This window comes from Arachis ipaensis, chromosome B3 (genome assembly GCF_059453495.1).
Source record: "Arachis ipaensis isolate K30076 ecotype BB chromosome B3, ASM5945349v1, whole genome shotgun sequence".
NCBI lineage: Eukaryota > Viridiplantae > Streptophyta > Magnoliopsida > Fabales > Fabaceae > Arachis > Arachis ipaensis.
The window spans coordinates 29,303,043-29,375,131 of NC_142438.1; the positions used below are offsets into that span (position 1 = coordinate 29,303,043).

The 72,089-nt window shown below is 34.3% G+C and overlaps 5 protein-coding genes and 1 pseudogene across 6 annotated transcripts; 3 read left to right on the forward strand and 3 right to left on the reverse strand.

The window, feature by feature from the left end:
- The first annotated feature begins 839 nt into the window (after positions 1-839).
- On the forward strand, positions 840-3,142 carry LOC107630094 (uncharacterized). Its single transcript, XM_016333133.3, has 4 exons — positions 840-1,015; positions 2,367-2,589; positions 2,720-2,796; positions 2,992-3,142. The coding sequence occupies exons 2-3, from the start codon at positions 2,371-2,373 to the stop codon at positions 2,774-2,776; spliced, it is 276 nt and encodes a 91-aa protein (XP_016188619.1). The 5' UTR covers positions 840-1,015; positions 2,367-2,370; the 3' UTR covers positions 2,777-2,796; positions 2,992-3,142.
- Positions 3,143-3,331: 189 nt separating this feature from the next.
- LOC107630093 (uncharacterized) lies at positions 3,332-9,194 on the reverse strand. The gene is made up of 12 exons (XM_016333130.3): positions 8,915-9,194; positions 7,835-7,948; positions 7,552-7,662; positions 7,403-7,465; positions 7,192-7,305; positions 6,958-7,107; positions 5,411-5,488; positions 5,104-5,325; positions 4,941-5,027; positions 4,259-4,378; positions 3,863-3,955; positions 3,332-3,782 (listed from the first exon to the last, which is right to left on the reverse strand). The coding sequence occupies exons 1-12, from the start codon at positions 9,053-9,055 to the stop codon at positions 3,723-3,725; spliced, it is 1,353 nt and encodes a 450-aa protein (XP_016188616.1). The 5' UTR covers positions 9,056-9,194; the 3' UTR covers positions 3,332-3,722.
- Positions 9,195-20,421: 11,227 nt separating this feature from the next.
- Positions 20,422-27,416, forward strand: LOC107630092 (dolichol kinase EVAN). 2 transcript variants are annotated; one of them, XR_015907618.1, is made up of 19 exons: positions 20,434-20,556; positions 20,668-20,833; positions 21,246-21,474; positions 22,029-22,795; positions 22,982-23,307; positions 23,412-23,524; positions 23,607-23,801; positions 23,944-24,048; positions 24,369-24,439; positions 24,522-24,602; positions 24,670-24,884; positions 25,013-25,202; positions 25,395-25,460; positions 25,664-25,736; positions 25,962-26,050; positions 26,156-26,270; positions 26,420-26,471; positions 26,557-26,657; positions 26,832-27,416. XR_015907618.1 is itself a non-coding variant. In XM_021118568.2 (18 exons), the coding sequence occupies exons 1-18, from the start codon at positions 20,528-20,530 to the stop codon at positions 26,943-26,945; spliced, it is 3,024 nt and encodes a 1,007-aa protein (XP_020974227.1). In that variant the 5' UTR covers positions 20,422-20,527; the 3' UTR covers positions 26,946-27,416. The 2 variants fall into 2 exon arrangements, 1 of the variants encoding a protein (XP_020974227.1); XM_021118568.2 differs by lacking the exon at positions 25,664-25,736 and having other exon boundaries at positions 20,422-20,556.
- A 2,196-nt stretch (positions 27,417-29,612) lies between these two features.
- On the reverse strand, positions 29,613-33,487 carry LOC148570155 (uncharacterized; annotated as a pseudogene).
- Positions 33,488-43,804: 10,317 nt separating this feature from the next.
- LOC107634324 (uncharacterized) lies at positions 43,805-45,318 on the forward strand. Its single transcript, XM_088509459.1, has 2 exons — positions 43,805-44,068; positions 44,328-45,318. Exons 1-2 carry the CDS (start codon positions 43,843-43,845, stop codon positions 45,110-45,112), a joined length of 1,011 nt encoding a protein of 336 aa, XP_088365585.1. The 5' UTR covers positions 43,805-43,842; the 3' UTR covers positions 45,113-45,318.
- An 11,434-nt stretch (positions 45,319-56,752) lies between these two features.
- Positions 56,753-57,918, reverse strand: LOC107634323 (phytohormone-binding protein CSBP). Its single transcript, XM_016337858.3, has 2 exons — positions 57,670-57,918; positions 56,753-57,106 (listed from the first exon to the last, which is right to left on the reverse strand). The coding sequence occupies exons 1-2, from the start codon at positions 57,848-57,850 to the stop codon at positions 56,811-56,813; spliced, it is 477 nt and encodes a 158-aa protein (XP_016193344.1). The 5' UTR covers positions 57,851-57,918; the 3' UTR covers positions 56,753-56,810.
- Between the last annotated feature and the right edge of the window lie 14,171 nt (positions 57,919-72,089).

Genomic DNA, 72,089 nt, shown 5'->3' on the forward strand with positions numbered 1-72,089 from the left:
TTATTCAAACGCTGACAGAAATGCACCCGAATTTTACTATCGACAAAAATACCTTTAAATAATTTAAAGACATAACAACAATACCCAACAGTAAATATATATTTTCAAAAAATACCTTATAGATTGAATTTTGATGTGATTTTTTACAAGAATAATTAAAAAAATGAGATATTATTATTCTTAAAATTTGATAATTTTTTTCTAAGTATATATTTTTTTGTGATTTTTTAAAAGTATTATTAGTTGTTAACAAAAAAATTACAAAAAAAAATATATTCAACGAAAAATCACCAAATTTTAAGGATATTAATATCTCATTTCTTTAATCATGCTTGCAAAAAATTGTATCAAAATTCAATCTCTAATATATTTTTTGAGAAATACATATTTAATGTTAGATAATCTTATAAAAAAACTAATATTAAATATGTATTTCTCAAAAAATACATTAAAGATTGAATTTGGATGTAATTTTTTACAAGTATAATTAAAAAAATGAGATATTATTATTCTTAAAATTTGGTAATTTTTTGTTAAGTATATATTATTTTGTAATTTTTTAAAAATATTAGTAATTGTTAACAAAAACAATTATTAAAAAATTATATACTTAACAAAAAATTATCAATTTTTATGTATAATAATATATTATTTTTATAATCATGCTTGCAAAAAATTACATCAAAATTTAATCTTTAAGATATTTTTTAAAAATATATATTTACTGTTGAATATTATTATTGTGTTTTTAAATTATTTAAAAGCATTTTTATCTATAGTAAAATTCGGTGTATTTTTATTGGCGTTTAAATAATTCGGGGTGTTTTTTGTGGTTAACCTTTCAAAAAATTCTAATACTTGATACCCAGTAAATGTATTGCGGCACGCAACGTGGTTTAATCTGCGAATCATCTTCTTTCTAACGGTGAGAATCCAAGAAAAAGAGCATCCACCAAGGAAAGGCTTCGAGATTCAGCGACACAGATAGCATCATTCGTCTTCTCTGTTTCTCCTTGTAAGTTTCCTATTTCTTCTGTTGTTAGGGTTTCAACATTTCTTTACTTCTTTTTTTTCCTATATTTAATTTAATTTAAACAAAGAAAAATGCGTAGTCTAATAGGTTGGTTACTTATTCACTGGTTCACTCTGTTTCTGTCGGTATTTTTACTTCATGGGTTTACCTGTTGGACTCAATTGTGCGAAAATTGTATTGTAATTTTCACGTTTTAAGTTAATTGAAATATAATATATAGGGAGAATGATAGATGGAGTATAAAGACTGAATCATTTAAGGATTTAAAGTTTTAATTCACTTGAAGTTTGTTCAAGGCCTTTGCTATGGTTGAAAAACCTTAGTTTAGTCGTAACCTGTCATTTGCTGAAAGCTAAGCTCTTCAAATTAATACAAGTGTTTAGTTTGAATTTGATCTTGTTTACTTCTACATTGGCTCTATAGACTGCTCTTGAAGTTTGTATTGCTTTGAAATTTCAATATAGCTGTTGAGCCAGTTGGTATAATTTCATCTTACTCTCTTATTCAACTTGAAGCATTCACCTTGCCAAAGGATATTAATGTTAGAGAAAACGATGAATAGGTCCTGACTTTCTAACTTGAAAGACAAATAAGTCATTGACTAAAAATACATAAATGACCTTCACCTTCTAAAACACAAGACATCTAAGTCTCTCCAAAGACTTATTTGTCTTCATATATTCTGGATAGAGGGATTTAAATATCTCACGTTTTAGAAAGTGAGGGCATTTTTGTATTTTCAATTTATCATGGATTTATTTGTCTTTGAATTAAAAAGTCAAGGACCAATTTTTCTTTTTCTCTTAATCTTAATATTCTGCTGCTGCTTGGGTCCTCATCTTTTGATTCTTTTAATTTATGGGGGTGCAGTTGCAAATCGGAATAAAATTGTCATTTTGCTATTAGAAAATAGCTTTTTTTAAATAAAAATTTCTATCATATGGCAAATGGTTTGCAAATGACCCTTGGTTAGATTTGGTTGATACAAAATACATGTTGACTAGGCTTTTCAGTTTGTAACTTTTGAAAGTAGTTGCTTTCGTTTCATGGACCACTGGAAATCTGGAATGTTATCTCTGGCTTTTAGTTCTCAATTAATTTATGTTCTGAGGTTGTATTGAGACCCTGAAACATTTTTGGAACACATTTTGCTGTGTGTTTGCTTGTTAAGTTTTGGAATACTAGATATTTTCTTGCTAGTATTTGGAGATTATTGTGTTTAGATGTTGTAATTTAGAAGGTTATATATACTTGTATCGCGCCCTTTCAGATTCTGCTTTCCATTTGTTTGCTTGAAGAATTTGTTTTTATTGATATTTGGTAATTTTGGAAGAAACATGGATATGGTTGATCATAAAGAGGGTGGCAATACCCTTGATCAAATGGATATTGAAGATATTGGCCGGCCTGAACAACATAAATCAACATGGTGCGAGAAAAAACAGGCTGCAGTTGATGAAGAAATGAAGAAGATGAGCCAACTGCCTGCAAACAGTACCTATGTTGTTCATCGTCGGAGGGTTCTTAATAAAATTCTGCAACTTATGACGATGCAGGTAGACTGGTTCAGTTCCTGTTTATCTACTCTGTAGTTTTATTGTATGACTCACTATTAACAACCTGTTAAGTTTCATAATGTATTTGATTTTTAACAAGTGATTAATTGTATTTACCCTGTTACCTCAGAGAACAGTAACACAAGAGGAGGAGCTGGAGCTACTTTTTGCTGGGCTGTCTTTGTGAAAAATTTTCAACTAATCATGGTTAGATTTTGTAGAATCAGTTTCATTATCTTCAATGTGAGCTTGATGAAGCCTTCAAGCATTTTAATTTAGCTTGATATATTGTGCCCAAATAATTTATATTTATATCTTAGGCCTTTTTTGAAGCAACTAACCCTGTTTGCTTTGCTTTTCTTGCTTTTTCTTTTGTCTCTCGATAAATAATCACATTGGAAGACCAAGACATGAAGGAAAGGCTTGTTTATAAGTTTGTATAGTAATATATAAGCAGTTTGGCAATGGCATGTAATGCATGACCAGTGAGCATTTAGCTCTTTTTAGTTAAGCTTTGGCTCGATATTAATATATATCACGTTGCTTCTTGCAATCATTGGCCTCTTACCTTTAATTGACATGGCTCATATATGTTGTTATTGCCATGTTTTGTAACGGCTCTAGAGTTGGCATTAAGAAACAATTGTTATAGTACTATGGTTTTATAGCATTCCAGAGCAAAGATGTCCGATAGTATAAGTTTTTGTTTTAGGAATGCTAAACTACTAATCATCACATGGGATTGAGAACATAATATTTGAACTTCCACAATTCTTGTCAAAATTGACATAGATTGAGCAAAGGTACAAAGAATCAAACTCCGATCCAAGAGTTCTATGTATAAAAATTTTAAATTCTAAATCCTTTAATTATGGAGCAACAATCAACCTTCTAGAACATATTTTCTTTCAGTGGCATAAGACAATACTGGAACAGTGGAACGTATATGCCATATTGCTGCTGAACCAGAACTCTTAAAAGTTTCGTTTGAAATTCTCGAGCAGTAAAATCCAAAGATCGTTATACAGAATTAATTCCTGTTCAGTGTCATGGTAGCAATATGAATCATGTAATCCTCTGAATGCCATAACAATATGTTGTATAAGCTATACTTAAGTGAGAATTATACTCCATCATAAAGATTTCAAAACTTCTCCAAGGACTAATCCCCACTGAGTCCAATGGGTGCCACCCTGCATTTTTGGCAAACAAAATTAAGATCATAAGTTAGTGTCAAGAAGATAACTCCCATAGCAACTCAATGTATGATTACTTGGCAAAATACGGCAAATGGTTCTCTAAGAGGTCCATCACATGAAAGTTCACTGGTGCTCCCATCAATAAAGGTTCCATCGGCAAATATTACCTGAGTTTGATACAAAAAGAGTTACTTGGTATCTTTTGGGATAGACAAATAAGCATGTGAAAACGAACAAAGCAAATGAATCCTCTTGCTTCTTGGTTCGATCTTTCACTTAACAAGATCAAGTGTGATATCTGGCTATGCAATTTTCGGTATCATATGTCTTGTTTGAGTCTCACCTAAAGATCGTATTGTATGAGATCAAACTTGATCTTGCCAATTTAAAAATTAAATCGAGATTATTCATTCCTAGGTCAAAAACATAAAATATTTGTGCAAGAAAACATGGAGAAAATCTTATCTCACCTCTGATGCATATCCAGGAGTGGTACCAGCAACTGGTTTGGTATACGAACCAACAGGAGAGCTTCTCTGAACAGCCTCGCAGAAAGCAAGGAGATGCTCACGACTTCGAAGCTGTACAGCCTATTAACAATGGAGATTAAATTCAATATTCATCCAAGATCAACTTATATTTTGAAAGGGATGAAATGTGACAAGTGTATATCATAATTTTATATGATTTACTTCCTGTTGGATTAAGAGTGGGATTTACTTACTGTAGCGTTGTAAATCTTGGCATTACTTAATCTGAGCATAAATTTTATGGACATTGAATTTCATTATTCTAATTGTTGAATTGAAAGTTTCTTTCTACTAAACCGATTGAAACTATAAAATTTCATATCATATACAAAATCAATCTGATAGTCCAACTTTATTTTCACAAATATGCTTTTTTGAGAATGTAGGCAATCATAGACTATGTCCATCTTTTATTTATTTTTGTTTATTTATTTATTTTTCTAAATTTAATATGCTTGATAGCTAAGCCAAATCACATGATTTAACAGTTGAATGATTGATAATATTCAATATTTCAATGTTAATAAAAAAATAAACAGAGTAGGTGGATCTATTTCCACATGTACACACACACAACAATATTTCATTTAAAGGGAAAATACAACAGAGTCAATAGCAAAACCTGAACTGTATCATGGCGAGGTACACGAGGGAGTGGTTGCACTTTATAGCCTTTAGATGCTAACACTTCAGCAATCAGTAAGGAACCCTTTACATGGAAAAATCCTCAGTACCAACTAAAAGCAAGACAAACACAATCTCTCCTAAATCGAAGAATTGAGTACCTTGATTGCTTCCCCGACCATCTGGGGAGAAAGAAACAATCCTTGGAAAAAGGCTCGCATGATATCACCAGGGGTTGAACCACAATCCACCCCAAGCCCAGGAGCAGAAAGCCGCGCAGCAGCTGCTTCAACCCATTTCCTTTTCCCAGCAACATATCCACCACATGGTGCAATTGTTCCACCAGGATTCTTTATCAAACTGCCAGCAATCAAATCCGCACCCTGCTCATGAATGTACAATGTAATACAGCAACACATCATAGTGCTAGGAGTAAAGCACCAGGAAATATGTCAAATTATCACATACCACCATGGGAGGTTCAATGCTCTCAACAAATTCTCCGTAGCAGTTGTCCACCATGACTAAGCATCCAGGGTTTTGCATCTGTACATATATGTTGAAGGCACATCATATCATGAATAAAAAATACAACGGGGAAAGAGTTTACATGAGCAACCATCCAAGTAATATCTTCTAGAGTAATACGACTAGGTACCTGAAACATCTTTAGAAGGACTTATAGATCCCTAAGAATCCTAAAGAGAGAGTGAAAGGGGGGGGGGGGGGGATTCCAACTTCTTCAAAAATTGCAACGCTGGACTTGTCATCGGTAAGGGAGACTAAGAAAAGAATGAAACATGCTTAGCGCTACAATTCTTCAAAAACTTACTTGGTACCTTTTTTCCTTAAGGACCTATAAATCCATTGCAAAATTCCTTAAGCACTTGGACTTTATTTTTCTCTTAAGAACTATAAGACCATCATAAATTTCTTTAGAGGCCTAACTATTCTATTACTCTATCTTCTACTATACACTCATAAAACTATTAATGTCACTTTGCTCTCTTGCTTTACACCTCAACTGAGAAGGCAGGTTCTGCACATATAAATTTGACGAGAGATTATGACAAAGTCATAGTAGAAGCACATAGATTAATCATTAATCATCTACTGAGATAATATCTTCTATGTTAAGATCCTAACATGCTTCTTTGGTATCTAACTCAGCCCTGCATCTCAACATTAAAAAATAGATCACCCATGTGAACAAGAAAATTTACAGAAGTTGTGGATGGAAGAAATAAGCTTAGGTAAAAGGGCAAAGATTCAATAGCAGTCTGCTTAAAGTGCTCTGCTGCATATGTTTGGAAAAAGAAGATATTTAATGATTTCTGTTTGAGTTGGTTAACAGGAACAATTCATGTTTGTGTTAGTAGCTTGAATTGGAACAACCCAGAGCTTTTGATAATAAGATCCTTTGTCCTTTGAATGCAAAATAACTCAATCCAAACATACATAACAAAAACAAAGAAACTCGAAAACAGCATGGTATAACTCAACTATAGTTCTATCATTCTCGAATTTTAGCCACAGTAAACCAAAAATGATTTGATACAAACACGTGAGCATTTCAAGTTTTAACATGCACCAGTTAGGACATAGGATGGTTGACAAGCAAGCATAAGGTATAATTCAAACTAAGCAAAGAAAAAATCAATGATGATAAAAATAGTGCCTATAATTCAATATTCAAAGTTCATATAAGATTCTGGACAAGATTCTTTTTTGGCAGGCACTAAGATGGGTGTATTTTATGCAACAAAGATGATCATGACTTTTTATATTTAGATTATAGACAAGATAAACACGATAATGTCCATCACGGAGTTCTATGGTAAGTTTTATTTTATTTTTTGTTTTCCACTTCTCCTTTGGCAACCCAATATATTGTGTAGGACTACCTTATCCTCTTGTCACTTCAATTCTTACCTAATAACATATCCTATTTTAAGAAACAAATAAAATTAAATAATAAGAATCAAAGACCATAAATCCAAAATTTAGAACCTTACTTTGATTATTTTTATTGCCCTTCCTATGTCGTTAACACTCAAACTCTGACGCCATGAATAACCACATGACCTCTGTATGAGTGCACATTTTGTTCCGGGCTTGACAGAAACTGTCAATGCATTCCAGTCAAGTCCACCATCCTCAGCAAGCTATTGGAAAAATGTCGGCGAAGTGTCAAAAAGAAGGCTGATGAGTTGAAAACAAGAATTGGAAATAACAATCTATCTGCGTACTGGAACTTCTCTGTACTTCACCCCAAAATCTTGGAGGGAACCTAGTCCACCAGAGTCCCTTTTCCCAATTACTTCCTCTAGAGTATCATATGGTGCGCCGGCAACTGCCAATAACTGACAGCTATATTAGTTTAAAGCACACTCCAAGAACAAATTCAATAGAGCACTCTATAAGACTATGAATAAGTCAAAGAAAGATGAAAAATGTTACCTCATCCCCAGGCCTTAGGAGAGCAAATAAAGCACATGTGATAGCATGAGTACCTGAGAAGAACTGTTCATATGAAAACAGTGTAACTTCAAAATTTTTAAAAAGTACAAAGTAAGAACTAATTGTATTTAACACAGAGAAAACAGAACCTGTGATCGCACAATAGCAGATTCAGCCCCAAAAATTTCAGCAAAGGCCTGGTCAAGAGCCTCTCGCCCCCCAGCTTCATCATGGCCATAACCAGTGCAACCACCAAAGTGCTGATAGAAGTAGGTGTGATAACAATCAATTAGATCCCAAAATACAGAAAATAGTTATCCCTACATTATTACAACATCAGATGAACTTTTGTTTTTGAACTAATATCAGATGATTACAAATGATAAAACAACATATGCAAAAACTGCTTATTGAAGTATAAGTGATTGTTACATGAGATCCAAGTCGAGCATTCTGGAATGCCTTTAGTACACGGGTGCTATTGAATGCAACCAAATAATCCACAGCCCTGAACTCCGAATGCAAGGCATCCACTGCTTCCACAACCTGCACTGCACAAAAAAATCCATTACAGTACCTGCACAATCTATAAGTTTACTAAGCATGAAAATGGACAGCAATCTCCACATACATTAGAATTCACCAAAAAGACCTATTCAGGATTAAAACTGCTTGATCATGATTTAAGCAATTGGTTTTGCAACAAAAATGAACAATGGCAGATTCTTGTCCTACTAGGTCGGGGAGTTCTGCACAAATCACTGAAAAATTTTACATTTAGCATCAACTTTGTCGTGTAAGCCCTAAACCCTAACCCTTCCCCTACTGCTGAAAGAGGGAAAAAGACCACTTAAAGCAATTTTATAATGTAAAAAAAAAACACATATTTAATTCATTGTTCTCTATAATAAAAGAAACACGATGTCATGTTAACTCATGTTCCACTCAATTAAAAAAAGTAAACATATATTTAGTGATGATTATTGTTAGTGGGAGAGCTCACAGAGGTTTCCTACCAAAATCATCTGTCCTAAGACTTCAATTTTCTCAGTCCTATATTGAACTCCGTTACAGTCCACAGAAGCACCAAAGTAACAACGTCAATACCAAAATAGTGAGGGGACCAAAACACTTGTGTTTTAAATTTGGGGAACCAAACCAATTCATTTTAAACCTCAGGACTAAATTGATTCCGGTTAAAATTTTCAGGACTAAAAATTCAAAGAACTACCAAATCAAATTAAATAACTACCAACCATGATTTCTCATCGTCCAAAATTTCTATTGGCTGTAAGATTGCTTTACAGTCCGTACAAATTAATCTAAAATTCTAAATAACTTGCTGCCATATTCCACACGGTTCAATGCTTTCCAGTTTACAACCAACAAGACGGTATAGTGAGATTCTAGGTTTGAAAAGGGTAAAAATTCTTATGTAATAATAATAAAAAACGGTGAAAGAAGTGATGTTCTGTACTTGAGAGAGAGTAGTAGCAGTAGTGATAGCAGTACCTCGGGGACAAAAGGTTTGGCAACGGCACTATGAGTGACAGGAAGTGAAACCCGAGAGGCAGAAAGAACGCCATTGGTTGCCGCTGAAGCTCGAATAGGAAGCGCAGGATAAGAAGAGGTGGCGCAGGATATGACGTACATTTCTTCTTCTTATTGGTCTTGCGTCCCTCTGTTATCTTGCTGTATCATCTGATAGATTATTCCCTTTCACCCCATGTTTGTATTATTGCATATTATATGAATGTATGGAGATATGACGTAACTTGCCAAATAAAACAAAGAGAAAAGGACAAATAGGTCTCTAATTTTTTGTTCTGTGGACATTTTTGTCTCTGATCATTGAAAAATACTTTTAAATTTTGCCTCCGTCAGGGACTGATCCGTCCAAGTTTTATGAAGGTTAGAGACTTAAAAGTATTTTTCAATAGTCAAGGACGAAAATGTCCACGAAGCAAAAAATTAAAAATCTATTTATCCTTTTTTCTAAAATAAAAAATGAAATTACATCACCTTTTGGTAATTCCCAGATTTTAGTCCGCTACCACATCCCAACCCAAACTAACCGGCCACTTTTTTTTTTTCAATAATGTTTTGTATCCATACAATTTTCCTAACCAAGTTAATGAAGTTGTTTTTTATTCACGCGTCTCCAACCTTCTATTAACGTAAAGTTTCTTTTTTAACCTAGAGCTTCTCTTTCTTAAAGTAAATTTTCTCTTCGTTCTTCTATCTTAACATAGAATTTGTCTTTTTTAACGTAAAGTTCTCATCGTTCTTCTTTACTTTTGTCGTACTTCTTCGTTTTCTTTTTTGATCTGCATTTATCTTCTTTCTATTCTTCATTTTCTTTCTTTGATCTGCATTGCATTTATCTTCTTCGTTTTCAGATTTCAATAGCGTATCAAAACAATGAATGATTCAACTTCAAATCAGTTGAATGAGAGCGATTTGAATTATTCTTCTGAATCGAATCAAGCAAATGAGGTTTGGATTATTCAATTTTAAATTGAATTGAATGGAATGCAATCGCTAAATTCCAGACGCAGGTGTTTTAAATTTGAATTTATATAATGACAATGTTCGGTTCATTTAGTATTGTACATTGGTTTCGCTTTGATAGTATTTCTCGATTCATTCTAGACGTAGATGTTCTAAATTTGAATTTATATAATGATAATGTTGGTTCATTTAGTATTATACAGTGGTTTCACTTTGATTATATTTTCGGTTCATTCTAGACGCAAGTGTTCGAATTTGAATTTATATAATGGACAATGTTCGATTCATTTAGTATTATATAATGGTTTCGTATTGATACTATTTTCGGTTTATTTTACAGTCCATGTGCGTTGTGGATGAACAATTTGTGCCAAAGGTTGGGATCACTTTCAAGACACTAGAAGAAGTTGAAAAGTTCTACAGAGATTATTCCAAACTTGCTGGTTTTCTACCAAACTAAGGAACACGACTCGAAAGAAATATGAGATTAAGAATCAACTAATTACATGTAGTAGAGAGGGAAAGTGGAAACCCAAGATATCTTCAAGTCTGAAGACAAACCCCTCAACTAGAATAAACTGTTCAGCCAGGATTTATATACATATATTGAAGGACGTCGGTCTTTGGATAATTTTTAAAGTTGCTCTGAATCATTCACACACTTGTTGTCCAGATCGAGCAGAGATGCTAAAACAACACATGGAGATAAGCATGTTTGTGCGTCGCACCATTGAAAACAACGAGGAAGCTAGAATCAGACCGAGTAAAACATATCAGTCATTCGTAGCAGCATCGGGCAGTCATCAGAAACTAAGTTTTATAAAAAAAAGACTTGAGAAATTACATCACAAGGGAAGTATGGAATATTTCCGAATAACACGATGCCAAAGAATTTGGAAAGTACTTATTAAGAATGAAGAGAAGAATCAAAATTTCTTTTTCGAGCTTAACCTTGAAGGTGATCACTCCATCAAAAATGCATTTTGGGCCGATGCAAGGAGTAGGGCTACATATGAGTATTTTGGAGATGTTGTTTCGTTTGACACCACTTACAACACAAACAGGTATTCGATTCATTTGGATATAGTTTTAGGTTCACAGAGCCTACACATTTTGGTTCATAACTGTGTGAGAGTGTCCATTTATGCAAGTACAATCTGATTTTTGGTTTTTTTGTGGGCATGAATCACCACGGTCAGTCGACACTTCTCGGATGCACTTTGATGAAAAATGAGGACATCCAATCATTCAAATAGCTATTCAAATGCCAGCTTCGTTGCATGGGAGGGAAGACACCAAAAGGAATTCTTACCGATCAATGCGCATCGATGCAAAGAGCTATTGAGACCTGTATGCCAACAACAATTCATCGGTGGTGCATTTGGCACATCATGAAGAAGGTTATAAGCAAATTAAACGGCTACAAGTGACACGAAGAAATCGACACAAGAGATGAGCCATGTCGTTTGGAACTCGTTTACAAAAGACACATTTGATAGAAATTGGAATGACTTTGTCACAAAGTACGTTGCTGGAGGCAATAAGTGGCTTTCAGGTAACCGAGGTTTTAATTCGAATTATTTGATGATGTTACTTTTTTGGTGAAAATGTATATAAGTTTCGGTTTATCTGTGCGTATGTTTTTGGTTCATTCTGCAAAGCTATTTGAAGATCACCATTTATGAATTTCAGTTTATCTGGATCACCACTTTTGGATTGGGATGAGAAGCACACAAAAGGAACGAGAGCATATATGCATTTTCAACAAGTTTATCACATGCAATAGCTCCTTTGATTCAATTTGTGAAGCAATACGATAATTGTCTAGCAAGCAGAGAGCAGATAAAGTGGCACCGAAATATATTAGAACGTTGGAGTAAGAACATAAAAAGGAGACACACACATATCAAGAGCAGCCAAGACGAGCCTCTATTGGAGCCTAGAAGCAAGAGATTCGACGATTTGGTGTGTCAGTCGCACAATATTTACAAATTTGCGTCAGAATCCGATGAGCTGACTGGGATTCTGCACCGGGCTTTTGATAATGTCATGGCCGAGATACAAGAATATCAAGCAAAAAGTAAAGGTAAAAGTTTGTTATCTCACGAAGATGCCAGGTTGAGTGATGTTAACAACCTTCAAAGGCCCACACGTGTTAGAATAAGAGGCTGTCCCAAGAACAGATTGGGATCAAATATGGAAAAAAAAGATCTCAAATGCAACAAAGAAAAAAAAAAGCCAACTCTAAGCGAGGTAACATTGATTTGCTTTTGATTAGAAAAAAATTTGTTTGTGCATTTTACTGATATATTATTTATTTTCTTTTTTGCAGTTGAAACTTTTAGATAGTGGATCAATGATTTAGTCAAACTCCAGCCTTTATGATGCACGGGATATGAATTATCCCAAAGAGGATTATAGAAGTTTTAGTTTTTATTAATATAAATTTCGATTCATGTATGATCAAATTTCGGTTCATTTGAGTTCCAGGAGGGTTAATTTCGATTCATGTTATGTTTTATTGAATAGTCACTTTTTTATTTTTCAAATTAGCTTTCTACAATTGTGTTATGTTAAATAGTTTAGGTATTTTAAAATTGAATAGTGATATATACTTTTTTCGGTTTATTCAATGAATTAATTTCGGTTCATTTGTATTTTTGGGGGTCCTGATATTTGATAAATACATTGAATCCATCCACTGTGAACCTAGATTCATTTAAAACAGTAGTCTAGACAGTTCTAATAAATATATACATTAACATTTACATTAACATTAACATATATACATTAAAGAAGAAGTGTTTACTTTTTCACAACGAGTTAAACAAATTAGTGTTAATTACAATTACTTACACCAAGTCAAAAAAATTATAACCTATTTACTTTCTATATCCCCATATGTGAATTTACAAAAAGGGCTTGAGAGGACAATGGATGGCTTTGGAAGTCTTATGGCTTCAGATGCCTCAATGGTTTTGTCTCTCAATTTATTTATCTTGTGCAATAGAATAGTTGGACCACACTCCTGCCTGAAGGCATCAATTTCTTTCTACAATTCAATTGAAAGAAATTACTTAATTTGAACCCAACTGAAATAAGAAATGAACCGAATTTTATTAATTTAGAAATTACTTACTTGTTTTTAGTTTTTACATTGATACTTCTCTTTTTTTGATCTTTTCAGGATCAATTGTTTTTAGCCATTTCATCATGTATATCCCGCAATTATAACTAAGAAAGAAATAAGAAAGTAAAATATGATTAATAGATGACACAATAAAACATATTAATAATAGCATTATAGCAAAGAAAGATTTTACTTTGTTCGTTGACCGCTGATCGTAATATACGGTACTTCCACGCCCTCTCCATCTTACATTAAAGGTTCTGCCACAGCATAGACCCCCATCTAGGATACTATTAAGCCCTAAAAAGGATGCAAAAAATAAAATCAGGCACAAGGAGTGATTGATAATGACTAGAAATAAGAGATAATTTACAACAAAAATATGTATTATGTAAATAACTTACAACAAATTTGTTCAAAATTATTCTTGATTGAGGTATATCTTTTTTATTTTTCTTGACGGCGTCAAGCACATAGAAGGCCTTCTTCTTAACATCGGCAATCCACAACTATCAATGTCCTCCATGGCAAACCGGTACAAACAGCTGGTGTTTTGAAAAATGATAGAATATTTCAGTCTAAATGATAGCAAGCGACAGAATTGTCAAAGAAGTTTTAGAAATCATAACTTACAAATGGATGCGATGCTAGTTTTCTTTTGTAAAAAAAAAAGGGAGGTAGTCCTATATTGAGTGATCTGGTAGGCCTTCTTAGTGTTTGGATCAATGTAGTCTTCATTATGGAGTCCCAACATTAAACTCTGCAAAATGAACCTTAGTTAAATCACAAATAAACCGAATTACTTCAGAGTTGAACTAGCAGCCACATACATTCAATCAGCAAAAAAATATATTTCAATTCATTTTTGCATGCAAAAGAACTCAATTAAACAAACAGATGAACCAAATTTCTTAAGGAATAATAGATTTTGTGAATACTTAGCAGTAGTATGATGTGAACCTAACTCAATTCACAAACGAAAAACTAAATTAACAGATGAACCGAATTATTTATCAGAACCAATAAATTACTTAAGGAATAAAAAATTTAGTTTACCACATTATCCATCGGCACGCAGTATATTTCTTCCTCAAATCGTTGACATTTTTTGTTGTTGAGAAGCATACACATTGCATTGACTACCTATAGGAAGGAAATTTATTAGATATATGGGTATAAAAGTTTTTAGAAAAATCATTAATGTTAATGTAATAGGCGAAGAATTTACCGTATTTTCTACATCTTGTCCGGGTGTGAGAGACATGAAGTGGAATCTAGCCCCCTCTAAATGCGGTTCATGGTCCAACGTGAATATCGTTTCATACTCATTGGTTGTATCTTTGTAAATCTTTAATTGTGTCATCCAATGATAACACTTCTCCATCAGCTCCTCTGTTATTTCTTTTTCTTTCTCTGGAGTCTTGTACCCTTCAAGGGTGCTCAAACTTAGCTCCACACTGGTTCCCTCAACAAATTGTAATGCTACTGCCACCCCAGCGTCCATCACCGCGTCTGCCAACATTTCTAATTGTGTTACAGTTGGTTGAGAGTTTGGGAGACTTGGTTGAGAGGTTGGGGGACTTATGCCAAGGCTGAAGGAATGTGCATCATCTTTCCAATACCAAAGATGGGAAGAACTGCAAGACAATAGAGAAAAGTTTTAAGTAATAATCCAAAAACATTATGATATAACATCAAAACTAATAAAAAGGATATTAATTAAAACTTACACATTTAGTGGAGGTTCTTGCTCTGTTTGCCTTGTGGAAGATTTTTTGCAGGCCTGGTGTAGGGTTTTAGAGGGCAGCTGTAATAAACAGAAAAGAGTCCAATAATGAACTGAATTTACTTCATATTTGAATTAGCAGTAAAAAAGCTCATTCATCAAGAAGAACATATCTAATCCATTTTCGGATTCAAATAAACCTCAAATAAATGAAATAATAAACCGAATTTACTTCATATTTAAATAAGTAGTAATTTAGACTCAATTATAAAAAAACACCACAAATAAAATATAAATAATTTGAACAAGTTCTATTATTAAAAAATTGGATACTATTTTCTTATTGAAAGATCTTGGGCAACTTAGTTATTTCTTGGGAATTGAAGTTCAATGACAAAAACAAGGACAATTACACTTATCCCAAACAAAATATAAATGATTTACTCTCAAATTTTGGTATGGTAGAGCCAAGTTCAATGCCAACACTAAGTCACTAATGATATCATCATTACAATTATTGTCTTTTGTCTTTGAAACATTTGAGGACCCTAAACTCTATAAGTAGTGGGTTGTACTCTACAATATCGACTGGATTTGTCTTTTGCAGTTAGCAAGGTTAGCTAATTTATACATTGTCTCTTGTTAGCACACTACTGTGAAAAGAATATTATGATACTTACAAGGAAAAAAAGAGATGGATTAACTCTCTACAAGTATATTGACGATAGGCTTCATGGGTTTGTTGATTCTGATTGGATCTCAGATTTAGAGGATCAAAAATCAATTTCAGGATTCTGCATCTTCTTAGGCACTGATTTAATTTTTTGGTCTTGTAGAAAACAATTAACAATAAGCATATATTTTATGACCATATGAGCATTGTATTACTCACTGCTAATCGAGCGTTGCATGACAAGACAAAACACTTTCAACTTGATATTAAATTTGAGATAAGATAGCAAGTCGAGCATTACATGTTGTTCATATACCTCATTATGAATAAATTACTAATATCTTAACAAAATTCCCTACAGCAACCACATTTGACAAATTAAGGAGCAAATTTAGAGTAGTTTCAAGAAACAACTTAAGTTTGAGGAGACACCTATAGCCTATAGGATGTCACAGTTTTAAAGAAAATCAAGAAGAAAAGTTAGTTATATTGGTTGTTAGCTACCAGTTTTTGTAAAAGAGTCTAATATGTTAAGTTCAAGATTAATAATAGTTAAGCTATTATATAAGTTTTTCTTTTGGTAAGATGGATTGGATAACGGCCAATTTTAGATATTACAAATTTACGCACACTACACATTTACACACATATTTAAGGGTTCTATAAATATTAAAAAATATTCAAAAGCATGATTATAAATTTAAACTCATATTCTCCACCTACACATCAACATACCACGTCATTAGGCTGGTTGCTTTCTTATCAATTTATGTGCTAATTATTATTTTATATATATATATATATATATATATATATATATATATATATATATATATATTCTATACGTATATAATTAAATTATTTTATATTTATTTAATTTAATTTTAATTTTATACTCACTTTTTTTTATTTAATATTCTTTAGAATTTATATAATTATTAAAATAAGTATTAAATATTTTAATATTTATATTTACATATTAAAATATTAGTGAGTATATTTATTTTAAATTTTAATTTTAAAATTTTAACTATTTTATATTTTTAGCCAAAGAAAATAATGTTGTATAAAAATTGGGTTGTGCTACCATGTAGAAGGAAGATTCTTTCAACACATATAGAAACCACAGCGAAAATAGCATATCAATGCATGATAATAATAGAGTAGCAGCGTCAGTATAAGACCCATGCAATTGGAGTTTTGCAATTATATAATTAGTAGGCCCCACATATTTTTTTAATTTATGTCTAATGAGATTTATTAAATATTTAAATTTGCTAGTGATTACAATTAAAAACGGAGAGTTATTTATGTATAAAAATACAAAGATTCTTTTAGAAAAGTTATAAAATTTTAAATAAATTTCATTATACCATTTATCGCTAATAAATACCTACAAATAAAAATTATTAGTTCTTTTTACCTTTGCTAATGATAACGAAATGTAAGCTCTTTAAAACAAATATATTCTACATAAATGATATACTTATTATCAAATTCTAGACAAAAAATATACACTAAACTATTTATTTTGGAGAAATAAAAATATATGAAAAATAAAAATATACTTATTGTCATATTTTATAAATAAAAATATATAACTTTTTAATTAGAGCTAACAATATTTACATTATCGACAGGTGCATAACCCTACTAAATTTGATTAGTAAAGTTGTCTATCCGATCTGCTGCGAATAGGATATAATGGAAGTAAAATTTATTTGTGGGTAGGATCAAATGCGAGTTCAGAGTATATCCTATCCTCTTTTACCAGCACTTCTAATATATTATATAATATATATTTAAATTTAAAAATTATATATATAGTGAATGAATATTAAACCCACAACCTTCTTGTACAAACTCAAGATAATCACTAAGTTAATAATTTAAAGGTTTAATTATTCTGCCGGTCCTATAGTTTCATCAAATTTTCAATTAGGTCCCTATATTTTTTTTCTTTCTAATTAGATCTCTGAACCAATATTTTTTTTTCAATTAGGTCCCTACCGTAACAAAACTGTTCGATTTAACGGAATATTCTATTCCTAAATTGAATATTCCCTCCATTTTCTCTAAATTCATAAATTGTGTCTCCTTTTTTATTTTGAAAAAGACAAAATTAATCATTCACTCTTCTTCCACCTTTCCGTCTCCCTCCTCTGCTCTTGCCTCTTTCTCTCTGACCTTCATTCCTCTCACCTCCACCGCACCCCTCCTTCCTCTCCAATTCCACCCCGACCACCTCTCCTTCCACCTCCCAAACTCGATTCAATGACCAAAAACACAAGGGATTAAAGGGAAGAAGGAGTTGGAGAAACTGTGGGAGAAAGAGAACATTCGATGGAAGTTCATCGCTTTGGAAAAGTTCATAGGTGTCGATGCGGCTGAGTGGCGGTGATGCTGGCGATGAAGAAGGTCCAAACCCATGCATTATCCACTGAAGAAAAACTCTCGGAACTATGCTAGGATTTCCACTGAATAAAAGCTCCCAAATCTGTTGTGTCGACCTTTGAGACGGCCTCCGACACCGTCACATTCGGCTTCTCTACCTTCCCAGATCTGTTGCGTCGATCGAACAGGAGCATCATCGAATCCTTGTTTCACTATCCTTCACGCCTCAAGAGAGAGAAAGACAATACGACAGAGAGACCACAAAAGAGATATCACATTGCAAGGAGTAAGAAAGGGGTTGAGGAAGAGCGAAGTGATGAAGGGTGACACGGCTGCTGCCATCGTTGTTGGAAGATGTTATCGACGAGCTGCTTCCTTCGTGTCCGTTATCGGTGTTTACCGTCTCAAATTCGGCCTCCGTTCTGCTTTATTTTGCTTTTACCTTTTCTTCTGCTTCATTTTACTTTTGCTTCATTCTGCTTCAGTTTTATTTTGTTTTTGCTTGATTATACTTCTACTTTTACTTCTGTTTTTGAATTGGTTTTACTTCTGCTCAATGATTATGTTAAACAAAATTGATTGTGTTAAAAAATTCTGATTATGGGTTCTGATTATGTGTTTTGTTTGTAATTTAAATGATTATGTCATGACAAAAATTCTATTTTTGATCATGCTAAAAATTTAGCAAAAATTTAGTTTTGAATTTGTGTTGTATGACAATTTCTACCATGAAAGAAGGGAGCTTATTGGTAGAGAAAGGGTGGAGACAAAAAAGGAGGGCGAGAAGATGATGGAGGTGAGGGTGAAAGAGAAGAGAAGGGGTGAGGGTAAATTAGTAAATTTATATTTCATAAACGTTTTTTTTTTTAACTTTTACCGTTAATAAGGACTTAATTAAAAAATTTAATATGGTATAGGGACCTAATTGAAAAGAAAAAAAGTATAGGGACCTAATTGAAAATTTGGTGAAACTATAGGAACCGACAGAATTTGGTGAATATTGGCTACATAATCAACATGTGTATTCTACATGTGTAGAATCAAATGACTATTTATACCGTAGCAAAATCTATGAAAATTTGATAATAAATGTGTTTTTTCTACTAACTCTTTTATGTAGGTGTTGCAGTCGGAAACTCTTTTTGAAGATATTACGAGTTATAGCTTCACAAGTTCACTTTGGAGAAGGTTGGTACCTCCAAGAATTGAGCTCTTTGCTTGGTTTGTGCTAGTAGGTAGAGCGAATACTAAAGAGAGGTTAAGTAGATTAGGAGTTCTTCCACAGTGTGACATTATGTGTGTTTTATGTAAACAGGAGTTGGAAGTTATACATCATTTATTTCTTTTGTGTGAGTTTACGTGGCAGGTGTGGTGCACTTGGCTAAGGTTTTTTGATAGAGATTGGGTTGTCCCAGCAACCATTAAAGAATTGTTTGAGAGTTGGTCTGGCTTGCCTAACAGAAAATAGTAGGGGTGAGCACGGGTAGCGGGTACCCGATTATCTGTCCGAATCCGAACCGAACCAATTAAATTGGTTCTGAAACCAATGGATAATCGGGTTCAACCCGAACCAAACCGATGGTCTTTGTTAGTGATTAGTTCGGGTATCGGTTATGGGGTGCGGAACCCGAACCAACCCGCGAACCCGATCATATATTAATTAAATATATATTATATGACTTTTCCATTAGACAAAGATTATTCACTATTAATATGTTTGGATTTTAATGAGTTTTAGTTTTTAGTGTATTTGGTGTTTAACATGTTTGGATTATTTCTATTGATGTTACATGTTTATTGTACTTGTTGAATTTTTAAGATAAAAATTTGATTTTTTTTTTAATGAATTTCAAAGTCAACGGGTACCCAATTACCCGAATCGAACCAATCCGTTATTAATAGGTTTGGTTTGGTTCGGATACATATACAAAAAAATATAAATTCGAACCAAACCGAACCAATTATATTTTGATCGGTTCGATTCTAATTTTATCATGAATCCGAACCAAACCGATCCGTACTCACCCCTAGAAAACAGGAGCAGAAAATGTGGCTGACTGAGTTCTTTGCAGTAATCTGGAATATTTGGCTAGAACGTAACAACAGGATCTTCAACAATATAGAAACAGGTGTTGAGATCATACAAAGAAAGACGTTTTTGAACTACAAAGAATGGACTGGTACTGATCCCCTTAGTTGTTGATGGCAATGCCGGAGATGACAGAGATTTTTTATGTTCTAGTTTGGTTTTGTTTTGTTATGACTATTTCTTAGATGCTCCACGTTATTGTGTTGAGCTTTCTTTATTTAAAAAAAAAATATTTTTAGCCAATGAGTTATAACTCAAATGTATATCCGTATCAACTAAGTCAATACAAAAAAATTATATTTAATTTTTTTGTTGGATTTAATAGATCCAAATAAACATAAGAGATCGATATATCCAAATTTTAAAAGATTAAAAATTTAAATATATTTTTAAAATTTTAAAAATTTAAATATCCACTAATTAAAAAACCAGAACTTATTTATCTTTTTTTTTCATATTTTTTTTTATGTAATACTGATTTTACCAGTTAACCAATAATTTACCAATTAAACAAATAAACCAATGGATTCGATCACCGGTTCGGTTATGTCTCTTCCGTTTCCTCTGCACTTTTCTGATCTTCCGATTCCACCAAATCGCCAATGTCTCACCAGGGCGAATCATCCGACTCGTGAGTCAACTCGTACTCACTTCTTTTTCTTTTATTAATGTTTTCGTTTCATGGTTATGTTTGCCCCAAAAATTCAAATAAAAATCGTTTTCTTTTTCTTTCTTTTCGCAGGAAATCGGGGAAGAAGGACTTCTCCACCGCGATTCTCGAACGCAAGAAGTTGCCGAACAGATTGGTCGTCGATGAAGCCGTCGACGATGATAATTCCGTCGTGGCCATGCACCCACAGACAATGGAAAAACTCCAACTTTTCAGCGGCGATACTATTCTCATCAAGGTAACTTCTTTGAACCTTTTCGGTGGTTTGCAATCTAGTTCCCAAACATGGGTTTCGTTTATTTTGTGAGGAAATTGTGGTCTGTTTTAAGGGTTTAGCTAAAACATACTAATGTTTTTGGGATCAAAAGGAGAAAAGAAAACTTGGTAGTGTCTTTGGACTTGGGTGATGACCTATTTTAATCTTCTTTGTGTGTTTGTCTTTAATCAATTTTCAAGTTCTCTGCTTGTGTATATTATGTTGAAACTTATTATTTTGAATTGAATTGAAGTTTAAAACTAACTTTTATTGTTTTTGGACTTGTTTGGTGAGCATTTTGGTGTTCTGTGCTGGGTTATTTGGTCATTGTGCTGTGTTATTATGTGATGTCTTCATGGGGCTTGTCGTTTGTGATGCTTGTTTTGTGGTGCAGGGAAAGAAACGGAAGGACACTATTTGCATTGCACTTGCTGATGACAATTGCGAGGAGCCCAAAATCAGGATGAACAAGGTTGTGAGATCCAATTTGAGGGTTCGTCTTGGTGATGTTGTGTCTGTGCATCAGTGCCATGATGTTAAGTATGGGAAACGAGTCCACATTCTGCCTATTGACGATACTGTCGAAGGTGTCACTGGAAATCTGTTTGATGCTTACTTGAAACGTGAGTTTCTAGCCTACTTTGCTCTCATGTTGCAGAGATTAGCATAGTTTCGGTTGTTATGACTTATGACTGCTTCAGTAGCAAATTCTGATTTGTTCTGGGACTTCCCTCCATAGGATAGATTACCTTTTGATTATGGTTTTATTTTTTTGAAGTGCTTTATTGCTGAACTTTAAAATTGGGTCCTTGCTTCATGAGTTGATGATATTCATAATAAGCCTTGGACTATATGATATTATGAAGCTTTTCTTTTCTCTTTTGTCCTGATTATAGTGAGTTGACTTGTTATCTTTCTTTGTTGGAACTCCTTTTGTTGTAGCTGGCTGGACCTTATGCTGTCTATTTTATGAATGCATATTTCTATTGACTACCTTTTGTAGATTGTGATATTTTACCACATTGATCTATTTGTAGAATCGCCTTTCCACCTGATTCTATGCATTTCAAGCTGGAATTTTACATATCTGGGGAATATTTTTTATTTTAGTTTTGTGGAAGTCTTATGTGATGGAAATGTATACTAACATACTAATTATTTGTTGTATAACTTGCAGCTTATTTCTTGGAGGCTTATCGCCCTGTCAGAAAAGGAGATTTATTCCTTGTCCAAGGAGGGATGAGAAGTGTAGAGTTCAAGGTCATTGAAACTGATCCTGGGGAGTATTGTGTGGTTGCTCCAGACACTGAAATTTTCTGTGAAGGTGAACCCGTGAAACGGGAGGATGAAGAAAGGCTGGATGAAGTTGGACACGATGATGTGGGTGGTGTTAGGAAGCAAATGGCACAGATCCGTGAGCTTGTAGAGCTTCCACTGAGACATCCTCAGCTTTTTAAGTCGATTGGTGTTAAGCCACCCAAGGGAATTTTGCTCTATGGACCCCCTGGCTCTGGTAAGACACTAATAGCAAGAGCTGTTGCTAATGAAACCGGAGCTTTCTTCTTTTGTATTAATGGTCCAGAGATTATGTCCAAATTGGCCGGAGAGAGTGAAAGCAATCTCAGGAAAGCATTTGAAGAAGCAGAAAAGAATGCTCCATCCATCATATTTATTGATGAGATTGATTCGATTGCACCCAAGCGGGAGAAGACAAATGGTGAAGTTGAAAGGAGGATTGTTTCACAACTTTTGACTCTTATGGACGGATTGAAGTCTCATGCACATGTTATTGTTATTGGTGCAACAAATCATCCAAATAGCATTGACCCAGCATTAAGAAGGTTTGGTAGATTTGATAGAGAAATTGACATTGGTGTTCCTGATGAAGTCGGTCGACTTGAAGTCCTTCGCATACATACCAAGAACATGAAGCTTTCTGATGAGGTAAATAGAGAGCATTTGTAACTTATATTGGTGTTTAAAGTTGTTTTCCATGTGGTTACATTTTTGTATGGATCTGAATTTTGCAATCTGTTAAGTGTTTGTATATTCACTTCTATCTTTTTTCCAGTTTAGTCGTCGACATCCTTAAATATTTTGTGGTCAACTATTCTGATTCTTTTACTGTAGGTTGATTTGGAGAGAATATCAAAAGATACTCATGGGTATGTTGGTGCCGACCTTGCTGCTCTTTGCACTGAAGCTGCTCATACTGAGAGAGTGGTTAAAGACAAAGTCTTGGTGTTCAATTTTACTGATGTGGGAAAACTTCCCTCTCCTGTTCTTAACGGCGAGAGAGCCGTTGTGCTATTCTTCATCGCTCATATACTCTTCTCTCTCCCTTTCTCTCTCTTACTCTCCCATGGTGTCCCACTTTCTTTCCTTGCCCTTGCAGCCTCCTTCATTGAGATCAGCTACGACGCTGCCGCTTCTTCCTCTTCCCTCTTCTGCACCAGGTATCTACCTGTTTCTATTCAATTTCTCTATTTCATCCAAATTCTAGCGATTCTCCGTTGTTTTTTTTTTCTCCTTCCACCAAATTCTCGTGAATTCATTTCAGACGCGGTGCTTCTTCCGGAATCCTCCTCGGCGCCGTGACTCTCCCTGCTCTTCTACTCTCCAAGTTGACGCAATTATCAAGAGGATTCTCATCGGCACAAGTTAATCTTCAAGGTTCTATACTTTCGCAATTTCAATTCTGTTGATTTTACAATTAACGTATGGTGAATTTTTATGTATTTTTGCATGTATGTAGAGATTCACTATATGACATTGCAATACTGGGCAACATCTGCCACCAGCTTCGTGGTGCTCGTGTTCCTCAGTTTTGTTCTGTCGCACCGCACTCCTCTTTCGCGTAAGGATTGGGGTTTAGGGTTTGGCTTGTGCTTCTTGTTTTTGCAAGCTTCGCTGTGCTTTCTGGCACTTGCTTCCACCTCCTCCCAAAGTGGTGAGTTGTGTATGCCCCCTTCTTTTTTTAATATTTCATGAGCAACTGCTCATACTTAGGCTTCGTCATTGTTGTATAAAGAAGAGAAACATTGTGATTTTTTCTGTTTCAATTCAGTTATGGAAAATCGTCTTCTATGCAGGCTTGCAACTTGCATGCAAGCTGTCATGGGTCCTTGGTCATGGATTGGCAGCAGTGATGCTAATTCAGCATTTTCTTGGAACTTTTCCATCTTGTGCTTCCATTGGTATGTGTTGCAAAGTGAAATTTATGCTGGTGGTTTAGCCATCTGCTCTTCTAGCTGCATGGGATTTTCATTTTACTGTTAAAGTGGTCACTTTACTTTGAACATGAGTGCATCGTCTGTTTTACGAACTCCGATACATCTAGACCTTTTATAGCTATTGAAATCAAACACCATTGAATCATATAGGATCATTGCATGTTTGACTTTTTCGTTTGGTCAATAACAGTTCATTTCACAGCCTTATCTGAAATCTGGAAATTTTTCATTTATTTACTTTTTGGACTGGTTGTTTATCATTAAAGTTTCCCCTTTTTTTCCAGGGGAAGCACTTTTGGTGACAGCTGGTATTGTTCTCTATTTTGGTGACATGCTGTTGCTTACTGTTATGAGGGTTAGTGTTTCTTTACGCATTTATCTCATTTCTAGTAATATAAGATGGATATGGATTTAGTTGGTGATTACGTTTTGAACAGCTATGTGGACTACTGATGTCATCAGATTTGGTCACTGCAGAGTATGAAACTAGTCGAAGTGAGATAGGCATCATAATTCAGGTATGAGCTAACTCGTGTAACTGGTTAATGTAAGCTGGATCAGTAAGTTAGTTTTCTGTTCTGACAGGGAGTGCTGCTTGGCCTTCTGCTATATCCAATACCTTTCAAATATATTCTTCGTGTATGGGAATGGTCCACAAATACAGCTTCTGCTGAGTCAAGAAGATACAGTGAGATTAGAAGATCGGTTATTTTTTTTTCTCTCTTTGTATTGGTCATGGTTGGGATTGTACCATTATGGATGCAGTTTGTGCATGAATTTCATCTGCATCCTATTCTCTGGTATGATATCGTATTCAATATGATTTCTTTTGTTAGTTGCCATTGTATATATCACTGCATCATTATATCATTACTATTCCCTGTTTTGTATGATTAATAAACTCTCTCTTTTGAACATTTATTTGCAGGGTCCTATCCTTTGTTTTATCAGATCCATTCAAAAGACTATCACTGTGTATCTATTGGGTTTGTGTAATATGTCTCTCTGTGTTATATGTCTATGACATCTCTAAGAACAGTAGAGTTGAGAGAATTCTTCTGCGGAAATACTACCATCTATTGGCTGTCTTGATGTTTGTACCTGCTCTTATCTTACAGGTGATTTGGGACATAATTTATTATTTACAAAAGTCCACTGCATTATTTCCTACTTTGAGTGAAGGAGTGGCAATGCCAAATTTATTCTAATAATATATTCTTCTTACACCCACACTGTGTGACCATTACTAGGTTAGGCAGTAATATATATTCCAACAAAATATAAATTTCTCACTGTTTCATTGCTTTCAGCCAGAGTTTCTTGATCTGGGTTTTGGTGCAGCTCTGGCAGTTTTCTTGACGTTAGAAATTATTCGAGTAAGCATCCCTTGTTGCATACTTAGCACTTGTTACTTTATACTTTGAATTGGCATGTTTCTTTGATCATAGTTTCTTATAAAGTGTCCACAGAAATCTGGTTCTAAACCCAAAGTAGCATAGATTTGCACTAATGTGATGAAATTGAAATCAACCAACCATTTTGGGTGTATCTGTATGTGGCTGAGGGTTGAGTTGGGCAGGCTGTAGGTCCTGTGAGGAATATGTGCAATAATCCATTATCCATGTATTGTTATCGATCAACCTGGAAAGAATGTAAGGGGAAATTTGGATATTTGTTCATGTTGAATTTTGGAATTTTGAAACGCTTTGATATTCACAAGTTTTTTCTTTTTGCTCTTTCATTTAACTGAAGTGTTACATTGAAAATCACCACCAACAAATATGATCTAGTTTTCTAAAGCAATTCAAAGCAGGCTGATTGGTTTTACAACTTTTGTTTCTCGTTAATTGCTCTGACATTGATATTGTTTGACCCAGATATGGAGAATCTGGCCTTTGGGACAACCAATTCATCAGTTTATGAATGCATTCACTGATCACCGGGATTCTGATTTTCTAATTCTCAGGTACTTCACACTTTCTTTCTTGTTTAAATCAAATTTAAGAGCATATATTTATGATGAACATTAGTTCCATCTCGTTCCCTTTCATGATGAACTTTCTTTTCTCAGCCACTTCTCACTTTTACTTGGATGTGCACTTCCTATTTGGTTGTCTTCCGGTTACAATGATCGACCCCTTGCTCCTTTTGCGGGAATATTGAGTCTAGGAATTGGAGATACAATGGTAATATTTTCGTTTCTGAAATATATGATATTTGGCCTACATGGTTATTGATTGTGTTTTATGAAGGATAAATAAATTGTGCTTTATCATCATCATCATCATCTTCATCTTCATCTTCATCTTCATCTTCTTCTTCTTCCATAATACAGGCATCATTAATTGGGCACAAGTATGGTGTTCTAAGGTGGAGTAAAACTGGCAGTAAGTATTCTTTTTTCTCAATGATCTTTAACTTCTGTTTGCGTTATATGATTTGATATGAATAGCAGCTTTTTCTACTTGTCAGAGAAAACAATTGAAGGTACTGCAGCTGGTATAACGTCTGTTCTAGCTTCTTGCTGGTTACTCCTTCTATTGTTAGCTTCAAGTGGACACATTTTCACCCAGGTACTATTCTCTCTCTTCCTCTCTCTGATCGCTTTCCATTGAGATAAAAACAAGAATTTTTCATTTACTTTTGAGAAAATAAACGAGGAAAGCTAATCGGAGAGGCCTGCAATTATATATATTCTCTGGATTTCTGGCTTTCCCTTTGACGATTTGTTACTGACCATTTTGCAGAATTGGTTCTCGCTGCTTCTATCTGTGACTGTTAGTGGTTTGTTGGAGGCATACACAGCACAACTTGACAATGCATTCATACCACTATTTTTCTATAGCCTTCTATGCTTGTAGATGCTGCAGCTTCTTCCTTACAAAAAATACAAGTTTATATTGGATGAGCGTATTCAGCAGAAGTCTTGATGATTTTTCAGCATATGCTTGCTTTGGCATATTCTTTTTGTAGATAACTGTTAACCAAATGCTGACAGCAGTGAGCCAGTGACAATAATTATTTGAGAGTTAGGGATGGTATACATAGCCAACATAGGATTGTTGTATGTCTTCACAGAAATGATAGTCATAGGAATAGTGTTTAGCATGCTATTTATAGGAGTCACAATTTTTCATTTTTGATAGCCACGATGAAGAGAGTGGAAAACAGTTGAATATCAAATGAGCTTTCATTTTTTCATTCTTTCAATTTTCTCACGGGCATGGCACAGGTTAGGCGAGAGGGAGAGGGAGAGGGAGAGGGAGAGGGAGAGGGAGAGAAATGTGTGTACTTGTTGAGAATTTGGGTAATAAAACTGAAAATTGCTATCACATATCCTCATGTTTTCTGATCCCTAACGTTATTTATAATATGATTCTTTTTATTTATTTATTTTATATCTCCTTCAAGTGTAATATTAATATATTTCATTTTGAAGCGTATGCAAATACAATTTTTCCTTTTTAGGTGATGAGGCACATATAATTTTAGTAGCACAAATTGCAATTATGTTACCTTCAGCATTTCTAAAAATAGTAATACATGAATGAGGTATAAGATAGCATATTAGCATTGTATAAATAGTAAATATCTTTCGCATTCTGCCGCACGTAACTAAGTGAATTCCATTCAATGAAACATTATTCAATTTAAGTCATTCTTGTATGGGCGGGGTTCTATCAAATTTGGACTATTTCATTGTTTCATAAGATGCATTATATTTCGAATTCTGATTAAGCAATCACATACGTATATAGATATTGATCATCACTACTCACTTTTCAAATTCCATAGAATGTAAATGTCCAATAACAAGGCTTTATCTAATTTACATTTAAAGGAAAATACAAACTGCAAATAAATATATGGATTTTGTCTAAAATTCAATGTACTTGATGCAAAAATGCAAAAACTATAGTAAATTAGCATCATTAGTTTTGAGGAGATTTTACCAGTTCAAAGCTTGCATAAACTGAAATAACAAGACCATGTTGGCTTGGCTCTTGCCCTAAATTAACGGGGGCAACAACCTACATGATAAGAATTTAGTGGAGTTGGAGACTTGGAGTGTTGGCTACTATTTGCCTAATGATACACGTGCCTAGTATTTCCATACGTACGTAATGTATATATCATTCATAAATGTGCCACTTATCAAGGTAAAAATAGTGGTTCATAAATGCCGTTTTAAACATGAAATTCAATTTTAACCCGGTAAAATAACGATTTCAAACATCGTTTTAACCAACTAAAAAATGCCGTTTTATATGGAAATAACGACGGTTTGAACTGTCGTTTGAACCAAGAAAAAAATATTATTTTATCTAAAAATAACAGTAGTTTGAATTTCCGTTTTAACATGTTAAAAACTGCAATTTTAACAATGGAAATTGTGACGGTTTTTTAAAAACTGCCGTAATAATCAAATAACGCTTAGAATTACGGCGGTTTTCTTTAGTCACCATTTAAAGTAATAATGATAGTTCAAACTGCCGTAATAACCCCAAAAAATTGCCGTAATTATCAAAATTTTTTTATAGTGAGATATTTATCATATGCATTGTATGAATTGCTTGGGTGTGCTTGAATTGTTATGTTATTTGGGTGAATTTCTTGTTATTTGTTTTATGCAGGAATTGCTGTATTTTTGTTTGAATGATTTGCTTGTGTGTTACCTTATGATTATATTTAAAGACGATGCAGACTGAAACCTTGTTTCAAGAAACATAATAATTTGAAAAAAATATTTAATCGGGTAGAGTAAATTCAACGAACTTAGGGAATTAATAAAAACAAATATTCTTGAGACACAATTTGATTATTTGCATTCTATTATTTACTTTTACAACATTCATATTCTTTATCGAGAATGAGTGGCTTTGTTCTCACACCAAATTTCCAAACTCTTTCAAAGATACAAGCATGAAGGCTCGTTGTGAAGCTACAGATAAATAGAAGAGTCTATTTGTGAGTAAAGTTATTTTGTAGAGTTTATTTTCCTTCGATTTTATTATTTAGAGTATTGATATTTTTTTTATATAAAAAAAGCAGGTACTGTTATTGAATTTGTATTAACTAACTATACTGTATTAATAATAATTATGTGAATTTAAATTTATTTGAATATAATTTTATCAGATGAATATTTTTTATTGATTTTGGCTAATGATTTTACACAAATGAAATTGAAACAAAAAAGTATTGCCTTTTTCTTAAAATTGTAAACAAAGTTAATATCATAAAGGCTCATATATTAAATAGTTAATACTAGGAACGTTTTACGTGATGGGTCCGGTTGGGTTCACGGGCCCGGTCGATCGATTCGGTCTGTCCGATCCAATTTTGAGTCAATTTTTTTGAAATTAGTGTCAAAATTCTTGTTTTAAAGAGCTCTATCCTATTTTAATATAAGATTTTTATTTCTATTTTTTCTTATTAAAATTTAATTTATTGACTAATTACTTACTAATTTAGCAGGGTTTACATCCTACCCACCTAATTAAGAATTTTGTCCTCAAAATTCAGATTCAATTACCTGAAAAGAAGTGTGGGTAGTCCTTCCACATATCTGACTCAAGCTTCCAAGTATGCTCTTCAATACCAGCCCGACTCCAAGCTACCTTCACCAATGATACTTCTTTCCTGCGTAAACGCTTGATACTGGTGTCATCAATCCTAATTGGGGCTATTGGGAGCGTCAGATCTTCCCTTACTTGAGCCGATTCTGGTTCCAGGACACGACTTGGATCAGGAGTATATTTACGAAGCTGCAACACGTGAAACACGTCGTGTAGGTTCGAAAGATGCGGTGGTAAAGCGATCCTATAAGCCACTGGTCCAATTCTCTTCAGGATCTCAAACGGTCCAATGTAACGGGAATTCAGTTTCTTAGTCTTAATGGCTCTTCCCACTCCGGTGGTTGGAGTAACTTTCAGAAAGACATGTTCTCCTTCCTCAAATTCTAAAGGCTTTCGCCTTTGATCAGCATAGCTCTTCTGATGACTTTGAGCTATAAGCATTCGGTTACGAATCTTCTTTATCTGTTCCGTGGTCTCAGCTATCATCTCAGGCCCTAGCAAGCTTCTTTCTCCCGCTTCATACCAGCATAGCGGAGATTGACATTTCCTACCATACAGAGCCTCATACGGAGCCATTTTGATACTCGCATGGTAGCTGTTGTTATAAGCAAACTCCACTAGGGTCATATACCGATTCCAGCTCGCCGACTGGTCCAAAACATAAGCTCTAAGCATATCCTCCAAAGTCTGAATTGTTCTTTCTGTCTGACCATATGTTTGAGGGTGATATGCAGTGCTTAGACTCAATTGAGTGCCAAATGCTCGCTGAAAGGCTCCCCAGAACCTTGATGTGAATCGAGGATCCCTGTCAGATATAATGGTGGAAGGCATGCCGTGCAACCTTACAACCTGTTTAATATACATCCGAGCTAACTCCTCCATCGTGCAAATTATCCGAATGGGAAGGAAGTGAGCCGACTTGGTCAGTCGATCCACAATCACCCAGATAGCATCATAACCAGTCCGAGTTCTAGGTAAGCCCAACACGAAGTCCATTGCAATACTCTCTCACTTTCATTGTGGAATATCCAAAGGCTGAAGGGTTCCTGATGGTCTCTGGTACTCAATCTTAACTTTCTGGCAAGTTAAACACTTGGAAACGTGCAACGCCACATCATTTTTCATTCCTGGCCACCAGAACATCGTCTTCATATCTTGATACATCTTGGTACTTCCCGGATGGATTGAGAATCCGCTCTTATGATCTTCCTTCAAGATGCTTTGTCTCAAATCTCCAACATCTGGCACAATAATCCAGTCCTAGAACCTCCATAAACAATCCTTGTCTTCTGACACTCTGCACCATTTGCCTTGTTCAATCGCCGGCAAAACCTTATACAATTCTTTGTCATTCTGTTAACCTTTAGGAGTTCAGCTTTGAAATCACTAGAAATCTGTAGTTGACTTAAGCACAGAGTCTCAAACTCTTCTCTAACCCTCAGTTTCAAACCTTGGAATGCTCTTAATAACTCTTCCTCTCGTAGCATCATCCAAGCAGCACATAGAGACTTCTGGCTCAAGGCATCCGCCACAATATTCGCCTTCCCAGGATGGTAGTTCAACTCGAAGTCATAGTCTTTCAGAAGCTCCATCCACCGCCTCTGACGCATATTCAACTCTTTCTGCTCAAAGAGGTACTTCAAACTCTTGTGATATGAGAAAACTTAAAATTTAACACTGTAGAGATAACGTCTCCAGATCTTTAGAGCAAACACAACAACAGCAAGTTCTAAGTCGTGAGTCGGATAGTTCATTTCATGTGGCCTTAACTGCCGTGAGGCGTATGCCACAACCTTACGGTGCTGCATCAGCATGTACCCCAGACCCTTCAGTGATGCATCGCAATACACTTCAAATGGTTCACTCGGCTCAGGCAACACCAACACGGGTGCAGTAGTCAATCTCTGCTTCAATGCTAGAAAACTCTCCTCATACTCAAGAGTCCAAACAAAAGGTACATCCTTCCTAGTCAGCTTGGTTAAAGGTAAGGCGAGCTGTGAAAACCCCTTAATGAATCTCCGATAATAACCTACCAAACCTAGGAAACTTCTGATCTCTATCACTGAAGTTGGTCGCTCCCAATTCATCACTGCTTCTACCTTAGCAGGATCTACTGCTATCCCTGCTTGCTCATCACATGGCCAAGAAACTTCACCTCATTCTTCCAGAATTCGCACTTAGATAGCTTAGCATACAACTTCCTATCTTTTAAGATTTGCAGCACAGTCCGTAAGTGATCCGCATACTCATCTTCTGTCTTGGAGTAAATAAGAATGTCATCGATGAATACGACAACAAACTTATCCAGATACGGATGGAAAATTCTATTCATGTAATCCATGAATATTGCCGGAGTATTAGTCAATCCGAAAGACATTACTGTGTACTCATAATGACCATAACACGTCCTGAAAGCAGTTTTGGGAATATCCTCATCTCTAACCCTTATCTGGTGGCATTCGGATTGCAAATCAATCTTAGAAAACACACCGGCTCCTTGTAACTGGTCCATTAGGTCGTCAATTCTTAGCAACGGATATTTATTCTTTACAGTAACCTTATTCAGCTGCCGATAATCGACACACAGGCGCATACTCCCGTCTTTCTTCTTTACCAGTAACACTGGCGCTCCCCACGGAGAAACACTCGGTCGAATAAAGTGTTTTCCCAATAAATCTTCTAGCTGTGTCTTAAGCTCGACCATTTCCAATGGTGACATCCTATAAGGAGCACTCGAGATCGGACCGGCTCCTAGCACCAACTCAATAGCAAACTCAACCTCTCGTTTATGTGGGAATTTATCAATATCATTTGGAAATACCTCAGGAAACTCACAAACAACCGGAATCTGCTCCAAGGTTTGATAATCACCCAAAACACCTGCCGTTAGCAGCATAATACCCTGGCATTCAATCCCAGAACAATTCACTATCATAGAATTCAAATAATAGCTATTCGCCACAACCGGCCCGTCCGTATCCTCCGGCATAAAGCACACTAATTTCTGATAACAGTCAAACAGAACATGGTTCTTAGATAACCAGTCCAACCCCAAAATGAGATCAAGACCAGTCATTGGCAGGCAAATCAGATCATGCACGAATTCACGTTGTTATACTCGAAACGAAACTTGTGGACATCCTAACCTAGTCACCATCACTTCGTGGGTAGCATTATACACCTTTAAATCATACCCCAGGACCACTATTTTCAACCCTAACTCATTAGCCTTCTCAAATGCAATGAATGAATGTGTAGCTCTCGAATCGAATAAGGCAATTAATATTCTACCAGCTATTTCATAGTTACCTCTGATCAAGGTCTTTGATCCCTCAGCGCCTACTGCAGAAGTAGTATACACTCTCCTTAGCTGCTGCACTCTACCAGTCTCATACTTCTTCTTCTTTAGGCAATTATTGGCCAATTGCCCGTGCTGTCTACTGAAATAGCATACTCCGGTTCTAAACCTGTATGGAACTCCTGGATGATACTTCCCATATCTCTGACAGCTCAAATCCTGCTGTGACTGCTTTTCAAACCTTCTTCCTTGATTAGCATTAGCATTCGGCCTTCTGAAGTTGCCCTGCTCCTGATTGTGTTGAGGGACAAGGTCGCTACGCTTGAATTGTCTGCCCCTTGGTGCAAAGTTTCTTCCTAAAGTCCTCTGGAAAGGCACCCTCAAACTTCCCTTCTCTGCTGCAGCCTTTCTCACACACTCTTCAGCCACCCTACTCTAGTTCATGAGTTCATAAAATACCCTAATCTCCATAGGTGCAACGAAGCTCAGAATATCGCTTCGAAGGCCTCCATCATACTTGATGCATTTCTATTCAGCAAAATCCTTAGGAGCTCCTTGACATATCTGGGAAAAGCGACACAATTCCTCAAATATGCTAGTATACTCAGTATCAGTCATCTGACCTTGTTTCAGCTGAAGTAGTTCAAGTTCCTTAGCATTTCTAACTGAAATGGGAAAGTATTTCTTGTAGAACTCTGTTCGGAACAATTTTCAAGAAATCATGATACCATCTGGCTGCAGGATTCGCCGTGTTCCCTGCCACCAGTGCTGGGCCTCGCCTTGTAGTTGATAAGTTCCAAACTCAATCCACTGCTCTTCAGGAATCTGTTGAGCCTGTAGTGCTCGCTTTATAGCCTGAATCCAGTTGTCCGCATCGGTGGGGTTTGAGGTTCCTCTGAAGGTCGGAGGATGAACCTTCGGGAAAGAAAAAAGCGTCATAAGGCCCTCATCGCCATTATTGCCATTATTCCCATTGTTCATTTGGTTTCCCAGAGCTTCGGCTGTTGCCTGCATAGCCGCATCCATGTTTTCCAGGCAGCCATAAATTCTACAGAGTTAGGATTATTCCCTGTCGCTTCACGAATATCATTTCCTATTCTGCCTCTACCTTGCCCGCAACCGCGTCCGCGAGTTGACATCTGGTCCCTATATACATCAAACAAGTGATATCAAGTTGATCAATCTCAATATCGCAAGTCTAGTGCTTTAAGTTCCAAATGCATGCTCACGAATGTTTATGCCATATATATCAGTTAGATATCCTAATAGCACATAGACACATACACAGAGAATGCACAGAAGCATAGTCAGTCCATTCCTCAGACTCTATAGGAACGAACTGCTCTGATACCATAATGTAACACCTTACCACACAAAGCTTTACTCTTAAGCCGTAAACCAGAGGTGATGTGGTATTACGACCTCTAAAATAAAATATATACATAATAGTATTGGAAAGAGAGTAATATACGAGGAGTCTTGGAAAACAGGTAAAATAAAATCGCAAAATAAAAAGCGCAACGCTCAGAAAACGAGATTACTTGCGTGCTAAGAAACATGAAGATCATAGGTATAATAACTAAACAAAAGAGAGAATAGATAGTCAAGGATACATAATAACTAGCTCCTAACTCAGCCTGCGAAGCCAAAGCTGGCCGGAGAATATTTACATACATATATACGTACCCCAAATTACCCAAAATAGAAAGATAAAACCTTAACTCTCCTTAAACCTCTAAGAGGGACAAAATAAACAAGTTACTTGGAGAGAAAGCTAAGTACATATATATATATATATATATATATATATATATATATATATATATATATATATATATAAACTAAATAACAAGAAAACCCAGAAACCACTCCGCTTCAACAGTCCAGACGCCTAGCAAGGTGCCTCTCAACCTGCATCTGAAAATAACAACATAGTATGGGTTGAGAACCGGAGGTTCTCAGCATGCTAAAGGTGCCACGCATATAATATATAAGGTCTTGGGAATGCCAAAGGCAATCCTAGAACGCCACACTCAGATTATAAAACTTAAGTTACTAAACAGAAACCACAAAGGGGTAGGTGTTCTAAGGAATTCCAAACTCAACTTAAACCTAACTTCAACACTAAACCTGTCCACCTTTCCTCCGCTCCTCCATCACCAATGATTTAGCAAAGACAAACAAACAGACAAGTTCAAGCACAAGTAGAAGGCAAGTAGTGCAAGTAGAAAATATAACAATTAGAAGAATATATTCAGTTAGGCATTTCCAAATAATGCATAGCAAACAAACAAACATAATGCACATGATGTATGCTTGTCCTATGGCTGATGAGGCTCATTTGTCGGTTATCAAGCCAACCCGACATGTCCGAAACCCTTGGATTGTCCTTCGTCGCGCATCCCCATGAGTCTACGCATAGCTTTTCTCATTTCATTCATACATTCATATATAATTTACTCAATTGGGGATATTCATTCTCGAGAATTTATATGTGCCCGGTCACCCTTACGACGTAGGGTCAACAGAGTATCGAATTTCAACCTGGAACACGTGGTGGCAAGCTACGATTCTATACCCAGGGAACTCGTATCTTAGATAATATTAAATTCATAGCCACATAAGTACTTATAATCATTCATATTCATTTCATAATTATTCATCATAGCCATGTCATCATAACTTCTTTCAGCCTTCACATCATTCTCTTATAATTCATCATGTTTACCCATTTTCTTCATCCCCAAGTTATCTCAATTTCCTAGCTTCAACTAACTATTAGGCTTAATGTTATACTTTATAACTAAAAGAATGAGAATAGAGGTTTAAAAGTCTAAAACTTGATTCAAAAACACAAAATCCAGTTTTGCAAAAAACGGAGGCCACGCGTACGTGTGGGCATGCGGAAACCCTTGCTTGCATGCGCAAGCCCCTGCTCGCGTACGCGAGAATTCCAACCCGAAAGGGTTAGTCGCGTTGCAAGCGACTGGTCGCGTATGCAAATGTCGGGTCACGCGTACGCGTGGGCCACGCGTATGTGTGAACGTACGTTTTTCCAAAAATTTGCGTAAGTCTGAAAGCTGCAGAATCCCAACCTTTTAAATCCCAACTTCCGACGCGCATAACTTTTCTGTTTTAAATAATTTTACCTCCGTTCTTTGAACGGTGTAAACTTCACGAACCCAATTTTCATATAAAATTAGTTTGAAACAATTTGGGATTAGGAAGCCGAGTTATGCCTCACCGAAGTTCGGCCGAAAACCAAAATTACACAAAACTTCAAAACCTCATTTTCATTAAAAATCACATCCAATTCATGACCAAACCTACAACCATCAACATAATGTGTTCTTCCTCAATACCACAACAACCACCATAATAAACCATACCTCAAATCAATAATAACATACATACACTTCCCCAATGCATTAACCAAAATTATAACTCACCAATTCTAGGCTCATGTGCTCATGTACTCAAGCTATTAGTTATCAATTCATCAAATCACCAACTAGTCAACAAGCACCAAACCAAAACATACTTCTTATCAAGGACACTAAGCAATAAATTTACACATACGTTCCAACCTATCCTATGGTCACCTAGCCTAAGTTTTCACAGAACATTACATATTAAATACGCGAAACCTAAACCATACCTTTGCCGATTTCCACATATTAAGCAAGGCAACCCACTAGGCAAAAAAGTGCAAGGTTTCAATCACCAAAATTCAACTCTAACACCCACCAAGCTCTCAAAACAAGCTTTCAATGATTCCAAGGTCTCAATATCATGCATTCATACACCTAACACATATATATACATACATATACCCAACAACTCAATATCCAACATAATCAAAACAAGAAATAGCTAGGTTTAGAATTCTTACCGTGCCCACGGACTAAACAAACTAAATCCGTCAAGCTCCACAAGCTAAATTGAACCTAGAGTACCAAATTAAACAAAATTTCAACATGGGTTCTTACCAATTTTTGAAATTTAAGGGGTAGAGAAACTGGGATAAAATTAAAGCTTACCTATGAAATTGATCTGATAGAATCGTAGAGCTCGACGCGCTGGACGCATAGCCGCAAACGGTGTGGCAATTGGAGCTCGAATGAAGAAGTTATGGTGAATTGATGTTATGGTGAGGGTTTGGAAGCTCCCTCTTCCCTTGGCTATTCAGCGTTCTTCTTTGCTGAATGGGGAAAGAGATGAGCTTCAACTCATTTAAGTAATGGGTCCGGTTGGGCCCACGGTCTCGGTTTGGACCCGGTTCAATCGGTTCAGTCTGTCCGGCCCAATCTTGGGTCAAATGCTTCAAAATTAGTGTCAAAATTCTCGTTTTAAAGAGCTCTATCCTATTTTAATATAAGATTTTTATTTCTAATTTTTTTATTAAAATTTAATTTATTGACTAAGTACTTACTAATTTAGTGGAGTTTACATTGTCCCAACTCCTTACTGTCGTCACTGCTCCCGTCAAAAGTGTATGAGACTACCTCGCCAAGGCCCGAGTATGGCTGTGGCTCTAGCTGTAACTTCGAAATGGGTGGTATGGACTCTCTAGTCGCAACTCATTAAGAGAAACCTCTTGTAGTGAATCCAGTTTATAGAAAGGAGTAAGAAGTGGAAAGTAGAGTGGTTTGTCACGTAGAGATGCATATAAACACGAGTCTTATCATAGATGAGCATGCTCCTGTAGCCTGGGTTGTCCCAAGAGAACGGCACCAACAACTCAATGTACATCACTATTGACACCATCTGTAGGAACAGTAAAAGAAAAGGGTGAGAACCTACAATTTCTAGCAGGATAATAACGACAGGGATAAAAGGTCAACTCGTATAGCAGGCTAGGGTTTATCTCTACGTCGAGACAATAACGCACATACTAGTTTGACCTTAGGTCCATAGTTTTTATCTTTTTATGTCTAATGCTACAGTCTATCATAACAAGCAAATAGTAATAACAAGCAAGCATAAACAACTCACATAGCACAATCTCATATAATATATGACAATCAATATGATGATGTATGTCTTAAGCAGGCTATAAGCTCACGTGTTGATTAAATACGCGAAACTTGACATTACCTAGGATAAATTCCAGGTATAGCTTTCCATTACATCTGTTAGGCACATGTGTTGATTTGGATGAAACTATAAAAGTGGCCTGACAACCAGAAATCGTTGCAATGCTTGATGCTATAATATGCATATAATTGAAAAATAGTGTTCATTTAAATATCAGTGGACATCCCTACATTATATCAAAGAATTGCACAAACATGACAAAATGCTTGATCTTATACCATTAGTACCCATCTTCACCTTAATATTTTTGAAAAATACCTAATTAACCCTTTCTATTAGTGAATTACCATTTTACTCTCAATATTTTCAAACATGACCTTTATGTTCCTAAAGCTCCAAAATTATCTTATTACCTCTAAACTTAATTATCCAAATGACCATTTTACCTTTATAATTATACTCTTATCTCTAATTTTTATCTTAATGACCATGCTATCCTTGATCTTTATTGTAATTATTATTTTGTCCTTTAATCTTTATTATAATTACTGTTTTCTCTCTTAAGCTTTATTTAAATACTATTATATTTCAAACTTTATTATAATTATAATTTTATTCCAATTTTTTATGAAATTATATTTTTATCTTTAAACTTTAGTATTTATATTTTTACCCCTAACTTTTTATATTTTTATATTATTGCAAAAAATTTTTTTGTACTTTTATCCTCTTTTCCACTAATTTACTATAAGTCTCTACACTCTGCTCAGTTTTATTTTTTAGTAAAGGACAAATAGGTCTTTAATTTTTTAATTTTTGGACATTTTTTTGTCTTTTAGAATTTAAAATAGTTTTAATCCCCTGAATTTTACAAACGGTGGACGGATAGATCCTTCCGTCCATTTGCCTCTCGAAGAACAAACAGAGATTAATGAAGTGGCACCCACGTGTTCATTACAGAGCTTTGTGTCTGTTACGGTGCTGATATGGCATGTCCCCCCAAAAAATAAAGGATAAATAAGTCTTTGCACTACAAAACGACAGCATTTTGTGGCTTTACAGTTCTGCAATTTGAGAGAGGGTGAGCTAGAGAGAAATTAGGTGAGGGCCAAAGGGAGGGGAAGAAGAAGAAGGCAACAGGTGGTGATTCTGTGGTGGCCAGACATGTGATCATCACCAAAAGCGAAAAAAATGGCCAGCGATGATGTTGATGAAGAAAGTGGTTGGAGAGTGAGAGGGGTTGTTCTTTTTCTTCTGTTTTCATGAAGGAAAAGAAAGAGTGACAATGTGATCTAGAACGGGGAAAAAGGGAAAAGGAGAAAGGAGAAGGAAGTGGAGAAGGCCGCGGCGGTGGCGTGGACTGCTGGCGATGAAACAGTGAGAGGCAGCAATAATGTGGGACGATGAAAAGGAGGGGAAGAGAGTGGACCACGGCAGTTCGGTGTGGCAGTTTCAACAATGGAAGAGGAAGATGGTGGTTGTTGGGTTCTGAATGAAAACTATAGAGTGGTGGTGATGGTGAATTGGAGGTGATGGTGGTGAGAGGAGGGCGACACGCAAATCAGAGGGGAGGAGAGGGGAAGAAGAGAATTTGAAAATGAGTTTACGGTTTTGGGGTTTCTTCAAACGCGGGGGAGCTCGTCGGCGGTCGTGGCTGGAGGTTCATGAAGATGGAGATGGTGAAGGGAGGATGAAGCTGCATGAGATGAAGAGCAAGAAGGAATTCCGTCGTGTTTAGGGCTGCCTTTGAAATGACATTTTTTTATAGTCGGGGACTTAATTGTCCCGTTTTGAAAAGGTTCTATCCACATATGTATCTGTAAGACCAGGTCAGCATAATAGGGCCACGTCAGATTTTTTTGTTGGCTCCGACGGACCCATATGAATGGAAGGATTCTTTTGTCCAACTTTTGAAGAGGCCAAGAATTTAAAAGTATTTTTAAATTCTGAAAGACGAAAATGTCTGCAGAAAAAATGGTCAAGGACTTATTTATCCTTTACTCTTTATTTTTTTATCTTTCTTTTGAGAACATCTCTTCTAGCTTTTAAATTTGCCTAAATTGTATTTTGATCTCCTAGGTTTTGTTTTAGAGACTTTTAAATACTTTTCTTGATAGGTTTTAATCTTTCTCTCATATTTGTGCCTTAAAATCTATTTACTAAAATTTTATCTCAACACTTTAAATTTAACTAGCCTAGTTTAACATTTTCATATTTACATTTTAGCCTAAATACGTTAAACAAAATCCTAAAGTTTTCAAAAACTTTCAATCTCATTCATAATTCATTCCAATCATCAATTCAACATTCAAATATCATCAATTACACATTCAAACATTCAAATCCATTAATACACATCATCAATCAACTTAGGGTTTCAAGCAAACATATTTAAAAAAAGAAATACTCTAACTTAACCCTTACCTCATATCCAAGCTTGTATTACCTCCTAATGGTCCTTAGGTCACCCAAACATACCTAATTTCAATCAAAATAAACATTAGTCTCCAAGAGGCCATGATGGCCGAATTCACTATGAAAAAGAAAATTTTTATCTTTAGAGCTTGAAAAATTAAAACTCTTGCTTCTTTAGGAGTTTAAAAGATGATTCCTAAAACAAGAGAATTAAATGAATAACCTTATACTTCTATAGCCATATGACGAAACTTAAGAGAGAAAAGAGAGGAGAAATTCTCTCACCTTTTAAGTTTAAAATTTGTGATTTTCTACTCTTTGGGGACCAAGAACATGATTCCTAAACAAGAAAAGATAAAAAATTAAAATAGATCATCCATGGCAATTTTCTCATGGCCGAATTTATGTGAAGGAGAAAGGAGATGATTTTTTTTACTAACCTTGCTTAAATTGGTATGGACGAGAAGAAGATTACGACAGAAATTAATTAACACAGCCTAGAATCCTTCATAAAATCAAGCATGAATTTTAGATGAGCATACTTGGTTCTTTCTTTTCTCTCATATTTCTTACGAAAATAAGGAAGAAAATAAATTATAATAAATGAGAGAAACAGAAAAAGTCTATGAAAATAAAGATAAAAGAATAAGATTGTGGCTCAAAATATCTCTTAATTAAGAGATAATTATCAAGTGTGGTAATTATCTTACATAATTTTATTTTATCTGGTCAATTAGTTTTTTTTATTAGTGTCAATTACATTAATATGATAAATTATTTCAACTCTAAAATATCACTAAAATATTTTGGTATAGTTTACTAGAATAAAGAATATACTAGTAAAATTCTCTTACTAGTTAAATATTAATCCAATAATTATGTAGTCTAGAAAAGATCTTTAATTATTCACAAATTAAATATTATTTTTACAAATAATAATTTTAAATATTTTTATTTTTGATACACGATTTTTCTAGATTCTAATCATAGAAAATTCTAAAATACGAAATATTGGGTAGATACTCCAACATATGAAAAATTTATAAATTTAAAGTACTTCTCTTAAAGCACCCATTAATCTTAAATATAAATTATGGCAAAAATTGGATATAAGATTATGTTTGATCCTGACAACAGAATAAGATAAGACACTGAGAACAAAACACAAATGATAAAGACATAAAAATTAGTATTCTTGTGTTTTGTTTAGTAATAAACTAGAACAAATTATAAAAGTTTAATTTATTCTCATTTTTTATTAAAAAATTTAAAAAATATATATAATAAAAAATATAATTATAAAAAATTAATAAGAATAATAAAAGAAAAATAAAAAATAAGTTGCCTTTCTGTATTCTAATTGATAGGATAAATACAAAATATACTAATTCAATATTTTTAGAGACAGCATCTCTATTTATATCTCATCTATCAAATATAGTTTGTGCCCTGTCTCTATCTTAGTTTCTCATACCTATATAAACGAACATAGCCTAATATACTTGTTGGTAGTCACTAAAAAATGAATTTAAATCCTCTAAATTTTAGATTTTCACTTTAGAGGATAAGTAAATAGCCATTTCCAACTATAAAAGATTTAAATACCGACAAAATTAACCATGACTAATTTAAACAAGACTTATAACCATGAAAGATTAACTCCACTTGACAAATCTAACCAATCGTTAAATTTAAAATTAATTTCATTAAAAATTTTATAAAATTTCCAAAATGCCTTTTTCTTTCGTCTTCTCCATCCCAGTAATTTACCAAAACCAAATTCATTAGTCTCTCCCTTCACCACTCTCAATCTCCTTCCCTCCCACTCTCAGATCGTCGCTGCTAGGTTCTTCCTCGCTAGATCTACGCCTCGACAGCATCGTCATCGTGACTATTGGGCTCTTGCTACTACGAAACTGTGGCTACACAATGGGGAGATAAAGATGCAAGAGAATGACCTCTCAAACTCTCAAAAACAAAAGAGAAGCATGCAAGCGAAGAACGATTATGGGAGACAATAAAAGAATAGAGAGTAAAAACATGTAACACAAAATCTCAATGAGTCCTACACACTCATTTTAATCACTGTTCAATCTAACATAAATATTCGCCGGCACCACCATTGGATCCTGGGGATCGGAGACCCTTCAGCTATTGCAAGTACTACCACTTTATACAAGCATTATTCACCGCTTCAACACAAAAACCTTGCAGGAGGCACGTGGCTTCTTGGACCAAATCCCTTCCCCTCACGTGACACTTGCCACCATCATGATTTCTGCCTACGCCTGCCACCACATACTCCCTGGAGAGCTCGACCTCTTCCACAAGATATCCTCTAAGGATGTGGTTTCTTGGAACTCCATTATAAAGGGTTGTATATATTGGGGCAATTTTGTCACTGTACGAAAACTGTTCGACGAAATGCCACATCGAAATATCGTGACTTGGACCACCCTTATCATCGCGTCGTGACTATTGGATTCTCCATTTGTCTGCCGGCATGGAAAAAGTGGCGACGAGATGCGATGGAGGTGAGAAGGAGCAGTCGACAACAAGGCTGGCGGCCAGAAGTTGTCGGTGGCGCAGAGTAGAAGGAGCCCAATAGTCACGATGACGATGCTGCCGAGGAGTAGATCTGGCGAGGAAGAACCTAGCAGCGACGATCTGAGAGTGGGGAGGGAAGGAGATTGAGAGTGGTGAAGGGAGGGATTGATGAATTTGGTTTTGGTAAATTATTGGGATGGAGAAGACGAAAGAAAATGGCATTTTGAAAATTTTATAAAATTTTTAATGAAATTAATTTTAAATTTAATAATTGGTTAGATTTGTCAAGTGGAGTTAATCTTTTATGGTTATAAGTCTTGTTTAAATTAGTCATGGTTAATTTTGTTGGTGCTTAAATCTTTTATGGTCGGAAATGACTATTTACTCTTAGAGGATAAAGTGAAATCTTTCACCAATTTTTTCTCTCATGTATTCTCTTGGTCCCACCTATTAAATAAATAGTGATAGATCATACTTTACCTTCTAAAATTAAATTTAAAATTTAAAAAATCCAAATCCCTAAAAAATAAATTAAATTAAAGTTTGTAGACCCTTCCATTTATCTCCGCCTATTTTCATTATAAAGGCATCCGTTCACAGCATCTATGTACTTTGTACCCTTCCATGATATGAATACATTATTTGAATTCTTTCTTGCATAAGATAATGTTGTTTCTGCATGCAATCAGCGAAACCCATGTTCATACTTTTAACTTTGCTAACGTTGATTTGAAAACAAGTTTCCAGAAGCCACCTTTTGCAATAACCAAGCAACATGTATAGACATATTACTTCTATAAATAACAGGCGAAACATTGAATTGCTACATCAATTAGCTCTAATAATAATAACTCGACTTGATTTCTATACGAGAATTTAAGTATGGAAATTACCAAAAGTAGTTCTGTCATAATCATTTTGCTAGTGTTTGTTTCAAGTTTGGTGGAGACAAATGCATATTATTATATGAATTGTTACGGAGGAACCCGTTGCAGTGGAAAATACATAAGGTGCCCAGCAGAGTGCCCAAGCAGTGTATCGAATGATCCTAAGGCTAAGGTTTGTCAAATTGATTGCAACAAACCCACATGCAGAGCTGTTTGTAGACGTAAGTTATTTCCCTCCATTCACATTATTCTACCATTTTTGTAATTTTTAATCTTGGAATTTTTGGATTCAATTATATCAATTATTATAGGTGTACAACAAAATTAACTATTAATAATATATTAAAATACAAAAAAAAAGTTAATTAAATAATATATATTTATATATAAATATATAGTAGTTAATTTTGGTATTCAAAAAATATTTTTGTAAAACTAATTTAAAAAAAATATTTATCTAACTTTTTTAATTACTTCCAGATCGCAAACCAAACTGCAATGCACCTGGATCAGGATGCTATGATCCCCGCTTCATTGGGGGAGATGGCAGAGTGTTCTACTTTCATGGAAAGAGCAATCAGCACTTCAGTCTCGTCTCTGATTCCAACCTTCAAATCAATGGTCGCTTCATCGGACACAGGCCAGCCAACAGAGCCCGTGATTACACCTGGATCCAGGCTCTTGGAGTCCTCTTCAACTCCCAAACCTTGTCAGTCGAGGCCACCAAGACGGCCAAATGGAGCAACGAGGTTGACCATCTCAACCTCACCTACAACGGAGAATTTATAGATTTAAATGAAGTCACTCTTTCCACATGGTTCTCGCCATCAAAAGACATCAAAGTCGAGAGAGTAGCCAGCAAGAACAGCGTCATAGTAACAATAGAGAATGTTGCTGAGATTCTTGTCAATGTGGTGCCAATCACTAAGGAAGACGATAGAATTCACAACTATCAAGTTCCTAAGGACGATTGCTTTGCTCACTTGGAAGTTCAGTTCAGGTTCTTCAGCTTGTCCCCAAAAGTTGACGGTGTTCTTGGAAAGACTTACAGGCCAGATTTCGAGAACCCGGCGAAGCCAGGTGTCGCAATGCCGGTTGTTGGTGGGGAAGACAGTTACAAGACAACATCATTGCTTTCTCATGATTGTGCTTCTTGTTTGTTCACTCAAGAAAGTTCTGCTGAGAGAGATACCTCTGCTAAAATGATCGGCACACTTGATTGCACTAAATTTTCTTATGGATTGGGAATCGTTTGCAAGAAATGAGGGAACTATTATCATCAGAATATTACACTTTAAATTAATATCATTTGTCCAGAAAGAAAATTAAAAGGCAATGGTCTAGTAGGAGAATACTTGAAACCTTTGCAGGAAAAATAAGGACATATAGCCATATATTGCTACTTCCTTTTGTTGTATGCTTGTATGCTTTGTTTTTTAATAATTTGAAATTAAACATTATAATTATGTTATTCTTACATTTATGTGCTTCAATTGAGCCTGTGAAAACTAAGTAAAATTAAATTATTAAATTCTATAACATCGTTTCTCTACCGATTTCTTCCTAATTCTTAAGGCAAATTACAATTCTTGAGGTTTGGTAAAATTTACTATGGCTGCTTTCTATTTGCTATAATCATAACAATTTTCATTAGACATTCTTAAAAGGGGTAGATATTCATGCGAATGGGATTAAATCGTGTTTGGATATAGGTTTTTTTTTCTCTAACACACTTAAAAGAATTTATCAAGTTGTTTAAATTTGTGAGCATCCAAAGGTAATTGATAGCGAAGAAAAAGAGTAAAGGACAAATCCGTTCCTGACCTATTTTTTTGCGGACATTTTCGTCTCCGATGATTGAAAAATATTTTAATGTCCCTGACCCCTCAAAAAAGCAGACATATTTATCCATCCGTTAAAGTCGCTCCGTTTGCCCTGACAGAAAACGGTGACGTGGCTCCCGTGGGGCTGATTTGGCCGTTACGGGCTGCCACGTGGGATGAGCTTTTGAAAAGAGGACGTATTAGTCCCCGGAATCAAAACGTCGTCGTTTCTCCTCCACCCCCAATCTATGAAATCCTAGAATCCTAATCCTTCGAATGCAGTGTGAGGGTGAAGCGGGTGAAGGAAGAAAGGGAGCATTCCGACCCATGGCGGAGCTCGGCCACAAGTTCGACGGCCAGACCATCGAGTGGCTCCTCTGCCAGGTTGAGCCCTCAATCATCGCCGCCACCGGAACCGGAACCACTCCCGCCAGCTTCTCCTCCGTTTCCGTCTCCGTACGCGGCGGTGCTGGCTCTCTCTCTTCTCCTTCCTCAACCTCTGTAGCGTCTTCGCTCAACCACAAGCCCTTGCTCGCTCCCACTCCCTTCATACTCGGCAAGCGCATACGCACTGACGATGACGCTTCCGCCAAGGATGACGGCGTCTTTGTGGGTCTCGCTATGGGGTCCTTAGTGGGTCCCGGAGCTCCCGCAAGGCTCTGGGCCCTCCCGGCCAGGCTCGATTTCTGTCAAATTTAGTATACAGTGAGCCTGTATTTTGTGTTCGAAAAAGATGTGAACCAGGTTTTGAGTAGGTAGATGGGTCGTAGATCAATGGGATGATTTTTCACATTTCTTTGTTACATATGATTTAATTTTAGCAAGCTGCGTTCCTAGTTATCTTGGAGCTGTCTCATATATTAAACTCAATTATTCAACTCAGCATTATCATCTGTTTTTCTACCATGGAGCTTTATCTTCAATTTTTGAATATTTGCTTATGCTTGCATGTTTATGTATTATACTATTATCATACTAAGCATTGTGCAGAAATTGCTCTGATAATCTAATATATTCATGTCTAGAAATTTTGCATATGGGAATTATCTTAATTATCCTATTTTATGTTGAATTTGCAGGAGAAATTTGCATCAATGATTGCTGATGCAGGGTTCCAGAAAGTAGAGTATGAGAATCTAGTAGGGGGAGTGGTTGCCGTCCATTCAAGGGTCATAGTTGGCACTTGCAATTCACAATTTTGGTGAGAATGTGTATATAACTTTTTTTACTTATGATAAATTCTTTACCAAAAAGATAGAAACAGAATTGACGATTGCTGTTAGTAAATATATTTAAGAACAATACATAAATAAATAATTCAAATAGATCCTCTTTATTTTATCTTTTCAATTCATAGTTTTATTAACATGTTCTTCCTATTTTGTTCATAGAGCCTTTTAATATGTTTGATATCTTCCATTTCCTACCCCTCACCACCACACTAACCCAATAGCACAATCAAACAACAAAGAGGGGTTTTGATTTTTGATTGCAGAAATGAAGAGGGGTTAATGGGAATTGTTCACAGTTGACTTGACAGAGCTGAGAAACAGAGCTTAGAAACGGCATCGTTTTGGTATAGTAGGACTAATCTGTCCTGTTTTGAAAAGCTACACGTTTTGGTGTGATAGGACTAATATGTCCTGTTTTGAAAAGCTACATGCCACATGTGCTCCCGTAACGGCCAGGTCAGCGTCACGGGAGCCACATCAGCGTTTTCCGTTGAGTCCAATGAAGTTACTTCAACGGAGGGATCAATTTGTCTGCGTTTTGAAAAGGTTAAGGACATGAATGTATTTTCCAATCTTTGGGGATGAAAATGTCTACAAAAAAAAAAAAGGTCAGGGACAGATTTTTTCTTTACTCGAAGAAAAATAATTCTATATATTTAAGAAGGAAGCACTACAAGAAAACGACGAGTAGCATCGGATTTATCGTTAGATTTAGCGTCGAACATTCATGTCGGTTTTACCGATATTTTTGTTGAAAATTTCATTTAATCAAATCATTACTGGTGGATTCCTATTTTCTGACGGTAAATTTACCCGTAATATTTGGAGAAAAAAAGGGGAGAAATAGGCACGAAATTTAGCATAAAATTTACTCTCAGAATAATCCGCCGGTAAACCTAATTTAGAGAAATGCTGCATTTTGGTGACCTGCAACGGGTCACCATCGATAATGAGCCATAAAATTCAAAGCGTGAACCCTCTCCCCATTCAATTCAAAATCTTCTCTCTCTCTAACCTCTCTTCTCCCTTTCTCTCTCTAGCCGCCTCTGAACCCCGCTGTGCCGTTAGCCCCATACCGCTTGCCCATCCCATCCTTCCTCTCCTTGCACTGACCGTTCTCCGCGACACCTCCATTGCACCCGCCATTGCAAATCCTAGCATCCATTGCAGCCACCGTTCTTCTCACTGCCAACATGTCGCTATTTTTCGCGTCGCCAGGTTCTTCCCTTGGTCCAGCATGCTTCGTCATCTGTCGCAAGGTCCAGCCTCGTCGTCATTCACCAGGTCCAGGTTAGTTAATTTTTCTTGCTTAATTTTTTTAAACTTGTTTTTTATAAAAAAAATGTGATTTGGTTAATTTAGTTAATTTCTCTTATGATGCTATGTATGTAATGTAATTGACTAAGTGTATGGTTATCAATTTATGATGAGATTTGAATTTATCAATTTGTTAACAAAGACTTAAATTAGTTGGTTTGGGAGACTTAAGAATAAATAGTTCAATCTAATTCATACATAAAGTTTCGCATATTGCTTTTGCATTGGATTTATGCATGTCACATCTTATTGCTTTGTATTTGAATCATGAAAGCTTCTTATTTAGTTGAGTTTAATTCTTATGAAATTAATTGAGTATTGACTGATGTTGTGGATTGAAATTGATTGGATTTATGGGAATCGTAAAGATAGATATATATATCCAATTTTAGGGGAGGTTATGTTCAATTTTTTTGGGGAGTTTTGTTGAATAATTCATGTAGTATATATGCTGATTAGTGTTAATAATATATTCTCTTTGTAGACATGTTGATAGGTAGTAGAGGTAGATCGAGTGGGTCTCGTTGTCGTGGTAGAGGGAGTGTTTTCACCGAATTCCCAGGGAGTGTTCAGTCATCTCCCTCTACCTTGACTACTCCGTCGACCCCTGTGATGTCATAGGCGGGTCCTGCGGGCCAGCAATTCATCATGGTCCCAAACTCCGAATTACGTGCCTCCTTCTGCTACACCGCTACAGATCCAACAACAGAGTCCGCAGTGGGTGATTCCTCTAGTGTGCTCCAGCAGGATGCCCCTCTACCACCACCCGTCATCTGATGGATGATTTGGCCTGATGGCATGCAGACATGAGTACATACTATTTTTTAATCTTAAGTTTATTAATCTTAAGTTTATGTGTTTGTTAATCTTAGGTTTTTTCTCTGATAGGTTTGCACCAAACAACAATGCTTGTACACAGGAGATCTCTGAGGTCATTAAGTCAATGTACGACCACTCGTAATCGAGCTATACGAAGATTCCTGCTGAGACCAGAGAGCGATGATTTTTGAAGTGGACGGTAAGTACCCAATAATGTTTAATTAATTAACTGTATTTGAATTGTATTTTATTTTGTCTCTTCAATGTAATTGAATCACTTTGTGCTGTTGAAATTCATATGAGATACAGAACAAAATCTCACGATTAGGAAGATTTTCGACGACTGAGTAGCTAAATAACTTCAACAGATGATGAGCGACATTCGTCAGAGGCGTGACCACCTAACGACCTAGATCCGTCCATCTATCATGAAGAAACTAGAGGCCCACTTTAGAAATGATGAGGGGTTCAAGCATCGCCGTCTGACGAATGTTGCTAATAGGGCTTCGCCGAGGTTGTCGAAGTATACAGGTGGGTCGGCGACTTTTGTGAAGATGAAGAGCAGACTGGTAAGTAGTTTGGTAATGTTTGTTTGTAGTTACTTGAATTAGATGTTTGTTGATTTATTTTATTGATTGGTTTGAATATCTGTAGTCTAAGTCATTGAATCGTGAGGCAATACTGATGGAAACAAGAAGAGATTTGCTGACGAGCGGTTTGCGACCCATTATTTGAGTTTAAATTAATTTTAACTTTCAAATTTATTTGGTTTAAAGTCAATTAACCGTTATCCTAACTACAACGTGTGTGACATAGGAGGATTACATGCAAAGATTGGAGGCTACAACCCAGCAATCTCAGCCGCCTAGTGGGAACGACGAAGCCGGCTCCAAGACCTCAGTAGTAGATCCTGATAGCGTTTGGCGTGAGATCATCACTGAATTCCACAAGAATCGCCGCTTCAGGTTGGGGTTGTTCTTTGCCAGTGGCTTCCACTCTTCCGCATTGGCGGCTTCCTTTGCCTCTACCACTGGTCATGCTGATCCTCAGGAAGTTATCGACTTGAGAGAAGAGATGCAGAAGCTGACACAGGAGCTTCACCAACAAATGCAGCAGTTTGAGTAGAGATACAACAACCTTCTTGCACATGTGGAAGGAGCCATTGTCATCAGCTCGGACCTAACGAAAAAGTTGGAGCAGCTAGATCGTTTGTAAGAGCAGATGAAGGTATACAACCACCAGATGCACACTGGAGGCAGCGTTGCTGTTGGTCCTAGCGGCAACGTTGTTGGTAAGGCACCGACATTAGCACCCACTACAAGAAAAAGCAATATTTGTAACAAAAAATATTGTTACAAAAAATCGATATTTTGAAACAAAAGGATCTTGTAACAAAAAAAAAGGGCCGTTGCAGTATGTCCCGTTACAAAAAGTTTTTGTAACAAAAAATGGAACTGTTACAATTCAAAGTAATATTTTGTAACAAATTTTTCTGACGCAAAAAACCAAAAATTGTTACAAAAGTGATAACAAATTTTGATCTTCAAAATATTTTTGGTGACAATATATTTTTTCCTATCATAAAATTTTGTTACAAAATATAACTTGATTTTGTAACATTTTTTTCTTTAGTTACAAAATACTATTTATTTTGTAATAATTTTTTAATACAAATTATACACATAATTTGCCAAATTATAATTTTTTAATTAATTAATATATAAACTAATTTACTCAGCAAGTTAACATTTATATAATATATAATAACATAAATAATTCAAATATCTTTTATTTAACTAAGATTGTTTTATAAATCTTCAACATATAAACTTTAAAGTATAAACTAACAAGATACATTGAAGAACCCTAATGTAGATATATAGGACAAGAAATACAAGAAATTATAAATCTCCAAAATGTAATAATCTTGAATTTTTTATAAAAATTATTAATTAATACAAATAATATTTTAAAAAATTAAATTTTTAAAACAAAATAAAATTATGTTAAATATTTAAATATTTTAAAATAAATTTTTTTAGTTACGAAAATTCTTGTTTTTTTAATAAAAAATAAGGGTAATATAATAATTATAAATTAATTTTAATTTAAAAATAATTATATAAAGATATTATTTAATTATAAATTCTTAAATTATTTTTAAATAAATATCCTAATTTTAAGAATTAGAGTAATTAAATTAATTATTCTTGAAATATTATTTTATTATTAATTTATAATTATTTTTAAATAAATACTAATTAAGATAAAATTGGAGATAATCAAGTTAATTTTTTTATTCATAAAATTTAAAGTATTAAATTCAAAAATTTTAAATATTTAAATTAAATTATATAAAATTTTTATATTTTTTTCAATTACTAAAACTTTAAATTATAAATAAGAAAAAACTCATTTAATATATAAATCTCTAAAAATTAATTTTGAATAAATATAATAAATCATAAATAACTTATTATTTAATTTTTAACGTAATTTTAAACTCAAAGTATCATTAAATTGACTTAAATATTTTTAATAAAATAAATTTTTGAATATAAAGTCTTCAATAAATATAATAAATCATAAATAACTCATTATGTTAATTTTTAAAAATTTGAAGTTTTACATTTAATATGTTGAAACAACATTTTTTATTAGTTACAAAAAATCTTTGAATTTTGTGACAAATAAATAACTTGTTACAAAAATATTGTATTTTGTGACAAATTAATTTTTTGTTACAAAATATTTTAAACTTTTGCAACAATAAAATCTTTTGTTACAAAATATTATAATATTTTGCAACAAAACAACAATTCGATACGAAAGCCAACATAATTTGTAACAAAAGAAATCACGTTGTTACAAAATATTCAAATGTTTTGTAACAAATTTTCTTGTTGTTACAAAATATTCTGTAACAATAACTAATTATTGTTACAAAAAAAAATCATAATTTGTAACAATTTTAAATTTGATACAAATTTTTTGTTACAAATGTTCCATTTTCTTGTAGTGACCTACTCCGACGCTGCCTTAGCAGGAGAAGATGACGACAACGACGATTACCAGGATCTGTAGGGTTTAGTGATTTAATTTTTTTTATGCCAACTTCATTGTATTCTACTTCTGTAGATATTTTATTATATTAAGACCATTTATTTTTAGTAAAATAATTTGTCGATTTCTATTAATTTTGAATTTTTGCTAATAATTTTATTAACAAGAGTTTTAATTTGACTACTAATTGTGGTTTAACTGTGCCAAAAAAATATAAAAAAACCATAGAATTTACCGGCAGACAAATCCGACGTAACTTGGCATTAAAACACGTGATATGGCGCTAAAGTTACCGTCGGATTAATCCGATAATCAGCAACTCAGTCTCGATAAATCCATTGAAAAGACCGACGAAAAATTTGCCGGTAGTTAGCATCAGACAAAAATAATCCGCTGGTAAATAGTTTCTAGTGCTGTTTATACCATTAAATCTAGAATGATATTTAATTTGACGATAAATCTGACGATACTCATCGTTTTTCTTGTAGTGATGCTTCTGGCGTATTTAGTTAATTAAGGAATTGGTGATGCTTCTACCTAAATCAAATTTATGCTTAATCTCTTTTCTTAATTGGTTGACCAAGGAATTGGTGATTAGTTAATTAAGGAGAAACTGGGTTATCAAAGAATTGAAATTCAATTATCTATGATTTTGTCGCGATTGATCTCTGCATACCTTAAATAAGTGAACATAATGATTGTTTTCCTAAAGAGTGAATATCTCTTAAATCTTAACATTCCCACCATTATTGCTTTCACTCACTGTTTCCTATTTGCTTTGCCTCTGTTTACACATTTGAATTCCTCATTCTCACTCCTCTATTTTGTGATTTGTCTAATTAGAATAGTCAATTAATCATTGTTGCTTAGTCCGTTAATCCTCGTGGGAACGATAACCCACTCACCGTGGTATTATTTGATACAATTCAATGCACTTGCCGAGTTGTGGTTTTGAAAAATTTCGCATCAAATCAAAGGAAGTTTTTTGCAGTTACACCAAAAGCATATTTTAATGGATTCATCTTAAGTTGATAATGTCTCATTCGTTTAAAAACAGTTTCTAAATTGTTCAAATGAGACTATTTCTGCTCAGACTTCACAATAGCATCATCAATACAAATTTTCATAAACTTACCAATAAAATAAAAAATAGAGTTCATTGCTCTTTCGTAAGTGACTCCAGCATTCTTTAGTCCAAATGGCATGACTAATCATTTATAGGTGCCAAATAGCCGTTGGGAATCGAAAAGCTATTTTCGACACGTCCTTTTGAGAAATGAATATCTGATTATATCTTGAGTATCCATCCATGATGCTTAGAAGTTTGTTTCCTACTGCAGAGTCGATCAACATTTCTGCAATTGGCATGTGATACTCATCTTTCGGAGTGGCTTTATTCAGATCCCTAAAATTAATACATACTCTTAGCTTTCTGTTTTTCTTAATTACAAGCACAATATTCGAAATCCATTCGACATACCTAGTCGTCTGAATGAATCCGGCTTTCAACAAGCGTTCGACTTCCTCCTTGATTTTTACCATATTTTCAGGGGATGAAATATCTTGGAACTTTCTTAATGGGTCGAGCATTCTCAAGAGTGGGAAGCTTATGCTTGACTAAGGATCTATTCAATTCAGGCATCTCCTCATATTGCCAAGCAAAATAATCTTGATACTTTTTCAACACCTTTATTAGTTCTTCTTTGAAATCAGGGTCTAAGCACTTACTCACATATGTGATTTGGCCTTCTCGACCAATTCGACTTCATTGAAAGGATCTTGTACTTCAAATTTTTTTTGTACAAATCTTCTGAAAACAAATCTGACTTTTCAAATCCTAAGAGGTTGAGATCATATATACAATCTAGTGCACACTCACATGTGCACTCCTTCTTCTCAGCCATGTAGGCTGAGAGTCGATCCCAATGGCTCAATATCAACATTAAGTGGATTTCGTGGCCAAGCTTTCCTTGGCCTTAGGGACCAAATTCATCATCTTCTTTCCCTTTGGGCACCAGCTTGGTTAGTGATGTTTCTTTCGACTCATTGTTTGACTTCTGGCTAACCATTAATGCATTATCCCCCCTTTTGTTCTTGCTTCTGAAGGACTCTCTCACTTTGCTTAATTCTAGATATGGACCCTCTATGTCGACATAAGCACCCTGTGCTTGAGCCACAACTCTTGGAATGAAGAGAGTTCTATCTTGATCATTACATCGAGCTCAACCACCACCTCTTCTGCTTCTTTCTCGTCGAGAAATACCTCTTTTATGGTTTTCATCCTAATGCCCAAATCCTCTTCTTGAAATGCTGAAATTATAATTTCTTGAGTAGTTGGGAGCATTGTTCTATACCCGTTGATTATTTGACACATTAGAAGGGAGAACTCTAGTTTGATTAGACACCCTTTCGGGTTTCTAATCGACTGTGACGATAGTGCGCATCTATTGTTTGACAGGAGCACCGAAAAAGTCTCAATTCTTTCCCCTACTTTAATCGAGCTTGCTTCTTTTTGGAAAACCCACTCTCTACTCTTTTTGTAAGAATCGAAAGCCTTAGAAGTTGATGAGTCGAATAGAGCACTGCATCGGGGGAATATGGCAATGTTTCCCTCTTCTTCTCTTTGCCTTAGCAAAAAATTCAACAAGTCCTCTCCTGGCTTTGGATAGATAGGCTTTTCTGTTTCGAACATATCAAGTTCGAATTGATCATATTTTTTCATAGGCTCGACAGAGGCCATGTTGATCAAGAAAGTCATCTCCTTTGTTTCAGCAAAGTTTGACGTGACCTGGAAAGGATCAGAATTCACTTTTATTTCAGGTTTTTCTGCAAACTTCAATAGACCATCTTCAATAGCCTTTTGTATCAAGTCCCTGAACGTATATAATTATTAGTATAATGGCCAGAGGCTTGATGAAATTTGCAAAACTTTTTATTTCTAATTTCAGAAACATATATTTTTCCTTCAGGGAGTACAAGCTGTTTATCTTTTAATAATATGTCGAAAATTTGTTCAGCTTTCGTCAAGTCAAAAGAATAACTTCTTCTCCCTGACAAAGGAGTTTTGTCTTTTATTGGATTAAGAGATCAACACACATATGGAGGCCCATCTTTTAATTCTGTAGCAAAAGTATACTCATTGTTCAACTCTTCTTCACTCATACAGTCGATATAATTTACCTTTTTAATTAAAGGTTTTCTTTTGCTTGACTAAGTTCTTCTTTTTCTTTGTTCAGCTTTTTAATTTGTTGTACCTTATCCGCTAATTGAGCCAAGTCTAAAAATTACTGATTTACTAATTTCTTTCGAATATTGAAATCAAGACCATTAATGGCCATCTTGACTACCACATGTTCAAGAATATGAATGAAATACTTGTTTCTCATATTATTGAATCGTATTAGGTAGTCATCAATCAATTCAATTTTTTCTCTTTTTACTGTAAATAAATTTGATAAAGTCACTTTCATTTCTCCTCTAAAAAATTAATCGTGAAAGTTCATTTCTAATTGAACCCAACTATGAATCGTGTTAGGTTGCAAATTTAAAAACCAAGTGAAGACATTTTTTGTAAGTGAAGAAAAAAAATATCTCATTTTCAAATACTCATTGTTAGTCAATTCATCGATTTCAATGGCATATCAAGCTACATGCTTGACCGTCGATTTTTCACTTTCTCCTGCAAACTTGGTGAGAGATTTGGAAGATTTGAAAATCCTCCCCCCTCGTCCCACCCCCTCCCACGCGGGAGTTTAACTTGAAACACATAATCTAAAAAGGGAGATATGAAATAGGGTTGATTTGTCACTCCTATATTTAACTCTTTTCTATTCAAGATTTGTTCGACCGTTTGGATTATATTCTGACCATAGGCTTGAGCAACATTATTTGCTTTTACCTCATTCAAGACTCCATTTGAATCATCCTCTCTATTTAACACTAGGAAAGGATTATTACCATATATTTTACCTATTGGTGGTACCAACAGTCAATTGGCTGCTCCTGCAATATCATTGATACGTCAAACTATCTGTTCTATTCTTACATTATTATTCTTCATTGTAGGATTGAAAAATATAACCATATGCGAAGTAAACATATTGACTAAGTTAGGTTGTACTTTTATCTATTCATTATTAATTTAAAAACATTAGTTCTCTAATTTGGCCAATAATATAGACTTTAAGAAAATGTAAACATCAATGGGGTACTTATTAAAAAAGGAAAATATTTTTATCCTGAAATTATAATTAAAATATCGAAATATAATTAAATAGAAACTATTTTTACAAAATTGTTTTAATTTATACACATCAAAATTAAAACTACGTGCCGGTATGTTACTTTTTTGTATATTTAATTTGAATGTATTGTTTTGCATATTTTAATATATATTTTATATAAATATTTTATTATTAATTGATATTTTATTTGTATATAACAAATTTTTTTTAGTAAATTCTATGATACTTATAATTTAGTGTTTAACTTTTGTCTAACTTATTTTTTATGATAATTTTTGAATATTTAATAATTATTTATTTTTATATTTTTAAAATTAAATATTAATTTTTAACTCTTTTTAATAAGTTAGACAAATACTTTTACGGTATCATAGCAATCACCATTCTTTGAAGAACAGGGCTAGCAGTAAAACTAAAGTTTTGCTTCAACCCTTTATTGGTAATAGTAAAGATGACAATACTTCATCAAGCCTCATTCAACAGATATTTTTCTAGGCTTTTAAGAAAGAATAAAGTGGACTGCGATGTCTTCAATGTCTTGACACTTTCTTCTACCTCTGATGATGATTCATGGTCATAGGAGATTTTCACGTTGACCAAAGTCCGATGATCTTCTATTGAAGAAAGTTGAAAAGTAGTCTTGTAGTATGTTAAACCTTGATTCAGATAACCCCCTTCAATCACTTGCAGCCCAATTTCATGGTTAACTTCATCAAATTCAGTGATCTTCTCCCTCTGGTAATGAGTTACACTTCTTGCATCTTAGTTCATTAACAAAATAATGTAATTAACGATTAGCAGAGTTAGACAAATCAGAAAATTAGTATAACAATTTTCACACATCATAAAATCAAAACTCCTATTTTTCCATTTATGTTTTATTAATAGAAGTAAATGGCTTTGATATATCTGAGTTTGATTGCAAATACTAATGCACTCCAAAAAAAAAAAATAAATAAATAAAGAGTGCATTGCTAATTTTTGAACTTTAAATTCTAAATTAAACATTAAAATTCTGAATATTAAATTCTATATTTTAAATTTTAAATTTAAAATCTTAAATTTTTAACATTAAATATAAATTATTGATATAAAATATAATAAATAAATAAATTAAATAAAATTTATTTAATAATTAACAAAAAATATAACACTCCTTACTTAATAAAAAACGTTTAAAGACGAGTTAATTTTGAGTTGTATTTTTTAATATTTTATTATTAAAAAGTAAAAATAGAATAAACAATTTGGGATATGAAATTGAAAGGTAATATTTCACAAAAAGCACATTCATGAAAATCTTGCCATCCAGAAGCACACTCACCAGGCAAAAAATTAAAGATGAGGATCGTTCCAATTCCTCCATTGCCTTGGGTCAGCTGCACATCTTTCACAATATCTGGGAGAGCTTTCGGAACTATGTTTGGAAAATCCTTTGCGAAAGCTGTCCACAGGGTTTCTAACCCTACACCAACCTCTGCTTGTGTAATGAATTCCTTTAGCATAGCTTCTTAATTACTATAGGCTTTCATGGAGGATAGATGATGATATTATTGAGATATATATATAGGCATATAGTTGCATTGTTGCATAACGATTTAAATTTAGGGAATCTTTTTAAATGTAAGAAAGGTCAAATAGTCCCCCACCTCTGTAAGATGCCTTTTGTTTTTTATGGAAAGATTTAAGATTTTTCTATATATACAAATGCGTGCCTAAAGCAAAAAGATACATGGAATCCCAGGAATTAATGTACAAAGAAAATTGAATATTGAATAATCATTATATGGGTTTAGTACTTTAGTTAATATATATTTTAAAAACATAAATTAAAGTTATTAACAAAAAAATAAAATTTTATAAAAAATATGTAAAATTTAGTTTTTAATATAATTATTGTGTATATTAAAATAAAAATTTAAAATTCTATTGGTAACAATATTATCTTGTACTCTTTTTTTTTTTACTAAAGATAGAAGACTCGAACCCGCAACTTCTTAATTGAATATGGGAAGACTATACTATTTGAGTAATAACTCATTGGCATTATCTTGTACTCTTTGCATGTTTGCTAAACTATAATTAGGAAAAGTCTAGAGAGTGAGCAATTTTGTTAAATTCTGACCAGCATATAACTAGCAAAAAAAAGTGAGCCATTAGATGAAATCTCACACCAATTTCACACCATTAAAACTATTGATGACTATTTAATTACTACAAATCACAAAAATTACTGGCACTAACATTTCTCCTATAATTATATATGTGTCCTACATCCATCCGATCAAATTGGCGGATGCCAAACACATTAGTCAAGTCAAATTAACAAATACGGAAGAAACCATTCATTGAGTAAATTATTTTTAGTTTTTTTTTTTTTTTATTTTGGATGTTTATCGAAAAATTAGTATATATTTCTGTGGCAGAAGATAATATATGAAATAAGATAATTTTTTATAAAAAAAATTAAATAAAAAATATATATAATAATTAACACTATAAATATTTTACAAAGTTATAATTAAAATTAAAGTTTAACAATTTTTATTTAAAAATATTAAAAATAATTAGTATGTATTTTAATTAATTTGAGTTAGTTGAATAGTCATTTCACTTATTCACTTAAACAAATTGCTTTGTGTGTGGAGTAACTCATTGATTAGAGACAGACCCTTAAATGGACTTTATTCCGCAATGGATTAGTTATCGACCCGTCGAAACGAGAAATACCGTACAAAAAAAATATTATTGTCTTTAAGGTCTGTCGAGATAAAAAATACCATAGAAAAAAAAGGTCTCGCTATAAATTCAAGTATTTTTGTCAACCAAGTCCAACCAAATTCGTTCAAACCCAACAACAACAACTCACAACGAGAGTGTGAAGCACACACTTTTTTTTCGCATTCTTTCTTCTTCTTCGCGTGTTTCCTCCTCATCATCGTTCTTTTATTGCTACGTTTTTTCTTTCTTTTGCTCATTTTCTTCCTAATAGTTTTGCAGCATTACGTATTTTTTTTTTTGTTTGATTTTTTCTTGTTTTTATTCTTGTTAAGAGAGTAAAATAAGAAGAATTATAAGAAGGTCAAACAAGAAGGAGAAGATGAACAAGAAAAGAAGAAAAAAATGATGACCATAAAAAAGAAAAAAAGAAGGAAGAGTTTTGAGTTATACAAAATTTATTACAAAATAGCACCAAAATTTTCAACTATAACACAAAAGTTTCTTAATTTTGAAACCAAAATTTTTTAATAGTGTCATTTCTAATTAAAGGTGTATTTTCTTATCATTGAACTAGTTGGACGGTATTGAATTCATATATAAAAGATTTAGCTATTTATGTGCCATTTACAACAAATTGATGCTTTTTTTATAAATATATTTGAATGTATTTTGTTGGATAAGTGAGTTAAGGATTTAGATTTGGACATGTGATTTTTCAAAAAAAATTTGTATCATTTACTAAAAATTTCTGTGTCATTTATAATATAGAAGAGATTTAATCATTTTTGTCCGTTTGTGTAAATTTATGGTGTGTCTTTTGAATCTAAAATACATTTAAATATATTTTGTTGGTTGAATGAGTTAGTTTTGAACTTGTAGTCCTTTGAGTAATTTTGTGTCATTCACTAAAGATTTCGGTGTCATTTACCCAAATTTCCTGTGTCATTTATAACTAAATGATGTGTTGTTGTTGTCGTTAAACCAATTGTGTGATATTTAACTAAGAAGGAAAAGATGATGATGATGATGATGATGATGGAGGAGGAGAAGCTGCTGTCCCTGCAATCATGGTTCGGCCAAGTGATGAGCAAAAATTAAAGTCCACGGATATCGGCAAATGCACCGGATCGTTCAAGTAATACCATAGTGAGTGAATATCGTTATCACGAGGATTAAAGGACTGAGCAAGCAAATATCAAATTAAACACCTAATTAGATCAATAAAACATGGATTGATGAGGGCAAAAACTTGTATCTTGCTTGGAATCTTAAGTGCTTGAGAGACAGTGATGTGAATGTCGATTGAAAGAAGACAATGATGGTGAGAGTCAAGGAATTCGGAGATGTTTATGCTCTTAGAAAAATCAAACCTTGTTTACTTATCTTGAAGTATGCAAAGAACTTTCATGATAAATCTTTAGTAACTGATTTTCAATTTGTTGGTTCCTTAGTTTCTCAATAATCAACTAGTTGTTCGTTAATTAATTAAAGAGGTTAAGCACAAAAAACTGATTTAAATTCTAATAAGATTTAAAAGTAGTCCTTAAGTCGAATTATATGTTATTATTCAAGCTAGTCCTATCCAGTTAAACCTTAGAAGAAAACACAATTTCTAAAAGTTGTTCTAATACGAATTATATGTCACTTAAACACTGCAACAGATGCGGGGGATGACGGCGGCAATTGCCTGTGGTGTTACCAACAGCAGCAATTCAGGGTGGATAGCCACGATCCCTTCCCAAATCAAACTACCGACACCGAATCGCACTGATTTAGTGTCGAACCCATGAAGCCCGCTACTAACCCCAATCCATCTAGTGATGATTTTACCCAAATTTAATTCAGAATACCCAAAATAAAATACTGAGGAACCCGCCAAAGGAGAGTGCAGAGTGCGCAAAACTCTTCCCTGCTCCACTGTGCCCCCACTGTGTCACCGTGGAGTCGCGTGGCTGCCGATCCACCATTCCATCCATGCTGTCGACCCTTCCCAAAATCAGATCCGTAGCTTAGATTCTTCATTGCGGGACCACATAAGGGGCAGAGGCACGAAACACACCTCCGCGCACGAATCCTTGCCGTTGTTCTCCTCCGGCCACCAGTACCAACTCCATCGCGCTTCCCGTTGCCGGTGGGTCCATCGCCGATTAGCTTCCTCCTTTACACTACTGGTATGTACAAAATCCCTCTTCGTTAGTAAGGTTCTAGCTTGTTCTTCGTTTGTTATCTCTGTCTACCATATGATTTTTTTTTCCGTTTTAATTTTTTTAAAAATTAACTTGTATCTAAAAGGGTAGATCACAGATGTTAAAAATCTCTTCCAAAGATTAAAGCTGAACACTTGTAAAGGATCATGCAAACTAACCATCAAAGCTAAAATATATAATGATTAAAAATATGAGAATTTATATGAATAAATAAAGGTAGAAAAATTTCTTGGATATGGTTTGGTTTACACCACTTTCTGTTGTTTGATTCAAGTTTCTTAACCATTTCCTGTGCATTGATTAATATTATGTATGTCAAAATTGTGATATGATAGAGTAGAGAAGCATATCTATCTATCTATCTATAGATAGATAGATAGATAGATAGATACAGTTCTATTAGAATTTTTAAAATATATGAAGAGCATTAAGCTTTCATTTTTAGTTAACTAATTAAATCAACAAGTTTAGTGATGAGAATTTGAACTCCAACATCTTTTTTTCTTGTTTTGAAATTTCATTACTTACAAAATTTGAATCCTATTTTTCGCAAAATTAGTATATATTTTCCTGGTTCAGATTATGTTTTCAGGTTATTTTGATTCAGAGATTCTCTATATATTTGATTAATTTGGTTTACTTGTGACTGTTTAGAGTTAAGGAGTTTGATTCAGATTATGTCTATATATTAGTATAATTTTAAATCAGATTATGATTTATGTTTAACTGAGTTAAGAGAAGACCTCAACAAAAACCATGTCTGTCATGTTGCTTACATATGAACATATCAGTACACTCATGTTTGTGAATTTTCTTTTGGAATCGAAGAATGTTATATAAACGTCAGCTTTAAAGCTTCCAATGCATATGTTTTGTGAAGATATGAAGAGAGTACTCAAGAAAGGAATTGCACCAGGTGAAAGGAAGTTGTAAAGCAAACAATTATTTAATTAATAGGATTATAGGACCTGATTGGATTCTAGTTTGAAAAACCTCATCACCTAATACTGGAATCAATTCTACACGCCACTACTAATAACTAATTCTACACTGCACACACAATATTTTTTGGATGCAAAGTGACCTAATCTCCTATGCCATAGAGAGTAAGAAAAAGAGAAAAGATAACATTTCATTAATAAAGGTTATGAAGAAAATGTGCTCTGTAATTATTTTTTTGGATATCTGAGTTGAGAAAAATTATAGAATAGAAAAAAAGATGAGAATTTGTTTGACGGGATTTGAAAGCTATAAGCTGAACTAAGTTACTGAGTCTAGAATATAAACAATGTGCAGATTAAGTCGATTTTTTTTATTACAATTATGTCTTTTATATGATGGTTTTTGCTTCTTTACTTACTAATGTTGTTTAAAGCAATAATAAGCACAAGTTATTCGTAAGTCTAGGCATTGTTGCTAATTAGAAGATGGATATGTATAATAAGTATAGTTGAAATTAAAATTGATGAGCTTCTCATGAACATTACGTTGAACATTAATTAGTCTTCTTTTTTCACCCCATTTTTTCTCGATGAACATACATGGAACCTAAAAGTATATAGTATGAGCTTGTTTATCATATTCTCTGAGTTGCATGAACAAATGATGATTTTCTTTTCAATTATGTTTAAAACAAGAAGCGTTTATTATTCCATGATGGTGCTATTGCAGAAATTGTTATTTGCAACTTCTTAAGATTATAACTTCTTAAGATTATCAAAGTTATTGATTCAATTTGATTTCAAATTTCAATTTAATTCACATTATACTTTTTCTTCTTGGTTTGATTTTAATTTATTCTTCTATTTTGATTTTGTTCTTGCCAAAGACACAGGACAAATGGGGTGAAGCAAAATCCTGTCTTGAAAATTATGTATGTGTCGCACACTAATTGAACTACTATTCATAGCCGAATTCAAAGAGTCAAGTGAAAGAGTTTTGAAGATTGAATTCAAAGATTAAATTTTTCAATTATAATAAAAGAATTCAAAATATATTAGCATACTTTTCGATACCACTAATCCTAATGAAGAATGAATAACTCAATCATGAATCCTTAGATCAATGCAAAACTTAAAATAAAATAAACTTAGATTAATAATCCATAGAAACATAAATAGAGCTTCAAACCCTTTGACAAAGGATCAGTTATCCATGGAAAAGTAAAAGAAAACGAGAAGCTGAAGAAATGAATATCCGGATTTGGATCCAACAATCCTCCTCCTCCTGGATGTCGATCTCTTGTAAATAACGTTCACTTATCCTAATTCTAAAATTCAAATTCAAAAACTATCATAATCTTATCTTTCGAAAAGGACGAAAGGTAACTAACTTACTTCAAATTCAAATTAAAATAATAATTCAAAATCAAATCCTAACAACCAAATCTTTAATTTTTTAGAAAAATTAATAACAAATCTTTTGGAGTTTTAAATGTTTTGGATATGATTAAGACTTTTAATGATGTGTATAATTGAGATTAGGCCTTAACTATTGCATCTTGAGAGCTGAAATTGTCTTTACGTCGGGCTTGTATTAGAGGAATTTGGGCATAAGCCCAAAATACACTTCTTAGGAGGCACACACACCGGGTGTGTGTCTTGGAGGCTTTAACGGACGCCCGGCGGATGAAGGGAAAAGACAGGGTTCGCCGGCGTGTGAGGAGGCTGCCAGGCATGTTGGAATGAATGAGGGAGGCTCGTCAGGTGTGTAGGATGTCTGCCGAGCGTATGGGCTGTCCCCCGGGCATGTGGGCTGTCCCCCGGGCATGAATATTGAGAAGTCTAAGGCGCTATTTTTCGTGTCCCGAAGATGAGGGTAGTGCGTTCCACAAACTAAACGTCCACTATAAACATATGCATATCATTTTGAAGTTCTGGACGTTAGTTTTATAACGCAACTAGATCCACCTCATTTGGACCTCTGTAGCTCAAGTTATGACTAAAAATTGAATATAAAAGAACCCTAAAAATTGCTTAAGATGACGTATCATCACCAAGTTGGTGATCAAGGTGGAATAGCCGATTTTTGACGTTTTCTTCTTAGATTTCTCGGTCAGAAAACTTCCTTGGTGCTTCGGTGTTGGTGGCTGCAACAAGAAGGTAGGGTTAGAAAATTTTTGTGATAAATAAATGTATTAATATTCTGGAATTGCTGGGTTGTGAATTTGTGCTTGAATTTGAGTGTTATTACGTTGAATATGTTTAAAGCTTGATGAAATAATTCAGTTTCAAAAGCTACTGAAAAACCAAACTGAATAATCATGATTAATGATAAATGTAATATGGAATCATAATGAAAATAATGTGTTTTAGTGGCTTGGAATTGGTTTTAAATATTGAGAAAAATTTATTACTGAAAATATTGAAAAATTAGTTAAAAATCGAATAAAATCTGATGAATTTTTTATGACTTTGCTTTGGTTCCTTGAAGAACATGAAACCCTCATGTTTTAATTATTTTGTGGCCAAATTTTAATTAAAAAAGTTTTGGGAATGAAAATTATTTTTAATACAATTATTACGTGCTAAAAGTTGGTTCATGAAACGCAATTTAGAAAAAGTCCAAGCACGAATGAAGGCTCGGGCTGACAGCAAACGCACGGAGCTTGAATTCAATGTGGGAGACTTCGTCTACGTAAAATTGCAGTATATCGACAAAGATTAGTAGCTTTAGGGAAGAATCAAAAGTTGTCCATGCATACTTTGGTCCTTTTCCTGTATTGACAACGATCAGCTAGGATTCATCCGGTCTTTCACATCTCATTGTTAAAGAAATTAAATGTGAAGGTGCACTTTCTCCAGCAACAAATTTTTCGCCGTTGTTAGTGGATGAAAAGGGCTGCCACTTACAATCACGGATAGTTATACAACATAGAATGATTAAGAAGGATGACAAGTGAATCGAAGATGGATATTTATTCTGTAAACGAGATAAGAGAAGGATATTTATTTCGGTAAATATTTTTTAAATTATTTATTTTGGTAATTATTATATTTAATTTATTTATTAAAAAAACCCCATATTTAAAACCTAGAAAAAGAAAATATCCAAAACTATTAAAAAGAATCATCCAAAATCTAAAACGAAGAAGAAGAAGAGACATGATGTAAATCCTAGATAATTAGTAAATAATTAACTAATAAATTAATTATTAATCAACAAAATTAGAAAATTAAATTTTATAATTTAATGAAGTAGAAATAATTAAAATATGAATTTTGATACTAATTTTAAAAATTTTAATCCAAAATCGAGTCAATAGATTGAACTGGTTGGACCGAACCTAAATCAGGTCCAAGGCCCGCTTATATAAACTTAACTCCAGCCCTCTCTTCTCCATTACGTTAGAATCACGCTGAAAGGGGAAAAAACGGGAAGGAGAATCCTAACCCCATCCAAGACTTTAATCTTCCATAACTTTCAATCCAGAGCTCCGATTGATGAGCCGTCAGCGGCCACGCGTTCATCTTGGAATTCTCTACAAAATCCACCCAATAATTTGGTAAGATATTTGAGATTTCATTCTCAGTTCTTTCCTTTCATTTTCGTGATTTAGGTTTTGAAATTGAGAGATTTTGTGATTTTGATAGTGTAGGGGTATTCTAGCGGTGGATAATCACTGAGTTCTGTCCAATTGATTTGTGGTTAAGGTAAGAAATTGTTAGACCCTTGTGAATTATCAAATTAGTGAATTCTATGATGATTATAGTGATATTGTATGAATTAGATTGTATTCTTGTTGATTTGGAGTTCAATTGGGCGGTTTGGAATGAAATTCGAGTGATTAAACTTGAGGAATTGATGTTTGGAATTTGGAGCTTGTGAAAGGAGAGGTTTTTGAGGAGTTCCGAGCTCCGGAAGGAATCGGCCAAGGTGTGATTTTAGTTTCTCGTAAGTAATATATAATGTTTCGTAAAAACATAGGCTAGATGACCATATGATAAGTTGTATGATATAGAAGGTTGAGGTTTAGTGACTCATTGTTAGAAATTATTAAATGGGCGGTTAAAATGCATGATGATTGATTATTAATGATTGTGAATAATGATGATGAGAATTATTGATGATTGATGATTGATGAATGATATTGAATTATAATAATGAGTTTTGAAAGGAATAATGAATGTGATAAATAATATTGTTAGTAAATGATGATGAGGATAGGCTGTGGAGAATGTATGTATGTATGTATGTATGTATGTATGTATGTATGTATGTATGTATGTATGTATGTATTTATTTATTTGTGGATGATTGAGTGATTTGGATGGGACCTAAAAAGAGTGGCAAAGTCCGAGTTTTAGGGGATGTGCTGTCAAAATTTTATAAGAATTTTTGGAAAGTTTTGTATTAGTTAATTTGGATGGAAGAATAGTTTATCTAATTAAAATTGAATGAATGTATGTTTGTGATACCTGGGCAGTAGCAAAGATTGTGGTTCGTCCCGCTTGTTCTCGGTCAATGTTTGAGATACCTGGGCAGTAGCAAGGATTGTGGTTCGTCCCGCTTAGTCCAGGTTAAGCTTATAAACACCCACTTAGGTAGTAGCAGCAGTGGTGGTTATTCCACTTGCTCCAGGTTGAGCAGGTAGTAGCAAAGAGGGGTTGTGGCTCATCCCCACTTGCTCCGCGAAGGGTGTTTCTGTCCACGATTAGCTACCAGGACATGTCGGGGTTGACTATATAACCGAGATGATATCATTAGCCATAGGGTAGGCATATATCATATGCATATGTGTGTTTTGCTTGATTGTGCATTAATTGGACTTTCCTATGTGATTATTATGCTTACCTGCTATATTTGCTACCTATTGTATCTGTATCCTACTTGCGTTTGCTTTGTCTGTGCACCGGAATTTTGGAGGACTGGAAGAAGGCAGAAATTAGGGCTTAAGTTAGAAAGGAATTAGAAATAAGAATCTTAGATAACCTATCCTATTTATGGCTTTCAATTTATAAACTTTAAGATTTAAATTTGAGTGTCGGAGTTCTAGGATCACCTCTGACTTTTCCGGGACCTTATATCTTGTGTACGTGGGTACCTTTACCATACTGAGAACCTCCAGTTCTCATTCCATATATATATTGTGGTTTTCAGATACAGGACGCGAGACACTGTACTAAGCATTCTGCAGACTCTTGGAAGCAAAAAATTATCTTCGGAGTTGGTGTTTGTATTTGCTTTATGTTTATATATGTGTATAAATTCTTCATCTTGTATATATTATGTTTTGTTCCTGTTAGAGGTTGACTTGGAGAAACATGATTTATATTTATATGTTGGTTTTTATTTTTGGGGGGTTGTATATATTTATATTCTAGCCGACCTTTACTTCGCAGGTCGAGTCTAGATCCTGATTATATAACTATCATTTGAAACTCTACTTTTTTTATATTTGTCTTCTGGTTTTCTGTATAAGTTCTCTATATCTCCGTTTCTCGTGAGCATCGTACCTTCAATTTTATTTTCGTCGTAGCGTCTCGCCATCTATATTTTATATCTTAGATGTAAAGTTCTGTGTGGTAGAGTGTTACACGTGAATGAGAAAATGAAAACGAAAAAGAAGAAGAGACGTGGATGAGAAAAGGGAAACCAAAGACTTAGAAGACGTCGTGACGAAAAAATCGGAATTACACACGAAAGGTGTGGTGTCGCAACAAAAGGAGTTAATTAGAGGGCGACGGTGCGGTGTTGCGACGAGAAGTGTTGAAGGAAGAGGGTACGGTGCGTCACGGCGAGAGGAATTCGACGAGATGGGTGAGATTGTGCGGCAAAACGAATTGGAGGAGGACAACAAACCTAATTTTTTAAAATTTTAAAATTAAATATTTAAAAAATTGACTGTTAAATTATATAATTAGTTGTATATAGAATTGGTTATATATACTTTATCTTTCTCGAAATATTAAAAACATTTATGAAGGGGCACACAAAGCAAAGCACAGCCAAATTGACCGAGAATAATATCTTCAAGGATCATTAATTCAAGAGATGCTTCTCTAGGGGACCTAACAACAAAGGGTAAATTAAAGCATGCATAGAATGGATTCTTCATTATGAGTCTTGTAACGGGAATCTTAGACATATTTTTTAAAATATTATACAAATACTTTATTAAAATTTATTAAAAACTGAATTTTTTTACATTTTTAATATATTATATTAAATATATAAAAATTAAAATTATTATATTTTTAAAATATATATTTAAAACACAAATTTACTAAATCCTATTATACATTAGGCTCATATTCAGAAGAGAGCTTCACATTTACAGGGGTCTCAAATTCAAATTCTACTATTGATGATAATTTAAGCCTTGTCGTGTAGCCTGATATGCCTAATGCCTTTATTGAGAATTTGAGGTGGCCCCCTTCGACCACATGCAGCGCAATTTCATATTTTCATGTGATAACTCATCAAGCACTAATCTTTTGGGCTAATTTTGTTGGGTATTATAAGATGAGAAGGGTAATACGGTGGTATTACACTAATTTAATATAATGTATTGATAATATATAATATATTGACACTACTAGAAAATTAGTTATTACAGACGGATATTTTCGACGGATTTTATTCTACGGAAATACAGACAGAATTTTAGAGGAATTTTTTGTTGGAAAACAAAAAAAAATAAATTAGCATAAATTACAGACGAAAAATAGAATCCGTTGATAATTCTGTCGGTAAAATTATTTTTTTTCGTGGAAAATGATTACAGACGGATTTTTTGTCTGTAATTAAATAGACAAAATGCCGCATTTTATTAAATTATTACTGACAGAAAATCTGTCTATAATTTAAATTTTCCGTCGAAAATATTGGGGTAACCCTAACTCAACCCTACCTTCTCGAGCTCCATTCACACCCCACACAAGCGAGAGCTTCTTCCTCTCTTTGTCCACACTCTCTCCATCGCACGAGCTTCTTTCTCTCTCCGTCTTATTTTGCAATATAAAACTGTGCTCCTCTGCTCCCCTCGTCAGCGGTGCTACCGTCCTCCTTTTGACGTTTCTCTTGAGCTCAGAGCCGGCGGCTTCATTCACACTCCACACAAATCTAACGAGCTTCTCCCTCTCTCGGTCAATGAGCTACTTTTTCTCTCCGTCGCACAAGCATCTTTTGCCGCTGCCGCCGCCGCTCGCGTCGCACGAGCCCCCTCCGCCGCCGCTTTCGTCGCATCTGCTCCCTTCGTCATCGTCCCTTGGAGGTTAGATTTTTAATCCGCTAATTAACCGAAACTGAAGCCCTCCGTTTTTCTTCGCTTAGAGGTTAGTTCGTTCAGCGTTTCGTCCCTTTCGTTGTTCTTGTTCTGCGATTTGATAATGGTGATTGATGATTCTGTTATGTTAATTTTTGCAGGAGCTTAATTTGGGAAGGGATAGGGTAAGCATTCGCAATGAGTTCATCACTACACTTAATTTCAGAAATGCAAATTATTTTGTTAATTTCGATTCGATGCATTTCGTTTCAGATAAAAATATTGCAACATGAGATTTCATGCAGATCTACTTCAATAAAAACAAATGCCCTAAAAGCTGGTAGTAACGATAAAGGAAGACAATATAATATGGTGTTGTCTATAGTGTTGAAGGGAAAAGGGAAGAGTTCTTGGAACAGCTTTTGAGTTCTAGGAACAGATCAAGATCAAGGAGTAGAAAAAAGAGATATTCATCTGAGGAATGCTCATCATCTTCTTCAGATGTTAGTAAGGATTTCAAAGATCGAAAAGGGGAGGCATCAAAAGACAAATAGAAAATACGGGAGTAAAAAGAGCAAGGTAAAAGGTGAAGCTGCAAATATTGCAGCAGATTCTATAAATGAGAATGAAATTTCAAGAAAAGAAATGGGATTGGATTGGATGCTTAGGCCTGAGAGTAAGGGACCAACAGTTTCAGTTATAGTGGAGAAATTGCCAGAGGAAGATCCTGTTGAGGAGGTATGAATCAGTATCGATAATTTTTTGCCCTTTAGCTTCCTGTTCTCCTGTTTAGTTCTTTATTTATCTTCTAATTGTTTGTTGTGGGCAACATTTGCTGGTACTTTTGGCTATGCTGCTCCAGGTTACACCTTTTCCCTTATAACTTTGAAATGATATTGATCACATCATTTTTCACTTGTTCTGTTAATTTAGTTTATATTTCATTTTTCTCTATTAAGATAATAAGATCTTTATATGGTAAATATTTAAAATGGATTAAGCTTATGCAATATCTACTATCTATTCTATATCATTTTACACTTGCTGCCGCTTCTTGCTGCAGTGTGATAGTGATCCTTCTAAGAGAATATGATTATGGATTATTCTTTCCCTGGTAAGGTGAGTAATGGCATGGCAGGTTTAATTCAGGCTTTGAAAGTAAAAAATTGTGCTGGAATTATGGGTTATGAAACAAGGATCTCATCTTTTGATAGGTTGTTGGTATTTTGAAGGGCATAATCCTAGTGGGCATTGCTTAGTTACATCTAAATTAGTAGATCCTATACCACCTACCTCTGTTGCTGATGATAAGGATTTGAAATCCAGCAAAGAAGCTAGCTATTGATAAAAGTCAACCAATTGATATTACTTCTAAAAAGACAGAGTTGTCCATGGTATTTACTCTACTCGTTTCTTAGTCATTGGCTCTGTTATAAAATTATATTATGCACTAGGTTCCATTTTTGGTATTTTGGTAAAATTTTACAGCTTTTTACTATAGTTTCTTTTTTAACAATGACAAATTACTAACATCTTAATTAGCCAAGCCAAAGTATGATTAACCTACTGATCGCTTGAGTAGGCTTGCAAACCATATGGTTAACCTACTAACTTACAATCTGTGTAAGTTGTCTGGCTTTTCGTTTAAGTCTCTTGTGTAGTTCTTGCTTTGGATGTTGGTTCAGTTCTGAATCAGTTGCCTTTGCTCTTATTGATTGAATGAATCTTTATTTTCAAATTCTTTGGTGCATTGATTTATTATAAACTTATATTCACTCAAAGTAGATGCAGTTATAGTGATGCTTAATTGGTACAGGTTGCTTCAGAACAATGCAATTTCCGGTCAGATTCCTACAGCAATTGGAAGCCTAGAAAAGCTTCAGACACTTGATCTCTCCAATAACGATTTTAATGGTGAGATATCGAATTCTTTGGGAGGCCTCAAGAACCTGAATTATTTGTAAGTTACTTATATTACAGATTCTAACTGTTCAAAAGTGAGAATACTGATTATCATATTATATATTGTATATACTCCTTTTTCTTCTTCCTAATTCATAAGAGTTTGATAAGAGTCTATACTGTCTTTTATATTTTGATGTTGTTATAAATTATTAATTAGTTAAGTATCATTACACAGAGGTTCCAATCATAAATATATATGCTTTTTAGTGATGTAATGTGATAATGTATAGTTGAAATAGATAGTGTAACAAAATTGAATTAACCTTAGATAATTTGTTACGTCTTAATTTTTCTATGTTAGAAAATTCAATCCAAATAGCAGGACTATGTAAATTACCGATTAAATCCATTCGAAGCCAAAAGGATGGATATTGTTGCTAAGAAGTAAGAAATGTTATGAAGGTAAAATTTTGGTTAAAATGAAGGCTTATGTGACACAAGATGACAACTTTATTGGGACACTAACAGTGAGAGAGGTGATTTCATACTCTGCTCAGTTGCGGCTACCGGACAAGATGGCGCCGTCGGATAAGGAAGCACTTGTTGAGAGCACTATAGTGGCAATGGGGCTTTAGGATTGTGGAGACACTGTGATTGGGAACTGGCACTTGAGAGGGATAAGTGGTGGAGAAAAGAGAAGGGTTA

Coding starts and splice junctions, on each gene's coding strand:
- LOC107634324 (XM_088509459.1), top strand. CDS start 43,843: ATGGAAATTACCAAAAGTAGTTCTGTCATAATCATTTTGCTAGTGTTT. Junction 44,069..44,327: donor ATGCAGAGCTGTTTGTAGAC/GTAAGTTATTTC, acceptor AATTACTTCCAG/ATCGCAAACCAAACTGCAAT.
- LOC107634323 (XM_016337858.3), bottom strand. CDS start 57,850: ATGCTAAAGGAATTCATTACACAAGCAGAGGTTGGTGTAGGGTTAGAA. Junction 57,107..57,669: donor CATCTTTAATTTTTTGCCTG/GTGAGTGTGCTT, acceptor TAATGAACTAAG/ATGCAAGAAGTGTAACTCAT.
- LOC107630094 (XM_016333133.3), top strand. CDS start 2,371: ATGGATATGGTTGATCATAAAGAGGGTGGCAATACCCTTGATCAAATG. Junction 2,590..2,719: donor TGCAACTTATGACGATGCAG/GTAGACTGGTTC, acceptor CTGTTACCTCAG/AGAACAGTAACACAAGAGGA.
- LOC107630093 (XM_016333130.3), bottom strand. CDS start 9,055: ATGTACGTCATATCCTGCGCCACCTCTTCTTATCCTGCGCTTCCTATT. Junction 7,466..7,551: donor CTGCTATTGTGCGATCACAG/GTTCTGTTTTCT, acceptor TCATATGAACAG/TTCTTCTCAGGTACTCATGC. Junction 5,489..6,957: donor GGGCAATAAAAATAATCAAA/GTAAGGTTCTAA, acceptor ATATATGTACAG/ATGCAAAACCCTGGATGCTT.
- LOC107630092 (XM_021118568.2), top strand. CDS start 20,528: ATGTCTCACCAGGGCGAATCATCCGACTC. Junction 24,049..24,368: donor TCCATCTTGTGCTTCCATTG/GTATGTGTTGCA, acceptor CTTTTTTTCCAG/GGGAAGCACTTTTGGTGACA. Junction 24,440..24,521: donor TGTTGCTTACTGTTATGAGG/GTTAGTGTTTCT, acceptor CGTTTTGAACAG/CTATGTGGACTACTGATGTC.